Source organism: Pelobates fuscus, chromosome 3 (genome assembly GCF_036172605.1).
Source record: "Pelobates fuscus isolate aPelFus1 chromosome 3, aPelFus1.pri, whole genome shotgun sequence".
Lineage (NCBI taxonomy): Eukaryota > Metazoa > Chordata > Amphibia > Anura > Pelobatidae > Pelobates > Pelobates fuscus.
In genome coordinates, this window is record NC_086319.1 from 383,417,419 (window position 1) to 383,489,507 (window position 72,089).

At 44.8% G+C, this 72,089-nt stretch overlaps 1 protein-coding gene and 1 non-coding gene across 5 annotated transcripts; both read right to left on the reverse strand.

Moving 5' to 3' along the window:
- Positions 1 to 7,681: 7,681 nt before the first annotated feature.
- Positions 7,682 to 42,004, reverse strand: KHSRP (KH-type splicing regulatory protein). Of its 4 annotated transcripts, none has more exons than XM_063449624.1 (20): positions 41,818 to 42,004; positions 21,164 to 21,257; positions 20,120 to 20,158; positions 19,844 to 19,880; positions 19,282 to 19,334; positions 19,124 to 19,195; positions 18,253 to 18,310; positions 17,913 to 18,093; positions 17,672 to 17,770; positions 17,093 to 17,242; positions 16,908 to 17,010; positions 16,439 to 16,539; positions 16,179 to 16,320; positions 15,578 to 15,738; positions 15,331 to 15,440; positions 14,967 to 15,067; positions 13,732 to 13,932; positions 13,459 to 13,530; positions 9,896 to 10,074; positions 7,682 to 8,484 (listed from the first exon to the last, which is right to left on the reverse strand). In XM_063449624.1, exons 1-20 carry the CDS (start codon positions 41,911 to 41,913, stop codon positions 8,476 to 8,478), a joined length of 2,058 nt encoding a protein of 685 aa, XP_063305694.1. In that variant the 5' UTR covers positions 41,914 to 42,004; the 3' UTR covers positions 7,682 to 8,475. The 4 variants fall into 4 exon arrangements, with proteins under 4 accessions (XP_063305694.1, XP_063305697.1, XP_063305696.1 ...); XM_063449627.1 differs by having other exon boundaries at positions 17,913 to 18,084; positions 41,839 to 42,003; XM_063449626.1 differs by having other exon boundaries at positions 41,839 to 42,003.
- A 14,839-nt stretch (positions 42,005 to 56,843) lies between these two features.
- Positions 56,844 to 56,925, reverse strand: TRNAL-UAG (transfer RNA leucine (anticodon UAG)). Its single transcript has one exon. It is a non-coding gene; the product is annotated as a tRNA-Leu (tRNA).
- Between the last annotated feature and the right edge of the window lie 15,164 nt (positions 56,926 to 72,089).

Consider the following 72,089-nt stretch of genomic DNA (forward strand, 5'->3'; position numbering starts at 1 on the left):
GTGCTTTTTCTATAGCCCCTTTGGTAAGAAGGGTGGAAAGCTCCATGTCGATCCGTCTGCGATCCTGTAGTGAAAAGCAGATCGGTCGAGGAGGGGGAATGTGTACGGTGTTGTCTATCAGTTCTATGTGAAACCCTCGAATGGTAGTCAGTACCCAGGGGTCTGAGGTAATTTGTGACCAAGCTGGAAAAAATGTCGGAGTCTGCCCCCTACACAAACAAGAGAAAAAACATGAGGCTTGAGGTAACTCACCGTAGGGTCGTCTCGAACCAGGTTGTCCTCGGAAGCCTCTAGATCGCCACGGGCGTCCTCGAGATGGGAAGAAGGAGGGGCGGGTGTTAGCCTCCTGGTATTGGGATCGTTGGTGAAAGGAGCCTCGTCCCGTGCCACGGGATTGGAAATAGTCCGGCCGGACAGACGGCTCCTGGATCTGCCGGCCCTGGTAGAGACCCGTCCCTGGAAAACTCGCCTCAGAGGATTGAGCCTTATCCAGGGCAGTAAATGCCCCAACAAAACGCCCCAGGTCTTTTATAAAGGAATCGCCGAAGAGGAGGCCTTGGGCGTCCTTACCGGTTTCTGTTAGGGCGAGGTTAGCCAATTTGGGCTCTATCTTAAATAAGATAGCCTTACGTCTCTCAATAGATAATGAGGTGTTAACATTCCCTGCAATACAGATTGCTCTCTGGACCCAACCACGTAGGTCTTCAGGGTCAAACCATGCGGTTTTCCGCTCTGGCGTCTTCCGCCAAATCAAAAAGTTTAGCCAAAGGGCCAAATATGTCCAGGTGCTTATCCTGGCAGGATTTTAAGGCGGATTCGAGCCCTTTACGGGGGTTCCAGCCTAGCTTGGTAAGGAATTGGGTCATCTTGGGGTCTACCTCTGGAGTGTCGCAAACTTTGTTAGGCACAACAGGCCTTGGACACTCTGCCCTCAATTTGTTGCGTGCCGCTTTACTAAGTGGGTCTCGCACCCACTTCTCTAAATATGTGGCAACATGGTCGGCCGGGAGCCACTCTGCCGATCTCGGATGGTGTAAATCATCCGGGTCGAAGAGTGGAACGCCCGACGGGTCCACAAGGGCGGACTCCGCGGTCGCGGAGTGCCTAGTCCCTGGTTCGCCTCCGGACGTCTCTGCCTGGGCAGAGGGAAGGAGGTCAAAACCTGAATGAGCGGCATCCGCTTCGGAGTCGCTGTCAGACTCAATCCTAGCCTCCTCACTTGACCCGATTTCTGAGTCGGAGTCGCTCTCTACCTGTGCTCTGGCACATTTCCATAGCCGCGCCCGTTCTGCCTGGCGCGGAAAGGCTCTCTTGCGTGGTTGTGACACGCTTTCAGGGGCGACCGAAGGTACGCCAGTCATGGTGTTTCTGGAGGCAGAGGGACCTTTAGATTTGTGGGTAGCTTTCCTGGGTAAATCTCCCGGTGGGTCCACAGGAGGACGCGGCTGAGGCGTCGTGGAGCCCGAGTAGCGCTCGTCCAAAGGACATGGCTGGAGGGCCTGGGAAATGGTGTGGGAGAGAGTAGAGGACATGGACCCCATGGCTGCCATAATGGCGTCTGTCACTGAGCGCTGTAGCGCTAAGAACTGAGTCCCATCTGAGTGGGTAGTTCTGTCGGAGCGAGCAGGTGAATTACCTGAGGTGACAGGGCCTTCTCCCCTGCTGAGTGGGGTATCAGACTCCCCAGAGGGAGGTGAACCAGAGTTTAGTCTGGGTTTAGGCATTTTAAATAGAGTGAATCAATAAATCTAAAGAAAAAACTAACAAGGAACAGTTTTTGGGTTAGTCACCCAAAGTACTAACAAGCAAAACAAAAGCGATCTCACCAGGGCCCAGACCAGTGCACACTCTGACAGGGAATAGGGAAGAAGACAGGAGGTTAGAAAATGGCCGCCGAGAATCTCGCGAGATTCGCGGTAAAATGAAGTAAGGTGAATAAAAGAAAAACCAAACATTCGGTTAAAAGAGGTGAATTAAGTGAATACAATGGTGAGTATCGGACAAAATGCAAAACTGCCGAATGGACCGTTTGCAAGAAACAGGCGAACGCGGCAAAACAGCCGAATGGCCTTAACTGCCGAACGGTGATAGCGATGAGAGTGCACTATGAAAAAGACAGCTAGAGAAAAAATGTGCGCAAGATGGCGCCGATGCGGGAAAAGCAATGAAGAAAGCGAAAAACGGGGAGTAAGAGAAGACAGAGGGGTCTGGACCCTGGGCACAAAAAGCAACTACCAAGTAAGTAGAGAGGAAATACCATAAAAGCAAGAATCAATAAGGTAATAAGTATAGGAAAAATGATAATACAAAATTAGTAAAATATTAATAAAATATATAAAATACCAATAAAAAATAATAACAATAACGGTTATACAGAAAAAACAACTAATATTGATAATATAAATATATCAATAAATGTAAAACAGTATTGAAAGAAGTGACATGTACTTATCTTTGATCGGAGCAGCAAAGAAAGAGGGATATGGAAGGGAAGTGCTGCCTAATATACCGGGACCTGAGCGGGGAGGGGCCTATGTTAATGTATGTTCTTCATTTTTTCATTATATTTGTATTCTTTGCTGCTATTGGTGGACAGTAAAGAAAGGGTTATGCAATATGAGCCTCCGTGTCTTGTTATAAAATTCACATTTATATCTATGCTAACAGTCCCGTGTTTACCATTTAGTTTTTTTCCCCCATAGATGACAAATCTCCAAAGTGGGCTTGCAACATATATGGCTTAAAAATGTGAGTACTATATAGGATTACCTTATAGATGTGCAATTTAATCTGTGCCTCAGCGATGGATTAAGGTCCCTCGGAAACCTAGGCAAGTTAGCAATTTGGGAAGCCCCATCTCATTCTTCCCATAGAGATGGTTAGTAAGCAAATGCATGATTCTGGGGGCCCTGGGCAGCCACCTAATGGTTAATTCTGTTCTACAATAAAGTCTTACCTTTTACATAATCTGTTAATGTGCCACAAAATGCAATCAGTATCGGGGTCTCCCCCTCATATTTAAACAGAGGGCACTGGCTATCACAAAGCACTATAACCACTACATTGGCATGGGGTTATATCTAGCCTGTGCTTTAAAAGTCACGCTCAATGTATTTTATTATTTATTTATAAAACACTTTTTAGGCAACATGATCACTTAAAAGCTGATGTCAGACTTTTCTATTACAAGTATGGTCATACACTAAAATAAGTCAGGCATTTGAAGAGGTTTGGTTAACAAACAGACCTGTATTGAAATTAACAAAATTTAGAGAGAACTATTTCAGTCAGTATTTTCACCTTAAATTTAGCAGTTTGGTTTCCAATTCCCTACAATTTAGTAAATGCAACAGTTTCAGGTAAAGATACAAAAATCAAATTGAAAACATGGCCAATTTGGAGAAATATTGCAGTTCTGCTAGTTTTATGTAAAATATTAAATACATTTTTAATTCTGTTCATTTCACGCTTTATGGACTAACCCAGTATGTTGTATTAAAGCCATTGCACAAGAATAGATAACCTGACAGATTAAGTCAATAAGCGCTCATTTCAATGTGACCATCTTCTAGTAGTAATCCTATAGCTGTGACCAATATGAATATAATCTAGTAACAGATGGTGTGGATAACAAATGATTCATTACGTTAAGGGTGGTGGGGGGGACACACAGTATAGAAATTGGAGTGTATGGACAATATGGACAGCAGAATAACCCAAATCCCCTTAATTATTCATCAGACCTTCTGCAAGTTGGAAAAAGCAGGGTTTTTGTTTGTTTTAAGGCTTAGTTTTGGTCAACAAGCAAGGCTTAGAACAAGCCAAAGCAGCAGAGTTTGAAATGGTGTCCAATGTTTAGGTCTGCATGTTGCAAATCAGAAGTGAACTGTCTGGCAATCTCATCCCTATTGGGACAAACAGACCTAAAAAATTTACATTAAGCATGGGGTTTATTCAGCCAACTGGCAAAAGCATTGTAGATTTTAGTGCTACAAACGTTAAACTAGGAAAACCTTTTTGGCCTACTGACTAACTTGTCAATTGATTGAAAAGAATTACATTTTGGTTTTGCAAAATTCAGGTGAAAAGGACATGTTGGAAAATTGCTGTAGTCACAGACGGGATATTTTAGCCTCAATTTGCCCTTTGATTCACTATTTGTGTGTGTTTAGTAAATGAACCACGGGAACACATGGGATAAGCTGGTTTATTACAAACAATGTAGTGGGAATAATTGGAGCAATGCATTATCCTGAAAACCAGCTCCTACACGAGCTCACACAGTTTGCGATGCAACTGAACTAACAACTCTTGGCCTGTGGACAGGATGAGAAGAACTGAATCAATGTTGGCATTACAGCAGGAGACCTTTCACATCTTGCAATAGCTCAAAGTAGCACCTTGTGGCCACCATTTTGGCATACTAAGCTGTGTGGCAGCAATTTGCACATAAAAATTAGCAGAACAAATTCTAGTTGTTTCAGAGCGGTTATAGGGAGTTGTGATACCCTCATGTACAGGTTTTAGGAAAGTTAGATTGTCAACTATAGGGCTTGCCCATTTCAGTTTGCCTGGCCTATGTTGCCTTTGAGACTGAATGGCAGCCCAGGAATGAGAATTACCCCCAACATGCCAAACCATTTGCAAAAGTAGACAACCCAAGGTATTCAAAATAGGGTATATGAACAGTCTTTATTAGTAGCAACTTGGTCACAAACCCTGGCCAAAGTTAGTATTCATGTTTGTTTTTGCATTTCCCCCTCAAAAACCTGCCCTTTCACCGATAACCGCATTCTATTTTCTGCTCTAAAACGCTCATATTTGTGTTAAACAATATCTCACGATTACACAGGTACCCCCACGTATAGGTTTTATAAAGTTGCAGGGTTAATTATAGGGCTTGCAAATTAAATTCTCTGGATTTTCTGCCTGGGTTGTCAGACAAGACCTCCCAATATATAATAAAAATCAGTGTAAAAATACATAGAATTAAGAGATATATATTACAATATATATTATTTGTGTATATTCATTATATATGTTGGGAGATCTGCTTAACAACCCAGGTGGTCACCCTGCAGGCAGTCAATTGGAGTCACGTTATCGCCAGTCATTACGATCACGACTGATCGGTATGATTGGCCGCAAAGGGGCGAACGCTTGTCAGGCTGTCCCCCTGATCGCACCTGGTGAGGAGGGCAAGCATACTGGCTGCCGGGACGGCAGCACACCCAAAAGGTAGAAAAGGCAAATATCAGATCCTGGTACACATGCCATCCAAAACAAACTTAAAAACAAATCACTACAGTTTTATTGCTGTGAAGCTCCATTATATATTACAAAAAATATGCATTTTTATTACACAACACGAAAAAAGGCATTACATTTTCCTGTGTTACAAATTTGCGTTTCATTGTGGGTTTGATTGCTTTTGCACAATTTATCACAGCACGTGAATTGCAGTACTGTGAGAGTGTATCTTGTCTGGCTTATCCATTTTCAACTATGCAGGCCTGCAATCATTAAAGTGATACATTCCATTTTGATATGGGATCTATAAATACCACTTTATTATAACATGTTCATCCCTTAAAGGGACACTAATCACCAAAACAACTTTAGTTTAAGTATTTTTGGTGTATAGAGCATGCCCCTGTAGACTTATTGCACACTTATCTGCCATTTAGGAGTTAAATCACTTGTTTATGCAGCCCTAGGCACACCTCCCTATATGTAATGTGCACAGCCTTCCTAAATACTTCCTGTAAATTGAGATCTAATATTTACATTTCCTTTATTACACAGTCTAAGAACTTCTCTTGCACTGTTAATTTTGCTAGAACTTATGTATGAATAAATTTCCATTTACAGAGCAAGAGAGACTTCTAAAGTAAGTTAACATTGGATTGAAAATAAAACATTTCCCCCAGTCACCGCCAGGGTAGGTGTGGCCAAGGGCTGAATGGACAGAAACAAAAGCGATTTAACTCCTGGCAGAGAATTAAGCTGTGATACTTCAAGGGCATGATCTATACACAAAACCTGCCTTATTAAGCTAAAGTTGGTTTGGAGACTAGTACCCCCCCTTGAGTTTTTGGAGCATCCATTATTAAATGGTCATGGTGACCGTTAAAAATTAAATTTTATTGCGGTAGCCAAAACCGTATTTTTTTGTTTTGTCAAAAAATAAATAAATAAAAAGGTACAGATACCAACTTCCTCTGACAATGTGACATACAATAGACCAGAGAAACATACAAATGAGCTTAAAGGAACACCAAGAGAAAAAGAAAAATCCAAAAAACAAAACACCACCCCCCAATTTGCCAGCTGTATAAATGTGGACTTGATCCTTCCAATTTATTAATGTCAATTTAATTTAACCTGGTTGACATGGATTGGCTGAGAATGCTAGAGTGTCTAAGCCTACCGATCAGGGCCACACAATCAAGTAGGGTGAAATGGACAATGTTAACATTCTTAATTTGGCATAAGGGGGCTGGTTCCTCTATGAAAGGAAGACTGTTTAACATGAAACTTAAGAATTTTTAAATTAAAAACCAGAGACAGTGGCATGGGACTCTAGACAAGCAATCCAGGGAGATTTAGTTATGTTGCATAGAGCGGTGGTCCCCAACCCAGTCCTCATGGACCACCAAAAGCCCAAGTGGTCAGTATCTCCATTTAACTAAAAATGGAAATACATAAATCCTGGACTGTTGGTGCTCCATGAGGACTGGGTTGGGGACCAATGTCTTAGAGTATCAGTGTCAAATGAGCCAATTATGTCAAACAGATGAAGGGTGCAAGCCCAGAGGTTCCCAGTTACCAGAATGTATATCAAAACAGTATAACACTGGCAGAAGCCATGGGAGAAATGTTAAAAAAATATATATATTTATCCTGTAATAAACTGGACAGTTATGTTTATATTCAAGGTTTGGCCATGAACTAATGTTTAAGTATGCTTATGGTTAAGAAGCAAACAACTGAATCACGGAACATAAACAAACTTTAATTGGCAGAGGGGAAACATTACCTAATCACCCTCCTTGCTCTAGAGCAGCAATTTGTAGAAGAATACTTTCTGTGAACACCAGTATAGCAACAAAAATAGTACCCGCACTGACATGTAACACCCATTTTTGTTATTTTCCCGTGTGTAGAGAGAAGCTTTTTTTTTTTTAAACTAATGACCACTATAATGGAATTTGAGAATTGCTCAAAGTTCTACGGTTTGATCAACGTCAACTTAATATGAAACAGTATTTCTAGTTTCTGAAATTAATAAAATCAGGAAAGATTACTATGCATCTGTTCCTCTGAGAACTTAAAAACCCCTACAAATGTACATCCATATAGCATTTTACATTGTGTGTCACATTATGCTTCTCATGGTATGGGGCAGTTTGTTTTTCAAAACCAAATAAACCTGATTCAAGGTTCCTATACAACAGGGGTCCTCAAACTCCAGCGCCCCAGATGTTGCGGAACTACAACTCCCATGATTCTTTGAATTACATAGATAGCCAGAGAATCATGGGAGTTGTAGTTCAGCAACATCTGGGGGGCCGGAGTTTGAGGACCCCTGCTATACAACATAAGTGGGGTGTGACATTTCTGACCTTCTTTAGGTCTAACCATTTTCTTCAACCTTCGGTTAAACACACATTGCAAAGTGTTCATCACGAGAAACGTTTATTAACAAGCATCTCTCACGGGGAAGAAAAAAAAAATAAAACAAATCATTTTCTGAACAGACAGAACAGCAGCAAAGAGGAAGAAGAGATAACAGGGAAACAATGAGGAGAGAAAGTAGCCGGGAAGCCGGAAGAGTTTTGTCATTGTTTATTGTGAAGTTAAAAACAGGCAATAAAAAGTAAAAACTCAGCGTACAGTTTCCATGTCTCTGAACAGACAAAACACATCACGACCCCCCAGCCGCAGAGGGGCCCGGTGGACTTCATGGGCCACAGCTGCAGGGGGAGGGACCAGCAGACGTCACAAGCCCCAGCTGCAGGGGGAAGGGACCGGCAGGCAGCATGGGGGTGTCACCAGGGAATGTTTAACCAACTAAAAGCACAGGGACATATTCTCTCTTTACTTAAAAAACAAAACAAAAAAAATTAAAAAATAAATTTAATTACTCACAGGAGGTTCCAGTGAATAAAACCGTGTGTTTTTGTTGGAAGGATACAGCAGGGGAGAAGGAAGACTGGGAGTGAGGGACAAATTCAGATTAGTCCTAATTTCTACACCTGCGTTTTTTCACAGAACAGGCATGTAATTTAATTTGTATTTTTTTTGAAGAAGATGACAAATTGGAAGAAGGTGAGGGATATAGGAGGGAGGTCCTAAAAAAAATAAAATTAAAATAAAACGACTAGACGACTCTTCAAAACAGCTTTTCCTCCACTGAGAGGACAGCAGCAGCAGAGGCGCTCTTCAGACTGGCAACAGGTGATAGAGTGACATTCACTGGGCCTAGAAGAAAAATAAATAAAAATGAGCCAATTTGGACAAGTTGGTATTTACACACATCTCGCTTTACAACAAAACCTTAGTAGCCCCAATTATATGGGTACTCAAGCCACCATAACCACTACTGCTCGATTTACTGGCTATGGGACGAAGTTCAAGGTGATAGGCAGGTTAGGCTACAGTTACCCTCCATTTTCCTTTACTCAGTCAAATTTTTACTTTATCACCCACATTCTGTCATCTGTATCAAGTGACCAGATTTTGTAATTCAACATAAAAATCAAAATATAGACTGACATTCGCTCAGATTAAACTTCAGGGCTTAAATCTATATTGAATACTGGAAATATGCAATACTGTGCCAGCAAATTCAGCCCAACTAAGCATGTACAAATTGTTAACTTAGAATTGGAGTTGTGTTTGCAAATTTAGTCCCATAATTACAAAGAATAGGCATTAGCACTATTCTGACAAAAGGGTTACCCCATACAAGGGTCCAATAAACCTCAGTAATTAAATGCGTACTAAATTATTAATTTCATATGTTATTAAAAGGGATACTCTAAAAATGCTTCCAATTAAAACATGCATGCATTTAATTATGCTTATTGTTTTGAAAAAATTAAGGATATAACTAAAAATGGCTTGCAAAATCTGCAATCTGCAGCCTTCCTCTGCTTCAAGGCCAGGTCAGACTATCTGGCTGTCCAATCAGATTACCCAATAAGAAGTCTGTACAAAGCAGGCATTCTGGTCTAGTATCTGGCCTCTTGAGTTTAGTTACTCTGAGCTAAACAACCAGGATGTAGCAGGACTGGTTGTCTGAAGACACACTCTTTACATAAAGAATTTCATCAAGCTTCCTTTAAAACTATTTTATCAATTTGCTCGCTGTAGGTTCATCAGCAACAAGCATATATATATACACATGCTAATCTGCCAAAAAAATGATTAGACACTTTCTCTGCAGTCTAATGTAAACACTGACATTTCCTAGGGACAGTTATTCAGACAACCACTATAGTTGGTTCCTGCTGCAGTCACTGCAAAATTTGTAGAATCGACATTCAGTGCCTTCAAGCTCTCCATGAAGACCCCCTGAACACACCCCATAAAGATGCACTCAGCTAATGTAGCTCTATGAGAAACCAATGGACATGCCCACATTTCAGGATCCTATGATTATACAATGGAGTCAGTCTATATTTAACACGACATATGAAGTAATTTCATCCACTGGAAAGACTGCCTGGTGGCGAGTTCACGTTTTTGTTTTGGAGATTTCATAGAACATTCACCCATGAACAAAAGGACTGAAGGGATGCTCCTACACAGGGGCCAAGTGCGTTTTACAAACAGAGCTTAGTAGTTTCCTCCTATGTCCATTAAATCGTTTGGGTTGGAATTTTCTTACCTGTGGTCCCGGCTGTGCCGGAGGTGGCTGTGCAGGGGGAGCTCCAGGTGCTGTTCCATAGTATGCCGCTTGTTGTCTGTAGTACTCTGCCCACGCTGCGCTGTAATCTGGCTGTGCTGCGGGGGGAGCAGCCGTTGCTGCGGCTGCTGCTGCGGGGGCACCTGGAGTTGCTACTTGAGCTAAAAAAAAAAAAAAAAAATGAGGAGGGAAGAACTCAAAATTCTAAAAGGGATATTAATAATAGCGGGAGACAAAAACGTGGCCCCAGATGATAAAATAGATAGAACTAAAAAACAGTTCAACAACAATAACCAAAGGGAAAGGAAGAAAATTAAAAAAATGTCGAGTCTTTTGTCTGAATTTAGTTATGATATATGGAGGGTTCAACATCCTAGAGAAAGATTATTATTTTTTTTTTTTTTCTAAGGTTCATAAGGTCTATTCAAGAATGGATTTATTTATTACAGATGCCTATAATTTAGGAATGTTTGTAAATTCTAAGATATACCTCAATGGAGATTAGACAACGCCACATTGAAATCAGAGGAGAATCTTAAATTCTTGCAAATCAAAATAGACGAATTTATTGAAAATAATGATAATGGGGAGGTAAATATAGGTACTTTATGGTGTACATTTAAATGTTATATAAGAGGAATTCTAATTAAAATGGGGATTCGACAAGAGAGAAAGCTGGGAAAACCATTACAGGATTTATATATTTCTTTAGCACTCTTAGAAAAAGAGAACAAACAGAAGGTAACAGAATATAACATACAAAAAATAAATGATCTCCAAAAGGAAATAAAAAAAGATTAGAAATTAAAACATCAAATGCTATTTTGAAATCAAATCAATTATGGTATTACGGAGATAATAGAGTCGGGAAATCATTCTCAAATAAATTAAAATCTTAGAAAAACCTCTCTAATTAAGAAAATAGTTGTAGGAAATAAGGTATGTTTGTCCCCTGAATCAATTAGAAACGCTTTTGAAGAATACTATAAATCTTTATATAATTTGATTACTCCTAAAGTATCAACATCTGATAGATTTTTTTTGAAGAAAATTAAACTCCCAAAGGTGGATAGTACAGTATTATCAGAATTAAATGCTCCCATAACTAATGAAGAGATAGAGAGGAACATTAAGGAACTAAAAACAGGAAAAGCTCTAGGCCCAGATGGGTTTAGATCATTGTTTAAGAGATTTGGGGGCTCGGTTCTTTCAATACTAAAACTATTTAATGGAATTGGCAATCAGATGGAATTTCCTAGAGAAATGTTGCAAACTAATAATTCCAATTCTTAAACCAGGTAAAGACCCGAACTATGTTAGTAATTATCGCCCGATTTCTCTTATAAATATTGACATTAAGCTATATTCTAAGATCTTAGCGGAAAGAATGAAAAACATAATACCCAGCCTAATTCATCAAGATCAAACAGGTTTTGTGGCCAATAGGAGTGGAAGTGACAATATACGAAAAATATTGAATTTGATACAAAAAATAAACAGAGCTAATGATCCTGTAGTTTTCGCTGCTCTAGATGCCGAAAAGGCCTTCGATAGGGTTAGCTGGGAATTCATGTCGGAGGTCTTAACAACTTTTGGAATACAAGACACTTTTTATGATCGAATAATGAGTTTATATAAATTACCATCGGCAAAAGAATGTGGTGGGGGATTGAATTCTAAAGGATTTATGATAAACAATGGGACGAAACAAGGATGCCCATTGGCTCCAGTGCTTTATATTCTCACCATAGAACCATTGGCCGCATTGATCAGACAAACAAGAGATACAGGGAATTAATATTGCGGCCTCACAATATAAGATTTCTCTATATGCCGATGATTTAATATTGATAAATTTAGCTTATTTTCAAACTATAAAATCAATATGTCAAAAGTTCTGTATTATAACATCTTAGAATCGGATCTCAATATTTTAAAAGAGTAGTATAAATTTAAATGGTCACCTGAATTTATTGAATATTTGGGCGTTAGATTGGGATTTAATTGGAACAAAATTGAGAAACTCTTCTTCAGGACATAAAAAAAATACATTATCTATATGGAAACCTTGATATATTTCATGGATGGGGAGAATAAGCGTTATTAAAGATTACGTATTACCCAAACTTGAATATTTAATGAGATCAATCCCAATGAGGATACCAAAAAAAAAAAATATTGCTCGAGTTTCATGAATCCTTCCTGAAATTTGTCTGGGGATTTAAAAAGCCAAGAACATCATACCAGATATTAAGCCGTAGACAAAATGAAGGAGGAGGAGTATCTTTTCCTGATTTGATAATGAAACACGACGCAATTATGATTATGCTCTTAATTAATTTAAAGTTTAAAGATTCAGAACAAAGTTCTTTGGTAAATATAGAACGACTATTGAATAATTTAGATTCAATTGCTTTAATTTGGTTGGATAAAATAGCTTTTAAGAAATTAAAAGTACAAAATAATATCTTGATAGAACTAAATAATTATATGAATTACCTAAAAAAAAAAAGAGAGATAAAATTGAAAATAATATTTCAGTATCCGCTCCAACAGAGGTACTGAAGGGATATCTAATTGATATAATTTTGAGTAAATGGAAACAGGAAGGATATAAAGTCATGGGAGACTGTTATATAGATAAAAACAAAGTATTTTCAAGAAATATATGAATTAAATACCCCTTTAAAATCTAAGTTCTTGGCTTACCAAATAAGAAACACCCTGAAAACTAAGTGTATTGAAGATCTTTGACAAAATTGTATAGATTAAGGGGAAAGATAAGTTAATTTAAAAAATAAATAGAATATTATATGATTATACTCCTAGGAATAAATTAAATAAAATCAGTAGTTGGGAGCAAGAAATAAAAATAGTTTTCACTGAAGATTGGGCAAAGGCATTTATATTAACAAAAAAACAATACATAATATTATTTATGAGAATTACATTAAGATTCTACATCGGTGGTACATGGTACCAGTAAAACTCTTTAAATTTCAAACAGGTTCTAGTGATATTTGTTGGCGATGTAATCTGTTTACGGGCACACATTTACATATATGGTGGGACTGCCCAAAGCTTCAACTAATGAAAAATAAATTGGAATTGGTAATAGGTGGAATCTATGGAATGAACATCCGTTTAACCTCTTACACATTTCTATTTAATTTAGATTTACCAGACAGTAATATCTACTCCCATAGACTGACGATACAGATTATAATGGCATCAAAAGCCTGTTTTGCTAGACGATGGAAAACTAGTATAATCCCATCGTGGTCGGAGATACAAGCACAGATACATTTTCAAAAAACTATGGAAAAGCAGTGTATGTCAATACGGGAAAAAAGGGGGAATACTATAGAATATGGAACCCCTGGGAGACTGCTACGGACGTCTGAGAGGTGTCCTAGAAGGCAGATCCCCTCTCCCCCCCGATAGCGCACAAGAATGTATGAGAGGGAAGAACCATTTTTAAGACAAAATTCACCGCCAGACTGTATATATTCACTTAAAGATTGTTAGAAAGCTTCTGAACGCACCTTGTTTCTTGTAATATTCTTCCCAGGCCTTTGTATAATCTGGCTGCCCAGTGGGCTGTGGAGTCTGTTGACCTGTGAAACAAATTTAGAGCATTTCAGACATGCCACTATGATGTGCATTTGGTCTTGTCACTGATTTAATATTCAACCTGTAACCCACCCAACAACAGTGTTAAACAGGCAAACTCCATACTGGCTGGACTGTAAGCCTTAAGGCTAAAGAAATCATTTTACAGCTTAAACACATGGCTTTAAGAATCAAACTTAACTCACCCATCTTCTTATAGTATTCCTCCCATGCCTTCGTGTAGTCAGGCTGACTGGCAGGCGGGGGCTGCTGTGGTGGCTCTCCTTGTGGTGGAGGTACAGGGACGGCAGGGGGTTGCCCCGGGACAGGAGCTGGGGGCTGCTGGTAGTAATGTGAATAGTATGCAGCCCAGGCAGCACTGGGATCTGTAGGGGCTGGAGGCTTTGCTGGAAAGAGGGGGGGGGGGGGGGGGGAGAGAAGAAATAAATACATTTTTAAATTACTGCGATGCAGAAAACAAAAAGAAACAAAAAAAAAAAAACAATACAAAAACTAAATAATAACAAAATATTAAAGGATTTATTGTTATGTGGGATTTGTTTAAACCACATAGAAATTGAAATGTACACGTTAAACAGTACTGAAAGTGCACAGATTGGGCATAATAGGCCAGGCATCTTAAAAATCATTATTCCAGTTGTACATTGTGCAAGCCAAACTCCTGGAAAAGCTGTGGATCACATTGTACCATTAGAAAAGATCGAGTTTCACTTTTCCATTTAGCTGAGGCCAAATCCAACCCACAGGACCACGTACACATGGATGGTTGATTACACTGTGCGGAAACTCCTAACCTCTTAAGGACACATGACAAGTGTGACATGTCATGATTCCCTTCTATTCCAGAAGTTTGGTCCTTAAGGGGTTAAGGGGTTAAAAAGGTATTGACAGTAATGAAAATACACCATTGACTAAACCACTGACATCGTTAGTGTGAGTTAACCTTCTCCGCCCTTACTTGGTCCACTAAGTTCTTTCAGATGTAGATTTAGCAATGGCCATTACAATCCAGTTAAGTCATGGAACAGCCAGGGCACACTTAATTCTCCATTCTGACTCCATAAAGACATTCAATGAAAAGTAACAGAGCACCACTGACTGTCAGGGAACCAAGATAGAGGCACTTCCCATTCAAGGATAAAGAATTAGGGTGGATTTCTTCATACTTCACATTTATCAGGCGATTAAACAGAATATCAAATAACCAGAGAATAAAGATCCCCGGTACAACAGTTGGAACACTAGGCACCAAGCTATATCTGTCCACTTAACGGTTATTTTACATTTTTAAAGTGACTCCGCAATGTGTGAATTAAACATATGCATAACAGTGGATGGAAAAACAGCCATGCAAACTATAGGTCTACTAAAAAACATGCAGTCTCAGACACAAAGCAACGCATAGCTCAAATAAACTTACTGGGGTCATGAGGGGCTGGAGGTTGCCCCCACTGTGGATATGTGCTGCCCCAACCTTGAGGGGGGTACTGATGAGGAGGTGGAGGTGGAGGTGGGCCTGGGCTGGAAAATAAGGGGGGGAAAATAAGTGACAATTACAATGAAAGACGAATATAACATGTATAAGTTTGTGTGGTTTAATAGGCTCGATTGAAGGAAGCTTGTGATTCGATGCAATTATCAAAATTATGCAGCTGCTTTGCTTTCACTTGTGAACATATAAAAGAGTGTGATGCAGTTCCCAAAGTTACATTTTGAATATATTACAGGAAAATAGTTATTTTGTTTTACACGGTTTGGCATTATAGAATTTCTTTAGTACTTACTGTGGAGGTGCTCCCGGAGGTCCACTTTGGTAGGGTCCTGGATTGAAAGGACCCATTGGACCTGCAGGGCCAGGCCCAGAAGGTCCAGGACCAAGCGGACAAAGAGGACCCTGTAGAAGTACCAAAAAGATAAATCTCTTCTTAAACTCATTTTTCAATAAACAACTTTAGATTCTCAGGTTTTTTTTTTTTAAATACACTGAGAAACAAAAGTAGAAAAAAAAAAAAAAAAAAACATGGCACCCACCTCAATTTTCTCCTCTATGAGCTGCTTGGCATGGTCAATTTGCTGCGGGGAGCCCCTGATAATGAACATTTTGAAGTTTGGGTCACCATTGGGTGGTGGCTGCCTAGAGATCTCCACAAAAGCTCCAGTCTGTTGGTTTATTGCCTTCACATTTTCACCGCCTCGATAAAGAATATGAAAGATGTTAATACATTTCCAAATGGAAAAGTATGTTTATTACAGAAGTTTTTTTGAGAAATTGGACAATCCTCTGCACATTTTAAAGCTTTACATAAAATACTACTTATGCAGGAAATGGAGACACAAATCCTCTGTCACAATGCTCATCACATAATTAAGAATGATTGTATTCAGTTTAGAATGAACAGATTAATGTGGAAATGTAATTTCATCTTAAAAGAATACAGGTTTCCAAGACAAACTAATTTAATCCATTTCAAATATTAAAACTATGCTCAAGGGAGTCTAAAAACTGCCACTTTTCCTACTCTTCTACAACAGCAAGAAAGATACCAGAGAAGCATTAGTGGATGCCATAAAACAGCATGATTAAATGTTTCAAGTCTGACCAGCAGACAACACACAATAAGTAGACACTGACCTCTGCCAATCACAAGGCCACACTTGTGAGTGGGGATAGTGAAGGTCATTTCACCACCTGGTGGGCCCCATGGCCCTTGTCCTCTCCCCCTACCCCTGCCTCCCGGGGGCATGCCTGGGCCTTGTGGTCCTGGTGGTCCACTCTAAAGAGAGGGAAGAAAAAACCAAGTGTGAATGTCCAGTCTGTTATCCATGTATCCTTTGCAAGTTTCATCTAGAATCCAATTTTGCCCATGCACACAACTGCAAGTTGTTCCTTACTCTCAAACTCTGCAGAAGGTCACCGATTATTCTAGCTGCATGGTCACACCTATCTGGTGGGCCCATAATGTGAGCAATCTTGTCAGGACCTGTCCCATCATCTAGAAGAGGGGGGGAAAAAAAAATAAAGTTTGGAACACAGAGCTTTGACAGATTTTTGAAAATACTTTCGAGCCTGCTCCAACATCCTTGTATATGGAATATCTGCATGCACTAGCCTGCAACAATGGCTATGAGATTTGTACATCAAAGGAGTGGGTAAAATTAAATACCAGAACAGATTCCATCTACACAGTAATTTCAATTTTGATCACATAGGCAAGCTTAAAATAACTGGTCTGGAGTTTGTGCTTTTAAATGAAAAGGCTGAGCGGTTATTGGCATTATGCAATTGTGCATCACATCATTTTTACATTTTTAAAAGCCCCTCTCTCTCTGCAGGGTTAATGTCTTGTTCATGCAATCTTACCTTGTTTGAACTGAATCCTGACACCTGCATCATTCTGAATCTTTTTAATCATCTCCCCATTGCGTCCAATTACAACACCCACAGAGTGACGAGGAACAGGTACCTGCATCAAGACAACAGTGCAGATGTGAAGGTAGAACTGCTACAAGATTAATCATGCAATACTTTACAGGCATGATACTTACATCTATTCCTCCACCTCCGCCACCTAAACCACCACCGCCGCCTCCTCCTCCTCCTCCTCCTCCTCCTCCTCTTGAGCCATATTCATTCCTGTCGCCAAAATTGCCTTGGTCCCTTTCTCTTAGAAGATCCATCACCATCTCACAGGCTTGCTGTTGGAGAAAACATATACCCTCAGTTTGTGTGTCCATATCAGCAAATAGATTTATAAAACATGGCAGCAATGTATGCTCAGTCTCTGCCACCATTGCCAACCATAGCATTCCCTAGATAGTAAATAATTCCCCTCACAAACCCAAGTGTGATGTCCAATATGTATTTGTATGCTAGGTACTGCAAGATGTAAAATAAAAATTAAAAAGTTTGCCCAGTGTTCACATGCACTTCATTTATATTGAACAGTTATTCCCAATGCCACTCATTAGAGGACGCATTCTAATTTCACAGTTTATCCGCACACATCACATGTTTACCTATGTGGTATTATAAGAGTCTGTCTACCAGGCCATCTATGCGCGCATTAACCACGCAAGCCATATCAGATCCAGGTAAGAATATCATAAGTTATGCAATTGCAGTACCTGCACTTTGAAAGGTTCTCCCAAAATCCTCAGAGGCTTATCCACATTGCTTCCTTGGGACCCATCCTGTATCAGGATCATTTTTACACCAGCACGTTCCTGAGGGTAGGAGAGAAAAGTTAGCCAGGTGACAGAAAAACAACATTACATACTAGTCAATCTCACACCCTTCAATAGATCATCCAACCACTTATAAATTGCTAGTATCCACTCGAATAGGATTATTCTTTTAACTTCTCACCTGTAACTGTTTGATCGTTTCACCTCCCTTGCCAATAATGAGTCCTGCTTTGCCAGCAGGGATCATGATCTCCTGTAAAGAACCATTCTGCCCATTGGAGTTATCATGGAACTGGCCTGGAGGTCCACCTCGACCTCTTGTGACAATCTCATCAAGCATCATTTTTGCCTTCCTAGGATAACAGTAACACAAAGAATGACAAAGAATAAACATAAATGTGTATATGCCAGTCCTACAAAGACCCAATAAGGTGCAACATGTGACATTTAGGGTCAAAGAAACTGATTAGTGGGTAAACAAGATTGTCTGACAACCGGCACCATAACAATGTAATACTTACTGAACAGCATCTGGTGAACCGGTCAGAGACACCACACGCTCTGGCATCCCTCCGCTATCTGGAAGAAAGGAAATAAAGATAAATGACATGGTTACTGGCTCAAATCACCTCTGCATTAATATGCAAAGTACAGCAAACATCGTAGCTCACGTTTTTACAATACACTACAGCTCATGGAGATTTTTATTCCATACTTCATTGGGGAAAACACACAAAGAAACAGAACATTGAAAAGCGGTCATATCTGCCCATGTTAGTAGAGGCTAGCACACAAGATCTGTACAAGCTTATGTATAGTATAGATATTAAAGTGACAAACAAGATTCTATGATTAGTGAACCTTTGCTTATTTCACATTGGAGGTCTTGCAACATATCCCTATGACTGTCCTAGCATCACACACACAATTCTTGGATTTCAACTAGAAACAAGAACCATACCAACATATAGTAAAACTTAGAACCAAGGCCCAGGTCAAACAAGCGTCTAATAATTTACTCTTTTACAACTATATACGTTCACACGGCACCAAACAGTCAACAGAAGAGGAAAAGGCAGTCACTTTATGGAAGTTGCAATATACACCAAAATAACCCTAGAGACAAAAAAAACACAAAAAACAAAAAACACAACTACAAGGTATCAATGGCAGCATCCAATGAGTTCATTTATAGCACCACCTGATGAAGGTTAAAGTGGTGTTCACATTTCTCCCCCACCCCTTTTTTCTTTTACAGTTATGCAAATGTTCACTAAAATTACATTATAGTTTAATGTGGATTTCCAAATCTTATCAAAACAACTGCCATCTTACATCGGTCACTGTATAATGCAATTATAGCGGATATCAGGTAAACTGCTTTGAGCTCACCTGGAGAGATCTGTACTTTGCATCCAGAATCCTGCTGGATTTTGTTGATTTGCTCTCCTCCCCGACCAATGACTGAAAAAGGAGAACAGATTGGATTTAGATGCATCCATTGTGGATTATACAGGATGAGTACAGAAAGAATGAACAAGAGTACTCACTGAGTCCAACCATGCCATCTGGCACACGGTATTCCTCTGTCATTGTAGACGACCTGAAAGAAAAACATACAAAGGACTGTTTAGCACAAAAACATCTCACATGGAAGCACATTAAGTGACGCTCACATGATGCTCTGCCAGTCATATGGCCAAGCAATGTGCGAGCGGAAGAGCAACCGCAGCTGGGAACTACTTTTCAACCAACCATGCATATTTTACAGAAGAGCACCTGGCCAAAGTCATTACAACTGCATCTAGTCCCAGCAAAATGCTGCCCTGCAATGATCCACGGAAGACATGTTACCCTATTTATTACGTTTCTTTATTGAATATAGAGGACAGGACACAAAAGGCAGTCACAAATGTAGTACAACAGAAGTGTTTGGATCAAAACAGGGCTTTATTAGATCCATAAAAATTTTAAATAAATCCCAGTAATGAAAGTTGGCTCCTAATGGATAACTGGAGGGTCATCACATGGTCATTAACTAGGAGAGAATATTTTTTTGCTCATTCTCACTGATTGAAACCTGAATAAGAGTAGCATCCTATAAAGGCTTACCGAGGTGGGTGGACTGGAGTGAGCGGAGCAGCAATGGCTGAAAGAAACAAATTCTGGTTAGATAAGGAGGCCAAGCGTATGCAGCAGACAACATTCAATACAAAGCAGCAAGCAAGACACAAGAGCCACTCTGGCAAATGGTGAAACTGTACGAGATAAGACCAGGCATATAAAACCAATAAAATATTTTGGTATAATTCAAATTCTAACAAAACAGCATGACTTTAGTCTTCATCCAATTCCCTACATCCTCCCAAAATCACAGTCGATACTTACGCTCACTTTGGGTGGCTAATTTCTTGCATTCGGGCTGATCTGTAAACAAACAAAAAAAATTAAGGTGCTATAACGGGTAAAGTGACTGTTCTAACATGCAATACGCCTTTTAGTTTGGGTCACATGGGGGGACAAAAATGCTGCTGCTTTGAACAGTGAGCCATGGTTTATGTTCCAACATCAGTAAGGATGTGGAATTCTCCGCCTGAAGAGGTGGTTTTATCAGAGTCTGCACAGATAGTTAAAAGCAACTGGATGAATACTTGCAAAACATTCAGGGATATTTTTTAATACGCGAGGTAAACGCTTTTTGATCCAAGGAGAGATCTGACTGGAAAAGAAGCAATCTTCCTAGCTTCCAACTAGGGTTTTTGCCTTCTTTTAGACCAAATGCAAAAACAGATCTAAGAAAGGCTGAACGCATGTCTCTTCAGCATATGTAACCACATTAACTGATAAACCTGGGCAAGTATCATGCCCCTTATAGTCAAGTCTGCGCAAACACACATGCGCACTTGACATTTACAAAGTGTATTTGATAGATCACTGGTTGGTTGAATTGTAGTTTTTTCAGCAGTACTAAAAAGGCTAATTTTTATTGGGGAATGCATTAAAGTGCAGCAGTAACTAAAGACCTACAAAAAAAAAATTATGAAGTTACATACTTGTTATTTATCCAGACAAGCAGGAGGTTAAAGCTTATGGAAGTAGTATGGATGCTGAAACCCTTTTGCACTTAGTGCTGCAATGTAAAACATTGCAGCTTTAAGTCTGCCCTCTGTGGCTGTCTACCAGGCTCTATTAATTAGTTGCCATTGGAAACTGTGAAATGCGTCTCAGAAAGACTTTAGCACCTTTGACTTTTTGTTGGTATATTGTTTATTGATTTTAACAGATTTATGTAATAAATAAAATAAATAGTTCACCTCGTGTGAAGTGGGGGAGAGTCTCACACTAGTGTGGTGGCAGCTATTCAATATATATTTTGTTGTTAATTTGTATTTAAGCGCAATATTTTCCTTTGAATTTAGTTTCTATGCTTACCTCCATCTTCTAACTGCCTTTTCTGTCCACCAAAATTAAACTCAGGGGTGTTATTAACTCCACTAGCGGCATCACCACCAATTTTTGCTGCAATCTGCAAAGAAAAGAAGGAAAAAGATGTATTGATATGTGAAAGCCATTACCAAGTGCAATGTGAAGGCTTAGCATGACAACTAACAGTCTTAGCACAGAACATCCCCCCATACTCTTCTAAACCTCTCACAGCTTTTATTACTTTATCGCCCAGAGACATGTCTGCCTGATGGCCCGCACATTAAGACATTGTACTATTAGGTTAAACATCATCCGTTTAAACTTAATCTTGGCTGTACAAAATGATGACATTATCCAGGCCTGGGATATATGACAGTGATTCAATTTGATACCAGTAGAGGATTAAACAAAACATTCATGTGAAAAGCGCCTAGAAACAATAAGCCAAGATTAATTACAGGCAATGAGAAAGGTGAGAAAAAGAAAGCTTTGTGTTCACCATGTAAGTTGAATACCGTGTTTTTGGAAAGCACCATTCTTTCAAAAATGGTTTACAACGTAGACAGTGAATATTGTAAAAGTACACGTCGTTATTTAGGGTGTGACAGGCGTACCATACAGAATAAGATGCAGCCGTAGAAGCTTAAGAACCAATGACATCCTTTAAAAAGACACTCCAGGCAACGTCTTTGACACAAGGCTAAAATGATTTGATACGCTATGGCCTACATTAGTTTTTCCAGATTCAAATCTCTTTAGCTTTACACAAAATCAATGTATAAAAATATATATAAAATCTTGGCAGCTTTGAGTATACAGAGCGATCTTCATCGATGGAGAACTCAGCTGACACTCTCAGTCCAACCAATGAGCAGCAGGACTGGCATACAGTTCCTGCAGATCGCAAAAGCCGGATGCTATTCAGCTGCCATTGTGTGACCCTTGACACGACCAGGTAAGAGAAATCCACTGTGAAACAGTTTGCTCCATTAACGGAGAATGGTGCCAGGATACTACTTGTCTGACAACCATAAGCACTACAGCGAGATGTAGTAGGAAGGATGGTTTAAATAACCCTTTATCGCTGTGCCACAACTGCCTTTTATAAAATAATTAGCTTCTCCCGCCTCTGTTTCCTCCTTGCCCAGTAATGCTTGTTTCAATGGCATTCAAAAGAAAGACAAAAATTGTGCACGTGTTCCCAGGAGATTGAAAGAATGTTGGTTTGATTCTAGTATGAACAATGCAAAGAATGAATTGATATACACACGTGTGTGTGTGTCCGTCCATGACTGCACATATGCACTAACAAAGTACAGGTAGGAGGAGCGCGCTAGACACACACACACACACACACACACCTCCTACCTGTGCTTTGTTAGTGCATATGTGCAGTCATGGAAGTAAGACAATATCCCTCCCAGCATAAAAAGGGCAGGTTGCATGTGTGAATGATATACACAATTTTAATGATATACACAATAGATGACGGAGTGTGAACATTTGCCATTCCAGCTCTTGTAGAATAATTTTTCCATAATGCACCACCTGCACAAGAGCCAATGCTGGGAAATAAACACTAAAAAGCCACACACAGCATGCGCCATGCTACCAAGTCACTGATTACACGTTCACAACTGCAATCTGAACGCTACACCAGAGAAATCAGGCAAGAAAACAGAATGAACAGACTATACACTGCAAAAGAAAATCTCAGTGTTCCAGTATTTCCTGTAAGATCTGTTTGTTACTTTACAGTAAACCACTATTTTTGTTCACAATATCAAGCACAAAGCATTGAGTTGTAAATGTGTACTGCCTGTAGGTTTAAGCACCGAAAGCCATACCAAGCTGGGAATAAATGTCTGACTTTTACAGTTAATTAATTTTCCATTGAACCAAGGATGTGAACATTTGGTTTAAGTTCTGCTGTGAAACCAGTACAGCCAATTGAAATCTATGAAGAATTTGTAACAGTGTTTAAAGAGGAAGTTAACTTTATTTCACTTTCATTAATAGGTACACAGTAATAAGCGGCTGCAAACCAAACCATGTGCTTTCATTTTAAAACCACGCCGATTTTTTAGAGAGACAGTAACAACTGATGGCTTCTCTTCCACTGTTCTGGCAAACCTGTCACTCACAACTGCATTTACAGAGTTTATTAGCCAGTAAATCTACAGATTCCTTTATTATTTGTATACATAGTGCAGTAGGATGCACACACATTTTGCATTGTGATAGTGTACAGAAATACTATGTAGTTTATTAAAATAAATCCTCAACTAAGCATAGTTAAATATTTGCAACGAATAGGGCCAACACAGTATATTATTCTGTTAAAAAATATATAACCATGTGCATGTGGCAAGTAAGCATAGCAAATACAGAAAAACTGCTATATTTACATTGATAGTTAATCCAGCCTCTAGTGGCTGTCTCACTGACAACCACTAGAGGCCGCTTACACAATTCTCAGTGTGAAAATCACACAGATGATGCTGGACGTCCATAGGAAAGCATGGAGTAAGGCTTTCCTATGGGCGGTTTGAATGAGCGCGCGTTGCTTTTGCCACGCATGCGCATCCGGTGCTGACGTCGGCAGGGAGAGGTGACCAGCACTGAGGGAGCCCGGTGCTGGATTAAGTTAAGTGGTTGAAGGGGTTTTAACCCCTTCAGCCCAGGAGGGAGGGGGGCGACCTAATAACCCTATAGTCCCAGGAAAACTGTTTGTTTTCCTGGCACTATAGTGCTCCTTTAAGTATATAACCAAAGACTTAAAGAAACACCATAGTGCTAGGAATACAAACATGTATTCCTAACTCTATAGTGCTCTAGTATCCATTCAGGTATCCCATAGAATTTTTTTAATCCCTTTTAAATTTAATTTCTTTTTTTCCCCCTTCTAACAGGATGGTCTACATGTGGCTAACCCACCTCCCTTGGCAGAGTTAATCAATCCTGATGATCTAAGCCTATCCAATAATTCTCCATAGGGAAGCACTGGGAGGCTAGTGCACATGGGCAGCAAATTACCACGATGCACCAATCAGCAAACCTCATTGAGTCAATGCATCTCTATGGGAAGCAGTGTCCATGCAGAGATGCTGAGCTTTGACAGTGCAGTATTTGCATGGCTGAACCCAGGAAACCCCACTTTTTTTGTAAGCATCGGTCGATAATTACTGCCAATACCAATATTAAATGAGTGAACCGGCCTGTCCATAAGGCTACACAAGCCTCCTTAGAGCGCACACCCGCCCAGGGGGTGCTAGATCGGAGTGACCGGAAGGAGGTGGGCGCACAGCGCTTCCACCTGCCAGGCACTTTGTATAGCGTGGCCAAGCAGAGCAGTGCGCACCACGGTACAGGAACTTATGTTTCCTGTATCCGGCCGAACTGAAAGGAAGTGCTCACAGAGAGCACTTCCTGTCAGTCCGGTCGGGTACAGGAGATTGAATTTATTGTACCGCGGTGCTCACTACGCCGCTCGGCCATGCTACCAGGAGACACACCAGGGACCAAGGAGGGTAGAGAAGAGAGGAGCACTATGGCACAGGAGGGGGTTGTTATGGAGCCCTATGGGAGGGGAGAAGGGGATGGGAGGGTGTGGTGGTGGTAAGGAACCCTATGGGACGACGGGGTGATGAACCCTATGGGACCGGGGGGGGGGGGGGTGATGAACCCTATGGGACCGGGGGGGGGGGGGGGTGATGAACCCTATGGGACCCGGGGGGGGGGTGATGAACCCTATGGGACCGGGGGGGGGGGGGGTGATGAACCCTATGGGACCGGGGGGGGGGGGGGTGATGAACCCTATGGGACCGGGGGGGGGGGGGGTGATGAACCCTATGGGACCGGGGGGGGGGGGGGGTGATGAACCCTATGGGACCCGGGGGGGGGGGTGATGAACCCTATGGGACCCGGGGGGGGGGGGTGATGAACCCTATGGGACCGGGGGGGGGGTGATGAACCCTATGGGACCCGGGGGGGGGGTGATGAACCCTATGGGACCCGGGGGGGGGGTGATGAACCCTATGGGACCCGGGGGGGGGGGGTGATGAACCCTATGGGACCCGGGGGGGGGGGGGTGATGAACCCTATGGGACCCGGGGGGGGGGGGGTGATGAACCCTATGGGACCCGGGGGGGGGGGGGGGGGTGATGAACCCTATGGGACCCGGGGGGGGGGGTGATGAACCCTATGGGACCCGGGGGGGGGGGGTGATGAACCCTATGGGACCCGGGGGGGGGGGGGGTGATGAACCCTATGGGACCCGGGGGGGGTGATGAACCCTATGGGACCCGGGGGGGGTGATGAACCCTATGGGACCCGGGGGGGGGGGGGGGTGATGAACCCTATGGGACCCGGGGGGGGGGGGGGTGATGAACCCTATGGGACCCGGGGGGGTGATGAACCCTATGGGACCCGGGGGGGGGTGATGAACCCTATGGGACCCGGGGGGGGGGGGGGTGATGAACCCTATGGGACCCGGGGGGGGGGGGGTGATGAACCCTATGGGACCCGGGGGGGGGGGGGTGATGAACCCTATGGGACCCGGGGGGGGGGGGTGATGAACCCTATGGGACCCGGGGGGGGGGGGGTGATGAACCCTATGGGACGCGGGGGGGAGGGGTGATGAACCCTATGGGACCGGGAGAGGGGTGATGAACCCTATGGGACCGGGGGAGGGGTGATGAACCCTATGGGACCGGGGGAGGGGTGATGAACCCTATGGGACCGGGGGAGGGGTGATGAACCCTATGGGACCGGGGGAGGGGTGATGAACCCTATGGGACCGGGGGAGGGGTGATGAACCCTATGGGACCGGGGGAGGGGTGATGAACCCTATGGGACCGGGGGAGGGGTGATGAACCCTATGGGACCGGGGGAGGGGTGATGAACCCTATGGGACAGGGGTGATGAACCCTATGGGACAGGGGGAGGGGGAGGGGTGATGAACCCTATGGGACAGGGGGAGGGGTGATGAACCCTATGGGACGGGGAGGGGTAGGGGTGATGAACCCTATAGGACAGGGGGAGGGGTGATGAACCCTATGGGGGGAGGGGGGGGCGATGAACCCTATGGGACAGGGGGAGGGGGCGATGAACCCTATGGGACAGGGGGAGGGGGCGATGAACCCTATGGGACAGGGGGAGGGGGCGATGAACCCTATGGGACAGGGGGCGATGAACCCTATGGGACAGGGGGCGATGAACCCTATGGGACAGGGGGCGATGAACCCTATGGGACAGGGGGCGATGAACCCTATGGGACAGGGGGCGATGAACCCTATGGGACAGGGGGCGATGAACCCTATGGGACAGGGGGCGATGAACCCTATGGGACAGGGGGCGATGAACCCTATGGGACAGGGGGCGATGAACCCTATGGGACAGGGGGAGGGGGCGATGAACCCTATGGGACAGGGGGAGGGGGCGATGAACCCTATGGGACAGGGGGAGGGGGCGATGAACCCTATGGGACAGGGGGAGGGGGCGATGAACCCTATGGGACAGGGGGCGATGAACCCTATGGGACAGGGGGCGATGAACCCTATGGGACAGGGGGCGATGAACCCTATGGGACAGGGGGCGATGAACCCTATGGGACAGGGGGCGATGAACCCTATGGGACAGGGGGCGATGAACCCTATGGGACAGGGGGCGATGAACCCTATGGGACAGGGGGCGATGAACCCTATGGGACAGGGGGCGATGAACCCTATGGGACAGGGGGCGATGAACCCTATGGGACAGGGGGCGATGAACCCTATGGGACAGGGGGCGATGAACCCTATGGGACAGGGGGCGATGAACCCTATGGGACAGGGGGCGATGAACCCTATGGGACAGGGGGCGATGAACCCTATGGGACAGGGGGCGATGAACCCTATGGGACAGGGGGCGATGAACCCTATGGGACAGGGGGCGATGAACCCTATGGGACAGAGGGAGGGGGTGATGAACCCTATGGGACCGGGGGAGGGGGGTGATGAACCCTATGGGACAGGGGGAGGGGGGTGATGAACCCTATGGGACCGGGGGAGGGGTGATGAACCCTATGGGACCGGGGGAGGGGTGATGAACCCTATGGGACCGGGGGAGGGGTGATGAACCCTATGGGACCGGGGGAGGGGTGATGAACCCTATGGGACCGGGGGAGGGGTGATGAACCCTATGGGACCGGGGGAGGGGTGATGAACCCTATGGGACCGGGGGAGGGGTGATGAACCCTATGGGACCGGGGGAGGGGTGATGAACCCTATGGGACCGGGGGAGGGGTGATGAACCCTATGGGACCGGGGGAGGGGTGATGAACCCTATGGGACAGGGGTGATGAACCCTATGGGACAGGGGTGATGAACCCTATGGGACAGGGGGAGGGGGAGGGGTGATGAACCCTATGGGACGGGGAGGGGTAGGGGTGATGAACCCTATGGGACGGGGAGGGGTAGGGGTGATGAACCCTATAGGACAGGGGGAGGGGGCGATGAACCCTATGGGACAGGGGGAGGGGGCGATGAACCCTATGGGACAGGGGGAGGGGGCGATGAACCCTATGGGACGGGGGGCGATGAACCCTATGGGACGGGGGGCGATGAACCCTATGGGACGGGGGGCGATGAACCCTATGGGACGGGGGGCGATGAACCCTATGGGACGGGGGGCGATGAACCCTATGGGACGGGGGGCGATGAACCCTATGGGACAGGGGGCGATGAACCCTATGGGACAGGGGGCGATGAACCCTATGGGACAGGGGGCGGGGGGCGATGAACCCTATGGGACAGGGGGCGGGGGGCGATGAACCCTATGGGAACGGGGGCGGGGGGCGATGAACCCTATGGGACAGGGGGCGGGGGGCGATGAACCCTATGGGACAGGGGGCGGGGGGCGATGAACCCTATGGGACAGGGGGCGGGGGGCGATGAACCCTATGGGACAGGGGGCGGGGGGCGATGAACCCTATGGGACAGGGGGCGGGGGGCGATGAACCCTATGGGACAGGGGGCGGGGGGCGATGAACCCTATGGGACAGGGGGCGGGGGGCGATGAACCCTATGGGACAGGGGGCGGGGGGCGATGAACCCTATGGGACAGGGGGCGGGGGGCGATGAACCCTATGGGACAGGGGGCGGGGGGCGATGAACCCTATGGGACAGGGGGCGGGGGGCGATGAACCCTATGGGACAGGGGGCGGGGGGCGATGAACCCTATGGGACAGGGGGCGGGGGGCGATGAACCCTATGGGACAGGGGGCGGGGGGCGATGAACCCTATGGGACAGGGGGCGGGGGGCGATGAACCCTATGGGACAGGGGGAGGGGGGCGATGAACCCTATGGGACAGGGGGAGGGGGGCGATGAACCCTATGGGACAGGGGGAGGGGGGCGATGAACCCTATGGGACAGGGGGAGGGGGGCGATGAACCCTATGGGACAGGGGGAGGGGGGCGATGAACCCTATGGGACAGGGGGAGGGGGGCGATGAACCCTATGGGACAGGGGGAGGGGGGCGATGAACCCTATGGGACAGGGGGAGGGGGGCGATGAACCCTATGGGACAGGGGGAGGGGGGCGATGAACCCTATGGGACAGGGGGAGGGGGGCGATGAACCCTATGGGACAGGGGGAGGGGGGCGATGAACCCTATGGGACAGGGGGAGGGGGGCGATGAACCCTATGGGACAGGGGGAGGGGGGCGATGAACCCTATGGGACAGGGGGAGGGGGGCGATGAACCCTATGGGACAGGGGGAGGGGGGCGATGAACCCTATGGGACAGGGGGAGGGGGGCGATGAACCCTATGGGACAGGGGGAGGGGGGCGATGAACCCTATGGGACAGGGGGAGGGGGGCGATGAACCCTATGGGACAGGGGGAGGGGGGCGATGAACCCTATGGGACAGGGGGAGGGGGGCGATGAACCCTATGGGACAGGGGGAGGGGGGCGATGAACCCTATGGGACAGGGGGAGGGGGGCGATGAACCCTATGGGACAGGGGGAGGGGGGCGATGAACCCTATGGGACAGGGGGAGGGGGGCGATGAACCCTATGGGACAGGGGGAGGGGGGCGATGAACCCTATGGGACCGGGGGAGGGGGGCGATGAACCCTATGGGACCGGGGGAGGGGGGCGATGAACCCTATGGGACCGGGGGAGGGGTGATGAACCCTATGGGACCGGGGGAGGGGTGATGAACCCTATGGGACCGGGGGAGGGGTGATGAACCCTATGGGACCGGGGGAGGGGTGATGAACCCTATGGGACCGGGGGAGGGGTGATGAACCCTATGGGACCGGGGGAGGGGTGATGAACCCTATGGGACCGGGGGAGGGGTGATGAACCCTATGGGACCGGGGGAGGGGTGATGAACCCTATGGGACCGGGGGAGGGGTGATGAACCCTATGGGACCGGGGGAGGGGTGATGAACCCTATGGGACAGGGGTGATGAACCCTATGGGACAGGGGTGATGAACCCTATGGGACGGGGAGGGGTAGGGGTGATGAACCCTATGGGACGGGGAGGGGTAGGGGTGATGAACCCTATGGGACAGGGGGAGGGGGCGATGAACCCTATGGGACAGGGGGAGGGGGCGATGAACCCTATGGGACAGGGGGAGGGGGCGATGAACCCTATGGGACAGGGGGAGGGGGCGATGAACCCTATGGGACAGGGGGAGGGGGCGATGAACCCTATGGGACAGGGGGAGGGGGCGATGAACCCTATGGGACGGGGGGCGATGAACCCTATGGGACGGGGGGCGATGAACCCTATGGGACGGGGGGCGATGAACCCTATGGGACGGGGGGCGATGAACCCTATGGGACGGGGGGCGATGAACCCTATGGGACGGGGGGCGATGAACCCTATGGGACGGGGGGCGATGAACCCTATGGGACGGGGGGCGATGAACCCTATGGGACAGGGGGCGATGAACCCTATGGGACAGGGGGCGATGAACCCTATGGGACAGGGGGCGATGAACCCTATGGGACAGGGGGCGGGGGGCGATGAACCCTATGGGACAGGGGGCGGGGGGGCGATGAACCCTATGGGAACGGGGGCGGGGGGCGATGAACCCTATGGGACAGGGGGCGGGGGGCGATGAACCCTATGGGACAGGGGGCGGGGGGCGATGAACCCTATGGGACAGGGGGCGGGGGGCGATGAACCCTATGGGACAGGGGGCGGGGGGCGATGAACCCTATGGGACAGGGGGCGGGGGGCGATGAACCCTATGGGACAGGGGGCGGGGGGCGATGAACCCTATGGGACAGGGGGCGGGGGGCGATGAACCCTATGGGACAGGGGGCGGGGGGCGATGAACCCTATGGGACAGGGGGCGGGGGGCGATGAACCCTATGGGACAGGGGGCGGGGGGCGATGAACCCTATGGGACAGGGGGCGGGGGGCGATGAACCCTATGGGACAGGGGGAGGGGGGCGATGAACCCTATGGGACAGGGGGAGGGGGGCGATGAACCCTATGGGACAGGGGGAGGGGGGCGATGAACCCTATGGGACAGGGGGAGGGGGGCGATGAACCCTATGGGACAGGGGGAGGGGGGCGATGAACCCTATGGGACAGGGGGAGGGGGGCGATGAACCCTATGGGACAGGGGGAGGGGGGCGATGAACCCTATGGGACAGGGGGAGGGGGGCGATGAACCCTATGGGACAGGGGGAGGGGGGCGATGAACCCTATGGGACAGGGGGAGGGGGGCGATGAACCCTATGGGACAGGGGGAGGGGGGCGATGAACCCTATGGGACAGGGGGAGGGGGGCGATGAACCCTATGGGACAGGGGGAGGGGGGCGATGAACCCTATGGGACAGGGGGAGGGGGGCGATGAACCCTATGGGACAGGGGGAGGGGGGCGATGAACCCTATGGGACAGGGGGAGGGGGGCGATGAACCCTATGGGACAGGGGGAGGGGGGCGATGAACCCTATGGGACAGGGGGAGGGGGGCGATGAACCCTATGGGACAGGGGGAGGGGGGCGATGAACCCTATGGGACAGGGGGAGGGGGGCGATGAACCCTATGGGACAGGGGGAGGGGGGCGATGAACCCTATGGGACAGGGGGAGGGGGGCGATGAACCCTATGGGACAGGGGGAGGGGGGCGATGAACCCTATGGGACAGGGGGAGGGGGGCGATGAACCCTATGGGACAGGGGGAGGGGGGCGATGAACCCTATGGGACAGGGGGAGGGGGGCGATGAACCCTATGGGACAGGGGGAGGGGGGCGATGAACCCTATGGGACAGGGGGAGGGGGGCGATGAACCCTATGGGACAGGGGGAGGGGGGCGATGAACCCTATGGGACAGGGGGAGGGGGGCGATGAACCCTATGGGACAGGGGGAGGGGGGCGATGAACCCTATGGGACAGGGGGAGGGGGGCGATGAACCCTATGGGACAGGGGGAGGGGGGCGATGAACCCTATGGGACAGGGGGAGGGGGGCGATGAACCCTATGGGACAGGGGGAGGGGGGCGATGAACCCTATGGGACAGGGGGAGGGGGGCGATGAACCCTATGGGACAGGGGGAGGGGGGCGATGAACCCTATGGGACAGGGGGAGGGGGGCGATGAACCCTATGGGACAGGGGGAGGGGGGCGATGAACCCTATGGGACAGGGGGAGGGGGGCGATGAACCCTATGGGACAGGGGGAGGGGGGCGATGAACCCTATGGGACAGGGGGAGGGGGGCGATGAACCCTATGGGACAGGGGGAGGGGGGCGATGAACCCTATGGGACAGGGGGAGGGGGGCGATGAACCCTATGGGACAGGGGGAGGGGGGCGATGAACCCTATGGGACAGGGGGAGGGGGGCGATGAACCCTATGGGACAGGGGGAGGGGGGCGATGAACCCTATGGGACAGGGGGAGGGGGGCGATGAACCCTATGGGACAGGGGGAGGGGGGCGATGAACCCTATGGGACAGGGGGAGGGGGGCGATGAACCCTATGGGACAGGGGGAGGGGGGCGATGAACCCTATGGGACAGGGGGAGGGGGGCGATGAACCCTATGGGACAGGGGGAGGGGGGCGATGAACCCTATGGGACAGGGGGAGGGGGGCGATGAACCCTATGGGACAGGGGGAGGGGGGCGATGAACCCTATGGGACAGGGGGAGGGGGGCGATGAACCCTATGGGACAGGGGGAGGGGGGCGATGAACCCTATGGGACAGGGGGAGGGGGGCGATGAACCCTATGGGACAGGGGGAGGGGGGCGATGAACCCTATGGGACAGGGGGAGGGGGGCGATGAACCCTATGGGACAGGGGGAGGGGGGCGATGAACCCTATGGGACAGGGGGAGGGGGGCGATGAACCCTATGGGACAGGGGGAGGGGGGCGATGAACCCTATGGGACAGGGGGAGGGGGGCGATGAACCCTATGGGACAGGGGGAGGGGGGCGATGAACCCTATGGGACAGGGGGAGGGGGGCGATGAACCCTATGGGACAGGGGGAGGGGGGCGATGAACCCTATGGGACAGGGGGAGGGGGGCGATGAACCCTATGGGACAGGGGGAGGGGGGCGATGAACCCTATGGGACAGGGGGAGGGGGGCGATGAACCCTATGGGACAGGGGGAGGGGGGCGATGAACCCTATGGGACAGGGGGAGGGGGGCGATGAACCCTATGGGACAGGGGGAGGGGGGCGATGAACCCTATGGGACAGGGGGAGGGGGGCGATGAACCCTATGGGACAGGGGGAGGGGGGCGATGAACCCTATGGGACAGGGGGAGGGGGGCGATGAACCCTATGGGACAGGGGGAGGGGGGCGATGAACCCTATGGGACAGGGGGAGGGGGGCGATGAACCCTATGGGACAGGGGGAGGGGGGCGATGAACCCTATGGGACAGGGGGAGGGGGGCGATGAACCCTATGGGACAGGGGGAGGGGGGCGATGAACCCTATGGGACAGGGGGAGGGGGGCGATGAACCCTATGGGACAGGGGGAGGGGGGCGATGAACCCTATGGGACAGGGGGAGGGGGGCGATGAACCCTATGGGACAGGGGGAGGGGGGCGATGAACCCTATGGGACAGGGGGAGGGGGGCGATGAACCCTATGGGACAGGGGGAGGGGGGCGATGAACCCTATGGGACAGGGGGAGGGGGGCGATGAACCCTATGGGACAGGGGGAGGGGGGCGATGAACCCTATGGGACAGGGGGAGGGGGGCGATGAACCCTATGGGACAGGGGGAGGGGGGCGATGAACCCTATGGGACAGGGGGAGGGGGGCGATGAACCCTATGGGACAGGGGGAGGGGGGCGATGAACCCTATGGGACAGGGGGAGGGGGGCGATGAACCCTATGGGACAGGGGGAGGGGGGCGATGAACCCTATGGGACAGGGGGAGGGGGGCGATGAACCCTATGGGACAGGGGGAGGGGGGCGATGAACCCTATGGGACAGGGGGAGGGGGGCGATGAACCCTATGGGACAGGGGGAGGGGGGCGATGAACCCTATGGGACAGGGGGAGGGGGGCGATGAACCCTATGGGACAGGGGGAGGGGGGCGATGAACCCTATGGGACAGGGGGAGGGGGGCGATGAACCCTATGGGACAGGGGGAGGGGGGCGATGAACCCTATGGGACAGGGGGAGGGGGGCGATGAACCCTATGGGACAGGGGGAGGGGGGCGATGAACCCTATGGGACAGGGGGAGGGGGGCGATGAACCCTATGGGACAGGGGGAGGGGGGCGATGAACCCTATGGGACAGGGGGAGGGGGGCGATGAACCCTATGGGACAGGGGGAGGGGGGCGATGAACCCTATGGGACAGGGGGAGGGGGGCGATGAACCCTATGGGACAGGGGGAGGGGGGCGATGAACCCTATGGGACAGGGGGAGGGGGGCGATGAACCCTATGGGACAGGGGGAGGGGGGCGATGAACCCTATGGGACAGGGGGAGGGGGGCGATGAACCCTATGGGACAGGGGGAGGGGGGCGATGAACCCTATGGGACAGGGGGAGGGGGGCGATGAACCCTATGGGACAGGGGGAGGGGGGCGATGAACCCTATGGGACAGGGGGAGGGGGGCGATGAACCCTATGGGACAGGGGGAGGGGGGCGATGAACCCTATGGGACAGGGGGAGGGGGGCGATGAACCCTATGGGACAGGGGGAGGGGGGCGATGAACCCTATGGGACAGGGGGAGGGGGGCGATGAACCCTATGGGACAGGGGGAGGGGGGCGATGAACCCTATGGGACAGGGGGAGGGGGGCGATGAACCCCATGGGACAGGGGGAGGGGGGCGATGAACCCTATGGGACAGGGGGAGGGGGGCGATGAACCCTATGGGACAGGGGGAGGGGGGCGATGAACCCTATGGGACAGGGGGAGGGGGGCGATGAACCCTATGGGACAGGGGGAGGGGGGCGATGAACCCTATGGGACAGGGGGAGGGGGGCGATGAACCCTATGGGACAGGGGGAGGGGGGCGATGAACCCTATGGGACAGGGGGAGGGGGGCGATGAACCCTATGGGACAGGGGGAGGGGGGCGATGAACCCTATGGGACAGGGGGAGGGGGGCGATGAACCCTATGGGACAGGGGGAGGGGGGCGATGAACCCTATGGGACAGGGGGAGGGGGGCGATGAACCCTATGGGACAGGGGGAGGGGGGCGATGAACCCTATGGGACAGGGGGAGGGGGGCGATGAACCCTATGGGACAGGGGGAGGGGGGCGATGAACCCTATGGGACAGGGGGAGGGGGGCGATGAACCCTATGGGACAGGGGGAGGGGGGCGATGAACCCTATGGGACAGGGGGAGGGGGGCGATGAACCCTATGGGACAGGGGGAGGGGGGCGATGAACCCTATGGGACAGGGGGAGGGGGGCGATGAACCCTATGGGACAGGGGGAGGGGGGCGATGAACCCTATGGGACAGGGGGAGGGGGGCGATGAACCCTATGGGACAGGGGGAGGGGGGCGATGAACCCTATGGGACAGGGGGAGGGGGGCGATGAACCCTATGGGACAGGGGGAGGGGGGCGATGAACCCTATGGGACAGGGGGAGGGGGGCGATGAACCCTATGGGACAGGGGGAGGGGGGCGATGAACCCTATGGGACAGGGGGAGGGGGGCGATGAACCCTATGGGACAGGGGGAGGGGGGCGATGAACCCTATGGGACAGGGGGAGGGGGGCGATGAACCCTATGGGACAGGGGGAGGGGGGCGATGAACCCTATGGGACAGGGGGAGGGGGGCGATGAACCCTATGGGACAGGGGGAGGGGGGTGATGAACCCTATGGGGAGAGAAGGAAAAAAAGGGACACTGGGGTAGGGGGGGACCACTAAAAGAAGGGAGAGGAAAAGAGGGCACTAAGACATTTAAGGTGTGGGGAAGATGGGAGTTCCTATCGCACATATTTACACACTGCATCCACTACCCAAACACACTGCATCCACTACACACACACACAAATATTCTTGAAAACATTAAAAAAAATCTGACTGCATGTATATTATGTGCATTTACCACTTAATTAAAAAATAATAAATACAGTAAATTCACAGAATATCGGTATCGGCTCTAAAAAAATATATCATTATCAGTCGATCCCTATGCAGTACATGCGCCAAGACGACAGACTAAAAAAAAATTGTACAATACAACTACATTAATGCACGTTACACTGTTTACAGACACCAAGAACAAACTGCAATGTAAAAGCACAAAGGTACATGGCATCTGGGTAATATAGTAGGAGTTCAGAGAGACGGTCCACATGCCAAGATGCAGGGATTGGTCATAAATTGACTGGGACCGTCAGTGGAAGCTTCGAAAAAGAAGGCATTATTCTACAGGTTGTGCAGCATTTCTGTGGCACATAACCAGGAAGTACTTCATAAGCAGCGATACACGTCTGCCACACATCTGAAATGCAATAAACGTTATGTGCATGACATACGGACCCTACACTATGAAGCTTTGCAGGGCTTAAAAGAGAAAGCGAGAGAGGGAAAAGCTCTGAATAACACCACAAAGCAAGTTATGTCTTAAAGCAGCATATACTACAACATATGCCCAACTTCTCAATTACAATTATAACCAGAGGTAAACAAGATCCAGGGACCAGGTCGCCATGACAACTAAAAAGACATTTCGCCCTGGCATGCAAAAGACAGCAATTGTGCAAGAAGTGCATATGAGTACTTTGTCATACCTTTGTGGTCGCTTTTTCTATAGAGCAGACAGCAAGAGGCCAACACGGATTGCGAGGGAGTGCTCTCAGCCTCATTACTGGACAGTGTCAGTCCCAGAATGAGAGGCTGAGGAGAAATACAATACATGGATGTGGGTTTATGTGCCCTTGTCTACATCCCAGGACAGGAGGAGATAGTGTTTTTATGAAGCCTTTATCACATTGTTAGAAAACTGATGACTTTAGAATAATCAAGTTAATATTGTGCTTATATTTGCAATTTTTTTTCATTAAATGAGCTTTCCAAGGAAAAACAATTACTGTATAGGTTATTGTAGTTACAATTCTTTGGGTACCACCCCACGATTTAGTCACAGAGGCTCTCCAACGGTGACCAAAGCCTGGGAAACTCCAGCACGTCTGAAACACTTTTCAGCATTACCCAAACATTGTAAAAATATAGGATCAGGGAATGTGTGTAATTTGTCCCCAATAATATTAGTATATCATGTTCATTCAGAGTTGGACAATTTGGAGGTCAATCATGCACATGATCAGAATGTCTACAGGCATCAAGAATACTCAGCACTATAACAGTGAGCTGCACTGGTTATGGTGCCTAAACTGGTATTTTGGTAGTATGGCAAAAGCACAAATCTAGAAAGTCTCCCATGACCAAGTCTTGCTAAATATAAGCTTTTTAAAACCCTTGCTATATATGCACACCAAGCACTTATGGAACCACTATATACAGCCAGACCATTTCATATCAATTAAGTTATCCGGGTGCAGTGGTCCCGTCTCGTTAACCATGCAATGTAACATACGCTTGTTTTATTTAAAAAAAATAAATAAACTGCAATGTTTACAAAAAAGCAAAGGATTGGAGGATATCACAGGTGATGTCAGCTCAGATTCTGACATCACAGGATGCAGATCTGGAGCAGTGGAGATCCAGAGGTGAGTAATTGCTTTAAAACTTGTATTGTTAGCTGCAATGAGGGTGGACAGAAGGAAACCTTTAGTTCCATAAGACATGCTTTTTTTTTTTCTTTTCTTTTTTTTTTTTTAAGTAAATGAAACAAACCCTAAACACGTAAATCTGTAACTTGTCCACAATCTGTTCAATATCTTGAAAGGTGGTTGGATCCCAATCTCTTATTTGATGTGCGCAAAAAAAAAAAAGCCACCCAATCCTGTTCTAATAAACACTTTAAAAAATGATAAAATAAATGTTTTACTTATCTATAGACTCAAGTGTTTGTGGGCAAAGTCTCCAATCTGCCAAAATAATAAACCAGTCATGCCACAAATGTCAACAGGTTACATTAAGCACTTTGTCTGGCAAAGAACACCTAGCCATTGTCCAAAGTACAAAATTGCTCCAGGTCAGTGGCTACTTGCAGAGCAATTTCATTCAATCTACCGACGGGTTTTACCTATACACACACACACGAGACTCCTAGGGAAAACAATGGAACAACTAAAGTGGACTGACCAATCAGCTTCCTAGGACATTCCTAAACAGATCTGCATAAAATAATTTCGAATGTGAGCAGCTGCCTTATGTTTACATGCAAAACATACATACAATTCACAAAAGAGAAAGGGCAATCCTATACAATTCCTTAAAGGGACACTAGTCATCAAAACAGCTACAGTTTAATGTATTTGTTCTGGTGAGTATAATCAGTCGATTCGGGCTTTTTGCATTAAGCCTAGTCTTTTCAGAGAAAAATTAGTGTTTACATTACAGACTGGTTAACTCCACTGGCTAGTGCTCAGATGGCTACTAGAGGTGCTTCCTGGGGCAGTGCTGCACATTGTGTGTCCCTGACATTCAGTGTCTCCACCCTCTGCATGGAGGGACTGAACTTTCCTCATAGAGATGCATTGATTCAACGCATCTATGAGGAGATTCTGATTGGCCAGGGCTGTGTTTGGCTTGTGCTGGCTCTGTTCCAGATCTGCCTCCTTTGCAATCTCAGCCAATCCAATGAGGAAAGCGTTGTGATTGGCTCAGTTTTTCGCTTCGGACGATGTTAGCCAAGCATGCAGATCAGGGGCAGAGCCAGCAGAAGCAGACTGGAATATGAAATGGTGTTTTTAACACTATAGGGTCAGAAGTACATGTTTCCTGACCCTATGGTGTTCCTTTAAGACTTGATATTGATTCCACAATAAAAATCTGCAAAGTATTTATTTTTATTTTTTGTTGTACAGTGTAGTTACAAAATATGGGATTGTAATTTGTTTACAAAAAAAAGTCCAAGATAATTCTTGTATCCAAATACACCCCTTCCTAACTAGGTTACACATACCTAATGAAACTGTCCACTACCTGACCAGTATGTTCATTCCATCTGCCTTAAAACCAGTGCAGGACCTCTACTTTCAGTGCTACAACCTAAAACCAAGCGGAAACACTGTTTTACAGAGCTTTATAATAGCGGATGAATAAAATAAAGTCCCTGAAAATATCAGCCCAGTGATCGTGTTATCTGTGTTTTAAAATGTTTACCACAGTGTTGAACATGCTCTCCAGAGCATATATGAAAGTGAAAAACAGCAGAGTACTCTTTGTTTCATAATTCGCCTGACCTAACAGAGAAATTACAACTTTCCCAAAACAAAGCTTCTGAATACTATAACCAGACACAAAATACACATGATCCTAAAAATATTTACCCCAATTGAGAACACTTCCAGGATGCTGCAACATGTAACCCATGAAAGCTTTGAACTACCAGAATACAGAACACACTCAACCTAGGTACTAAATTTTGCCCCAAAACAGATACAGGCACTTTATTCAATAAGATAAAACAAAATGCAGTATTCCTCCTGTGGCCCATATAACACAACCTAAAGCAGAAAGTTTGGCACCTTGGGTTTAATAACCTGTTCCCATACAATATGCGTGGTCCCCTGGGATTTAATAACCTGTTCCCATACAGTATGCGTGGTCCCCTGGGATTTAATAACCTGTTCCCATACAGTATGCGTGGTCCCATGGGGTTTAATAACCTGTTCCCATACAGTATGCGTGGCCCCTTGGGTTTAATAACCTGTACCCATACAGTATGCGTGGTCCCATGGGGTTTAATAACCTGTACCCATACAGTATGCGTGGTCCCTTGGGGTTTAATAACCTGTACCCATACAGTATGCGTGGCCCCTGGGGTTTAATAACCTGTTCCCATACAGTATGCGTGGCCCCTGGGTTTAATAACCTGTTCCCATACAGTATGCGTGGCCCCTGGGTTTAATAACCTGTTCCCATACAGTATGCGTGGCCCCTGGGTTTAATAACCTGTTCCCATACAGTATGCGTGGCCCCTTGGGTTTAATAACCTGTTCCCATACAGTATGCGTGGCCCCTTGGGTTTAATAACCTGTTCCCATACAGTATGCGTGGCCCCTTGGGGATTAATAACCTGTTCCCCATACAGTATGCGTGGCCCCTTGGGGATTAATAACCTGTTCCCATGCAGTATGCGTGGTCCCATGGGGTTTAAGAACCTGTTCCCATACAGTATGCGTGGTCCCATGGGGTTTAAGAACCTGTTCCCATACAGTATGCGTGGCCCCTTGCGATTTAAGAACCTGTTCCCATACAGTATGCGTGGTCCCCTGGGATTTAATAACCTGCTCCCATACAGTATGCGTGGTCCCTTTGGGGTTTAATAACCTGCTCCCATACAGTATGCGTGGTCCCTTTGGGGTTTAATAACCTGCTCCCATACAGTATGCGTGGTCCCTTTGGGGTTTAATAACCTGCTCCCATACAGTATGCGTGGTCCCTTTGGGGTTTAATAACCTGCTCCCATACAGTATGCGTGGTCCGTGGGGTTTAATAACCTGCTCCCATACAGTATGCGTGGCCCGTGGGGTTTAATAACCTGCTCCCATACAGTATGCGTGGCCCGTGGGGTTTAATAACCTGCTCCCATACAGTACGCGTGGCCCGTGGGGTTTAATAACCTGCTCCCATACAGTATGCGTGGCCCGTGGGGTTTAATAACCTGTACCCATACAGAAAGCGTGGCCACTGGGATTTAATAACCTGTTCTAATACAGTACGCATAGCCCCTGAAGTTTACTACCCTGTTATAACGCAGTAAGCATGGCCCCTTGGCTTTAGTAACCTGTTACAATACAGCAAGCATGGGCCTAGGTTATAATACAGGAAGTATGGCCCCTGTGATGTTATACCCGGTAATAATACTGTATGCATTTCCCCTCGGATTTAACAACCCGTTATAACACAGTAAGCATTGCTCTTGGGATTTAATACCCTTTAACAAGGAAGCATGGCCCCCGGATTTAATACCCTGTGATAACACGTATAGGCCTGATTAGAATACTCTTATGATATAAAACACACATGGCCCCTGATTATAATATAATACACATGGCCCCTGGTTAGAATACCATGTTTCAATATAGCACACACTGCTCCTGAGATTTAATACAATACAATGTTACAATACAGAAAGTATGGCCCCTGGGCTATAATAACAGCCTGTAGTAATAAACATGGCCCCTGGAATTTAATACCCTTTTAAAATACACATGGCCCCAGTTACAATACCGTGCTAGAACACATGTTGCAGGTTAAAATACCCTGTTATTACACACATGGCCCCCCGTTATAATATCCTGTTATTAGACACATGGCCCCCCGGTTATAATATCCTGTTATTAGACACATGCCCCCCCCCCCCTGGTTACAATACCCTGTTATTACACACATTGCGCCCCCCCCCCCTTATAATACTCTATTACACACATTGCGCCCCCTCCCACTTATAATACCCGGCCATTACACACATGGCCCCGGTTATAATATCCTGTTATAATACACACATGGGCCCAATACATGGCCCCCCCAGGGTTATTACACACGGCCATCCGGTTATAATACATGGCCCCTGGGATTTAATACACTATTACACACATGGACCCCCCCGGTTATAATATCCACATGGGCCCCGGTTATAATACATGCCCCCCCCCCCCGGTTACTACACACATGGGCCTCGGGGTATAATATCCAGTTATAATACACACATGCCCCCCCCCCCCCGGGTTATTACACACAAGGCCCCCCTGGGTTTTAATACCCTGTTATTACACACATGGCCCCGGTTATAATACATTGCCACCCGGGGTATAATGTCCAGTTATAATACACGCATGCCGCCCCCCCCCCCCCCCTGGTTATTACACGGAGATGCCGAGCGGCACACATGGCTGCGGTGTATTGTCCAGTGTTGTTGTGTCTCCTCACACGAGGTACCCCCTGCCCCGGTCACTCCGTGCCCCCCCCGGATACACCGTGTCCCCCATTCCCCCTCCCCCCGGGCTCCCTTCCTCCCTCCCCGGCCCGCTAGGCTGACCCCCGGGTGCCCCCTGCGTGTGAGAGGCTGCCGGCTTTCAGCGCTCACTGATTAGCTCGTCACCTTCTCTGGCTCCTCGCTCACCTGTCGAGCCCTCTGCACGGCATCGGCAAAAGCGTCCTTTCGGTTCCCGGTCTGGGCTCCGGGATAGTCGGACATGGCGGCGGCAGCTCCTCAACGGGCCGAAGGCGCGAACAAGGCCGCGGCGCGCAGTGCAGACTGGGAAGGAAGGAGGGGAGAGCGGCCTCTGACTGATGACTTCAAAAGCCAATCACCATCGAGGAGGCGGGAAGTGATGGCCAACTGCACTGGGGGGCGGGGTCCGCCGAGCGTGATCGACAGCTGCGCGCAGCCAGTCACAGCCAGGTGCATTGCGTCGTTGGGGACAAAGAGGAGAAGGATGGAGAAAATGGATTGCTACCCATAGCAACCAATCACAGGACAACACGGCATGAACTGACATAAAAAATAACCAATCAGAAGGGGAAATGAGAGAAAAGGCGGGTGTTTAGCGCGTTTTATTCACTGGATTGGTTGAAAAATCTATAGCTGATAGAGACTGCAGCCAATCAAAGCGTGGCTTGGAAAAACAATGAGCCATGTATTTATTTTCAGTGATATTCCTGTTATTACAATATCTTTCTCGGTATTGGATATTAATCCACAGTTTACAAGAAGTGATCAATGTATCACCTCAATATTAATTACACCATTAAATAAAACATTGAACATCGCCTGTAACGTGTGTTAATTTTTTTAATTTTATTGTTTTTTTAAATGGATATTTGTTAAAGGTTTAATAAAGATTCAGCTATGTCACAACCCAGTTTGGGTCTGGCACGGCCAGGGCACGCATTGCACTGGAGGAGAGGAAACAGAAAACATGGAGATTATGTATAAAAAAAATTAAAAAAATGTCACCGTTCATATTAAATGAACGAAAGTTAACGAACGTCTGTCTCTTTTCGTATTGGCACCCATTTATGTCCTTATTTGCACAAAATTATCGCTTACCGCACCTCTTTTTAAATAAATAAAAAGTAAACATTTTTATTCCATTTTCACTCATAAGCGTCACTCTTAATGTAGAAAAATAGGAGGAGGATAGGATTTTTTTACACGGAGAGTGTAGTTATGAATAAACATGAAATAAGAAGGACGAGAAAAAAATAATTACAAAAGTGTTGCAAACTTTTCACTGTTTATTTCTGACAAATCTTAACGCCACTATCGTGGCATTCCTTTTTGTAATCATAAATAGAAGTTACGGGCACTCGTTGCTCATTAAAACGTGTAGATTATTGGGGAGCATAAGCACAAAAAGTGACAATGTTTCGGACCCAAACGGCTTTATCAAGTTACTCTGACTTGATAAGGGCTGCTTTGGACGAAACTTTGTCAACTTTTGAGTTTATGGTACCTTATAAAGTCTGCACATATTGCAAAGCTTTGTGTGCCCAGAACTTCTATTTGTGATTGCAAAAGTGCTTTTTGGGGCTTGCCAGCCTCTGGCTCTGGAGCGCCAACCTTGAGGAGAGACTTCTGTTGATATAGAGTGAGTCCCCTTTTGTATTTAATGGAATCGGTCTGACTTTTTGTTTGATAATTTTAAAAAAATAATAATAATTTAAGTTAAGAATGTGCCTTTTTTCCATAGTAACATTATTCAGTTCTCAACTTATTTTCTAACTGTAATCAATGGTACAACCGCCAGGGGTAAAAAAGGTACATAATAATCCCAAAGAGTAATACAAAAAATGTGAATGGATAGATTTTGACACAAATGTAGGTTGGAGTAACAGTTTTATACATTAGAAAATTACACATATGTAGAGAGTCAGCACATACATGAAAGTGAATGAGACCATTTTTAAACATAACCTTTCACGGTTTCACTTTCTCCTCTCAATGCTGACTGACAGGCAGAGCTTATAATAATGATTGACTGGGAGCCATTTTAGAGGCACTCATTAAGAGGTAGCTACAGTGATGTAGATTTCTACAATTAAAAGGGAGCTGTCACTTCCTTGTTTTTGTTTTTTTTAAATTATGTTTACTTATTTATATATTTAACAAACACGCATTTGTGAAGTGTGAACGGAAAATGTAATGTTGAAATTCAGTCCTCTTTATCCTACAACTGGGCGCCTCCATCTTGGCTCCCTGTCAATCACTGTTATAAGCTCTGTCCTTCGCACCTGGCAGTCAGCGTATTTAAATCAGACAGAGAAGAGCAGTATAACAATGTTACTGATGTAGAATTATTAAAATCTTTATTGAACTTGTACTGAATTATTGTACTAACTCCTTCTTCTTTTTCTATAATGTGCCAAAATAATCAGTTTTTCAGCCATTTTATTCCCTAATGAGCTCACCATTGATTACACCCACAAAATAAAAGTAAAGAATAATATTTAGGGAGGGGGGAGGGGGGGGGGGGGGCTGATGCATTTGGAATATAAAGGATTTTGAATTTTTTTCCCTAAACAGAAATGAAGATTGTGAAAGCTACTTGACTGGTTTAGAAAATCCAGTGGTGGTAGAAAAATTGAATTAGCTGTCTATATTAATTAATTAATGTCCCTTTTGCAGCACAGTGATATAGGTCATGTCTTTTCGTGTGCTACCCAACAGGTTTTAACAGTAGTCTAGGTTCAGGAATCCATGCTGGTTCTAGTAGCCATGGTTACCAACCAACTATAGGAGGGGCAGTGGATATCAAACTCAGAATATCATAAGTTAGAACTACATCGATTTCTTTTGGAACGTTAACATGATGTACACGTTAATACTGCTCATACTAAAGTCTTTGTGCCTTCTACTTAATGAGTTTCAGTAAACAAATCCCTGCTTCCCTAAGGATTAGTTTTAAAGCTGAGCTGATAATAATAAGCGATCCTCCCCTAGAGGCTAATAAAAAGCTTGCTTAGTGTTACTCGCAGGGCCTATCTTAAGCTGTGGCTACACAGATGGTCATTTGAAGCTTTATCAGAGGTCGTGATTGGCACGGAACTCCATAGATGGTCGGAAGATGTATCTCCTCGTCCAAGTTGCTCCCTCCCCCCCAACTCCTCATTCTTTCAGTTCAGAATTCACCACTCACCATCATTATTTTAATATCTTGTCCATCTGATTTCATCAAACCTTCTGGCATCGGCAGTTATTAATCTCTAGCGCCCATTCCCAAAGAATGATAGGGTGTATAGGACGTACTTCAAAGAACTTGGGCCCCGAGTTAATATTTTTGGCTAATCTTTTGGATAAACTTTTAAAATGGTTTAATATTTTTTAATTATATATTTATATACATATTTTATGAGGATATAATTTTTGATATTTTAAGATTTTGAAAAAATAATTTTAAATGTTTATCCAAAAACATTTATATCTTATTAAAAGCTTATCCAAAAATATTAAATTGAAGTCTTAGTCCTCACTTTAATAGGCTTCTGTTAGCTTTCCAAATTATTTTTCTACAGAAGTCACTATTAAAGGGACACTGTAGACACCCAGACCACTTCAGCTCAAAGAAATGGTCGGAGTGCAGGGTCCCTGTCCCCCTTAGCCCTACAATGTAAATCATTGCCGTTTGGTGGCTGTTAATCAGTTAAATCCCCATAGTAAATTTTTAAAGCAATGCTTTCCTATTGGGAGGGCCTAATGCGCTTGAAGTGCATGCGCATTAGCCCCCCCCATCAGATGACGTTGAATGAGGCGGAGTGTCGACCCACCGCTGAGGGACTGAAGCTCTGAAATCAGGTATGTACAGTAAGAGTTTTTAACCCTTTCAAAGCCGACAGGAGGCCGCTTGGGAGGGGAGGGGGACATGATAGCGCTAGGAACACACTTTTGTGAGTCTTTAAAGCCTTAGGTTATTTTTATTAAAAAATAATTATATATTGTAACTGAACAAACTAGAGTTTATTCCTGCCTTCCTCTTGCTTACCTTGGACGAAGGAGGTTGGAAAGTTAATCTTTAGTGGTCCAGTGTACTCAGTATACAGTCTGCACCACCAAGGAGTGCAGACCACAGCTCCATCTTCCCGGTGCTTCATAATAAATCAGAGTGTTGCTGTGGTAATATGCAGCAATGCTGTGATGTTGTATAACTATGCACTAGGTCTGCAACTGCCAGAGACATAGACCACAAGCTCTGTGGCGCCCCCTCCTCCAGCATTAGAATGCTCTGCGAGCCGCAGATAGTGTCATGTCTTTGACGGTAAACTAACTGGCTTAACACTTGGGCCACCTCTGGCTTCATGAGCTGCTCTGAGCAGAATAAGACATAGAGCAATGACTTCAACTAGCAATCCTTGGACTATGCTATAAGGAATAGTAACACTTTTTATTGTGGTACATATTTATATGTGTGTGTGTGCAACAGGAACAGTGTGCTTGGTCCCTGACTTTAGATCAAGACCTGAACCTTCTAATGCATCATCCTTCCTCCCACAAGGGACCTCCAAGAGATACCGCAGTGTGATGGACCACCAGTTACCTCGGTTTTGTACCTTTGCCACACTTGCTTCCTAGCAGCCAAAGGGGAAAACTGGAACGCTTCTGCCCCAGTTGTTGCGGCGTGACTAGAGAGCTTCTGGAGCTTTTCCACCCTGGATTAATCTACGGTGATATAGCTGTATTGCAGTCTCACTCAAACACTAACCGTGATTTAGAGACGGGTGAGGTAGAACTGACTTTATTGACACATTCCCCACAGGAGGTCATCAGTTAAAGCAATGTAAGTCCTTGCCCAGAGTCATGGTGCCCAGGACATAATTAGATTAAGTCACCATTATTTAATTACCATTTGAACACCATGAAGTGTTGCACAATAATAGCTTCACAATCACACAATAACCCAATTAACTTCCCTTCTGTTCTACATTAGTGTAAATGCATTACTGTGTTTACAAGGCAAGGTGGGGACAGACAATGACCAGGGCCGAGGACCACATGGGAGATTTAAGGGTGTTGCAGAACAGCCAGTTTAAACTAGCCTGGAAGTGTCTCTGGGACAATGGGACAACACCCTTCTGGTAAAAGCACAAGGAAAGTGTCCATTTTTAGCCCGCAGTTATGGTGACTACCGTCACACGCAGCAACCTGCTACCTTATGACTACTCATCTGGAAGCCTGAGCTTCTTCAGTGATTATGGCCAACCATCAACCAGATACTGGAAACAGTAATAAATATATCTTCCCAAATTGTACACACTAGACAAAACTGAGCGCAGGGACAATACAATACTGGTTCATTGAACGACAGGCAGTATATTTATACAGTACAAGGTGTTACATAAAGGTGTGACAAACAGGTAAAACATTTAGAGGACCTGGTGGGAGACTGCAGTGGCACAGTGGAAACCAAACAGAGCTTTGGACCCATACCTGCCTCTGGTGTCAGGATGCCTGGACTAAGGGAAAGGGAACAAGTCCCTATGTGTACACTAGGGGGCAACAGAAGGAAAAGGCTCTGTAGAGGAGAGAAGCTCCCTCAATGTAAGGGCACCACTAGATATAGAAGCAAAAAACAAAGTATATACACTAGAGAAATACACGTATACTGTGATAGCTCCAGGTGAACTTCACAACCACCTGTGGAAATATACAGTAAACAGACAAAAGTGGAAACCACCCAGAATACGTATAATAGGTTAAATACAAAAGGACAACCTGATATAGGTCAAATCTCCTTAATGGGAATCTGTGTGAAAATTGAAATAGCTTTCATAGCGTAAAAGAGTAAATATGAGTAGTGATTAAAGTGAGATTAGAAATGCACTCACAAACAAACGATAATTCAGGCCTTTCACCCTCTCAGGGGTAGTATGATGAGTAAAGATATCCTCCAAAACGATATATGTAAATGTAAAAAGAGGCAATATAGTGAAGTATGTTTAGAAATATACAAATTCACATTTATTCATTGCACTTACAAAATAGCAGCATAAAAAGGCATCTCTCCATAAACATATGGAACTCCTAGTGATGACAATCGAGTATCCACAGTCCAGAGTCAGGAAGAAGATGATACAGCATTCAAATAAATAAAAATGAATAAAAACAATATAAGTACATAAAAAGTACAATAATATCCAACGCGTTTCGTCCTATTGGGTATCGGACTTCTTCAGGGATAACCATGGGTCCATTTCTGGAAGTTTATATACCGTTGTACATCTTCATAATCCGGTACACATGTAATAAAACATGCGTTTCACTGGTGAACCGCAGAAATCCAGCGCGAAATACATGGAGCTTCTCAAACAGTTCCGGGTAATAGTGCGCATGCGCATGCGCACTATTACCCGGAACTGTTTGAGAAGCTCCATGTATTTCGCGCTGGATTTCTGCGGTTCACCAGTGAAACGCATGTTTTATTACATGTGTACCGGATTATGAAGATGTACAACGGTATATAAACTTCCAGAAATGGACCCATGGTTATCCCTGAAGAAGTCCGATACCCAATAGGACGAAACGCGTTGGATATTATTGTACTTTTTATGTACTTATATTGTTTTTATTCATTTTTATTTATTTGAATGCTGTATCATCTTCTTCCTGACTCTGGACTGTGGATACTCGATTGTCATCACTAGGAGTTCCATATGTTTATGGAGAGATGCCTTTTTATGCTGCTATTTTGTAAGTGCAATGAATAAATGTGAATTTGTATATTTCTAAACATACTTCACTATATTGCCTCTTTTTACATTTACATATATCGTTTTGGAGGATATCTTTACTCATCATACTACCCCTGAGAGGGTGAAAGGCCTGAATTATCGTTTGTTTGTGAGTGCACCACTAGATATACTCTCAGCTACCTATAGTGTAAAGGACATTTATTCCGATTACATAAGGTCAGAGTGACAAGCTCCGCACAGCCTCAGTAAAGCTCTGGAGGTTTACTGCTATTTACCAAGAGGCTATGCAGGGAATGGAGCACTCGTGGTCAGCCAAACTGATCAGGGTTACTGGGTTAGAGGATGGAGAATTGCCTTTTAAACCTTAAAACAAGCACACAATTAACGTATTAAATAACTTCACACACACATCAAATACAGTACTCCTCTGGAAATTTTACCTTTGTACCTGACAATGTTAATAAATTGTTGTTCACATCTGTTTGGGATCCACAATATTAACCCTATGTTGTCCACATTGTGAGCCATATGTTTATTCCTCCTATCCTTTTATTTTTTTCACCTTTTATATTTGGCACTTTATTGCACTTTTGTCATTTTTTTTTGTCATTATTAATAACATTGTATGGAATCAACTTTTATCAAAGGATGATCATTTAAGTGGTGATAATCTCTGTAGAGCTGGGTGTGGCAAACGTGATATCTAGCCTCCTGCCCAAAGACTATGGACCTCGCCACAGAGACCCTTGTCCTGTCTGAAAAGACTATGTCTCTGTCAGGATCAGGTCAGGGATCCAACACGCAAAGTACAAACAGGTACAGGATACGTATACCGGACCTTAGAATGGCCGGACTAACGTACAGAGAGTATAGAGAATGGTCAGAGACAAGCCGAGGTCGAGGGAACGAGAGGACAGGTAAGCGAGTAACAAGCCGGGTCAAGGATAACAGAGGTAAACAGAGTAAGACAAACAAGCCGGGTCGAAACCAAAAGGATAACTGAAAAACACCAGAGCACTGTGTGACTAGACAGGCTAGAACCACGACAGGGCAATGAGCAACAGGGCGAAGTATGTTTAAATACCCTGGCTAGAGAGGATAGACACGCCTCCGACGAGTCCTGATTGGTCTCCAACGGATTGAGTGACAGGTCGTTCCGGATTGGCGTCATGACGTCGGTCTCCGGGCACCATGCTACATAAGGAAGTAAGTCCCTCGCGGCCGGCGTTTATGTGAACGGGTCGACCGCGAGGAACAGGAGAAACATGGCGTCCGGACGGATAAACGTCTAAGTCTCTACCTCTCTCGGAGGTAGAGACCTCAGGTACCCTGACAGTACCCCCCCTCTCAGATACGCCCACCGGGCGGAAGGAACCGGGACGAGATGGGAAGCGGGAGTGATACGCCCTGCGGAGACGAGGAGCATGGACATCCTCTTGAGGTACCCAACTCCTCTCTTCAGGACCATAACCCTTCCAATCGACCAGATATTGAACCTTCCCCCGTGAGATTCGAGAATCAATAATAGAGTTAACCTCATACTCCTCCTGGCCCTCCACCTGAACAGAGCGAGGAGGGGCTGTTGTGGAGGAAAATCTGTTGCATATAAGTGGTTTCAGCAATGAAACATGAAACGAGTTAGGGATGCGTAAGGTAGTAGGAAGAGCTAGACGGTACGCAACTGGATTGATTCGAGTCAGTACCCTGTAAGGACCAATATAACGGGGAGCGAACTTCATGGAGGGCACTTTTAAACGGATGTTCCTTGTGCTCAGCCATACCCTATCACCTGGAACAAAGACCGGAGCCGCCCTTCTACGTTTATCAGCGTGTTTCTTAACCAGCATAGAGTTGTGCATAAGGATTTGTCGAGTTTGGTCCCACAACTTCCTCAAATTGGCCACATGAACATCAACCGACGGCACCCCCTGGGAAGGAGAAGCCAAAGGAAGAATAGACGGATGAAAGCCATAATTCATGAAGAAGGGGCTTGAATGAGTAGAATCGCAGACGAGATTGTTGTGTGCAAACTCCGCCCAAGGAATCAAACCGACCCAATCGTCCTGGTGTTCGGAAACAAAACATCGTAAATATTGTTACATTTTCTGGTTGGTACGTTCAGCAGCTCCGTTAGACTGAGGATGATAGGCAGAAGAAAAGTTCAACTTGATACCTAGTTGTGAACAGAAGGCCCTCCAAAATCGGGAAATAAATTGAGAGCCTCTGTCAGATACAATTTGGGAGGGTATCCCATGTAGACGAAAAATCTCCCTAGCGAATATCTCTGCCAATTCGGGAGAAGACGGTAGTTTAGGCAGAGGAATGAAGTGAGCCATCTTAGTGAATCTGTCAACCACGGTGAGAATAACAGTCTGTTTTTTAGAGATAGGTAGATCGACAATAAAGTCCATGGCCAAACAGGACCATGGTTTCTCTGGAACCTCTAAGGGATGCAGGAATCCACAAGGGAGTGTATGGGGTTGTTTGGTTTTAGTACAAACCTCACAAGCAGCGATGAAATCTTTAGTATCTTTACGTAAAGCAGGCCACCAGAAGTCTTTGGAGATCAAAGCAAATGTTTTGCGAATACCAGGATGTCCCGCCATCTTGCTGTTATGGAGACACTGCAACAGTTCCAGTTGAAGAGCAGGAGGAACGAAATGTCGACCCGCAGGAGTCTGTTTAGGTGCTAGATGTTGCAGCTTAATGATCTTGGCCAGTAACGGGGAGTGAATCCTGAGATTCGTATTAGCAACAATATTGCATTTCGGAACTATAGAAGAAAGAACTGGTTCCGGTATAGTAGAAGGTTCATATTGGCGAGATAAAGCATCGGCTTTAGAGTTCTTAGAACCAGGTCTGTAAGTCAGCACATAATTGAAGTGAGTCAGGAATAAGGACCAACGCGCTTGCCTAGAAGACAGACGCTTGGCCTCCCCAATATAGGACAAGTTTTTGTGGTCCGTCAAAATAGTAATAGGGTGTAAGGTCCCCTCCAATAAATGTCTCCACTCCTTTAAGGCTTTAATGACCGCTAACAGTTCCCTGTCTCCGATGTCATATCTGCTCTCAGGCCCAGAAAGCTTCTTGGAAAAAAAACCACACGGGTGTAGTGGTTTATCCACCCCTAACCTTTGTGACAGAACCGCACCTACTCCTGTCTCAGAGGCATCGACCTCGAGTAGAAACGGCAAAGTCGTATCAGGATGGACTAAAATTGGAGCAGAGGCAAAAAGTTCTTTGAGATTCTTGAAAGCAACGAGAGCTTCAGTAGACCACGTCTTAGTATCCGCCCCCTGTTTGGTCATATTGGTAATGGGCGCAATAATAGACGAGTAACCCTTAATGAAGCGCCTATAATAATTGGAGAACCCAATAAACCTCTGAATAGCCTTGAGTCCCTTAGGCAATGGCCAATCTAGAATAGACTGGAGTTTGTCAGGATCCATCTTAAAGCCTTCCCCAGAAATCACGTATCCCAGAAAGTCTATCTGGGTCTGGTCAAAACTGCATTTCTCCAACTTACAGTATAAACCGTGTTGCAGAAGTTTGTGTAACACCTTTCTGACTTGTCTATGGTGAGTCTCAATCTCTCTAGAGTGTATGAGTATGTCATCCAGGTAGACAATAACACAATCATGTTGGAATTCCCTAAGAACTTCGTTAATCAAATCTTGAAAAACTGCAGGTGCGTTGCAAAGACCAAAGGGCATGACCGTGTACTCATAATGACCATAGCGGGTATTAAACGCTGTCTTCCACTCGTGACCTTGCTGAATTCTCACCAAGTTATATGCCCCTCTGAGATCCAACTTGGTGAAAATTTTAGAATCCTTTAGCCGGTCAAAGAGCTCGGTAATCAGGGGAATAGGATAGGCATTTCTGATGGTTATTTTATTCAAACCTCGGTAATCGATGCAAGGTCTGAGTGAACCATCCTTCTTTTTAACAAAAAAAAATCCAGCCCCGGCAGGAGAGGAAGATCTCCTAATGAATCCCTTGTCTAAATTCTCCTGAATATATTCCTCTAAAACAGCATTCTCTTTAGTGGATAGAGGGTATACATGACCCCTGGGCGGCATGGTACCAGGCAATAGATTAATTTTACAATCAAATGTCCTGTGTGGGGGTAGCGTATCAGCGTTCTTCTTGTCGAACACTGCTTTTAAATCCAGGTATAGAGGAGGTATCTGTATCCCCTTAGACTGGGTAGAAGTGTCTGGTGTGTTAATTACAGCCAATGGGGATACCCTGCGTAGACACCTCTCCTGACAACCCTGACCCCATGAGAGTATTTCCCCTAACTCCCAATCGATAATAGGATTATGTCTCCTTAACCATGGGTACCCCAGAACTATGGGAACAGAAGGAGACGAAATGAGCATAAGTGATAAGTTCTCCTCGTGTAAGATACCAACAGTTAAGTTAATAGGTATAGTCTCACGCGAGATAACCGGCTCGAGTAGCGGTCTACCATCTATGGCCTCAACGGCCAAAGGTATCTTTCTTAACTGGGATGGGATAGTGTGTTTAGTAGCAAAGGCTTGGTCGATAAAATTCTCAGCAGCACCGGAATCTATCAAGGCCATGGTCTTTAGCACTCCCTTCTCCCACGTTAAAGAAACTGGTAACAGCAACCTGTGATTTTTATAATCATGAGTAGAGGACAAAATAGAAACACCCAAGGCCTGTCCTCTAGAGAAACTTAGGTGCGGGCGTTTCCCGAGCGAATAGGACAATTCAGGCGCAATTGACCTCTGACTCCACAATACATACATAATCCCTCCCTTCTCCTGTACTGTTTCTCCTCCTCTGAAAGGCGAGTATTGCCTATCTGCATAGGTTCAGGAAACAGTGAGGTATTGGAATCAGGACTTTGAAATGCGGGTGTTAACTTAAAGGTAGGTCTAAGATTCCTCTCTCGAGTGTTCTGTCTCTCTCTTAAACGCTCATCAATGCGAGAAATGAACAAAATTAAGTCCTCTAAATTCTCAGGCAGCTCCCTAGTAGCAACCTCGTCAAGGATAACATCTGATAACCCGTTCAAAAATACATCTATATAAGCCTGCTCATTCCACTTGACTTCTGCCGCCAGAGACCTGAACTCTAGTGCATAATCCACAAGTGTTCGGTTCTCCTGTCTCAGGCGCAACAGTAATCTGGCTGCATTGACCTTCCTACCAGGCGGGTCAAAAGTTCTTCTAAAGGCAGCTACAAAGGCATTATAATTATATACCAACGGGTTATCGTTCTCCCATAATGGGTTGGCCCATCTCAGAGCTTTCTCAATGAGTAAGGTGATAATAAATCCAACCTTTGCCCTATCGGTAGGATAGGAGCGAGGTTGCAATTCAAAATGAATACTGATCTGGTTTAAAAAACCACGACACTTCTCCGGTGAACCACCATAACGTACTGGTGGGGTAATACAGGAAGAGGCACCTACAGTGGCTACCTCTAGGCCTGAATTTACAGAGGAAATTGGAGTAGTACGCGTCTCCTCTGGTGGGTTATTAGCACGAGATAATAACGCCTGTAGTGCTAAGGCCATTTGGTCCATTCTGTGTTCCATGGCATCAAACCTGGAATCAGGGGGGCAAACCTGACTGTTTGTACCTGCAGGATCCATTGGCCCTGTCGTAATGTCAGGATCGGGTCAGGGATCCAACACGCAAAGTACAAACAGGTACAGGATACGTATACCGGACCTTAGAATGGCCGGACTAACGTACAGAGAGTATAGAGAATGGTCAGAGACAAGCCGAGGTCGAGGGAACGAGAGGACAGGTAAGCGAGTAACAAGCCGGGTCAAGGATAACAGAGGTAAACAGAGTAAGACAAACAAGCCGGGTCGAAACCAAAAGGATAACTGAAAAACACCAGAGCACTGTGTGACTAGACAGGCTAGAACCACGACAGGGCAATGAGCAACAGGGCGAAGTATGTTTAAATACCCTGGCTAGAGAGGATAGACACGCCTCCGACGAGTCCTGATTGGTCTCCAACGGATTGAGTGACAGGTCGTTCCGGATTGGCGTCATGACGTCGGTCTCCGGGCACCATGCTACATAAGGAAGTAAGTCCCTCGCGGACGGCGTTTATGTGAACGGGTCGACCGCGAGGAACAGGAGAAACATGGCGTCCGGACGGATAAACGTCTAAGTCTCTACCTCTCTCGGAGGTAGAGACCTCAGGTACCCTGACAGTCTCCACCCGATCCCCTTACCTAATTGTAACTGGCTCCCCAATCCTCCACCTCCTCTGGAAAGAGCTATCTTCACTAAACTACCCCTTCCCAGCTGTGCCTCCTACTCAGCACCCTTCCTAGCAGCCCCAGAGGCACGGCGCTGTTGACCGAGAGCAACCTCCAAACGCTCTGGAATTTTGGAGGCGATCTCGGCTCCACCGTGGTCCACTGAAACTTTAATCAGAGCGCTCTCTGCCCCGTTACCACCTAGCAGGGTGCTTTTTGGAGGGGATATAGACTAGGCGATGAAGCATCCAATGATACCCTAGACTTGGGGGAGCCGGACAAACTCGAGGAAAGCGCCGCTGTTTTGGGTGACTTTCACCCCAGCACCATGGAACTCTCCACCAGATAGATGGGACAGATTGGGCGGTCGGGGACAAGCTATCTGGGGATTTATGGCATGTGGAGGTGCTTCACTTTTTTGTATGTGTTTTCTGGGTTTTTCATATTTTTGGTTTTCTGTGTCCAGGAGATAATCAGTTTAACTGAGAGCTGACTCAATTATCTCACAGACAGAGGAGCCTGAGCGTGTTTATGTTTTATTCAATGGAGACTCCATGCTGGGGGGGGGGTCTGTGTATAAAGTCAGTGTACCTTGAACCCATAAAACTGTTCTTCTTCACCCCTCACTAAGTCTCAACTAGTGCTTGGGTGAGACAGTGGTATCCGATGCAGGCTGTCACTTCCCACTTGTGGAAGCTATTCACAACTGGGAAGGGACAGCCTAGTTTGTAGTAACCCATCTTCTCAAGGGTACACCACCACACTGGGTTCCCCCCAATTTTTTGTGGGTTTCCACCTTCATTCATTATTTGTTGTTGTAGCATCTAAATTCGGTTATGCCCTTTTAAGCTACCTAACACTTTCTATGCAACAGAACAAGTCTATGTAACTTGCATCTGGAGCTATTTGTTTGTCTTTCTTGTGATCCACAGAGTTAATCCTTCAGGTGTCTATAGAGATTAACCCTCAAAGTCCCAATGTCCAGTTGTCCTTGGTGATTAGCCAGCTGTCCTATATTCTCTACTGTCTATAGCAGGCACGAACTATGAATACTCTGATACCAGGTATCTCAGAGAGCCATCAGAGGGCCCCAGCAAGGAGCTCAAGGCCTACACGGGGCCTAGCAGGGAGGTATAAACACAGCACCTGGAAGGAAACAATTGTCACCAAGATGGCCATCAGAAAAAGTGAGCCACTACTTCACCAGTGGTGAATTAAGTAATTAGTCAGGAATGGAGTCATCTCCTATGTCCCTTACAATGATGTGGGAAAAAGTTAATGGTGGGCCTTTATTAAAGGTCTGTCTAACTGTGCTCTCCTGTCCTCCTTCACAGGAAAGTCAACCCATTCGATAAGCACACTGGAGAGAGACTGCCGTGTGTTGATGTCACACTAGAAAGCAGACAATACTACACAATGACATCAATGGCAGAGCACCAGCTGATTTGCCACTTGGTCACAGGACATTCTTCCCTGGATGGGGCTGACTACAATACTGGTGAAAAACTGGAATTCAGTGACCATTAGACAATTACTAACTGCAAAAATTGAATTTTTTTTGTATACATTTTCAATGCGTTATCTGCATAATGTATAAAAAGTGGGGTAATCTTAATCCTGGACAATCCCTTAAAAGTCTAACACTTCGTATCATTACCATTAAATTGGATAATAGTAACAACCCCTGGATGTTGGGCTATGGTAACATCCCCAGGACGTACTTGAAAACCAGAGTAATCTGAATGTACCTTTCCTTTAAATACTTTGTTATTATTATTACTATTGATAAGGCACCAACATATTCCATAGCACTGTACAAAGGGTAGACAAACAAACATATAAATCTTAAGCGGATGAGTTAGAAATGGTAACACGAGGTGACAAGGGCCCTGTTCAAACAGGATAGCAATTTAAAGTACAAATCTAAACTAACCGAAGCCTAAATTCCACACTAACTCTACTGTGCCTCTCCCACATTCCCCAGCTCTAAATCCCCATAGAAAGCATTTACATCTGAGCAATTTATCAGCAGGAAATGTATTTTTAACAAAACGGAATAGGAAATGCAAAGGAAGAACAGTAGCTGGAAAAAAAAAAACAGTACGCATTTTTAAATTCTTATTATTTAAAATAATTTTTAAAATGCGTATTTAAGTAAAAAAAATATATATAAAAAAGATAAAACATGGCAGTGGTGGGATTCGAACCCACGCCTCCAGAGAGACTGGAGCCTAAATCCAGCGCCTTAGACCGCTCGGCCACACTACCTGAATGGAATGGTTGATGAAAGCACTTACCTGGTAACCTGCTGCAGGGTTGTCACCTTATTTTCCAAAATATTTCTTGAATCCCATTCCATTCTTTAATCAAAAGGACAGTTTGATGGAAATGGAACATTTATATTTATAAAATATTTGTATTATTTGTTTCTTTTTGAAAGTTTGAAGACCTTTGGGTGCTGGCCACACAGCTAGCTTTATGTCACAATCCATTTAGATCCTTTTCTCTAACTCCAACTATTAGTTAAACAGTCACCTTGGGATACAGTAAATGTAATAAGAAAGACTACCCATAACATTTGCAGGGCCCTGCGCACACCGTCAACTTCACGCACACAAACACATACATGTATTTAGCCTCACGCACATAACTAGCCGTTCACATACATAACCAGCCACTAACACGCATACGTAACATGCTACATTTATTTATTCATAAGATATATTACCAGGAAGAATACATTGAGATTTCTCTCGTTTTCATATATGCCCTGGGCGCATAACTAATACATAACTAATTTAGTAACATACTAACAAGGGGACATAGAAACACACAAACAGGAATACATAGACACACACTAATATAGATACACTGATACACACTAATGTTGATACATAGACACACACTAATATGGATACACTGATACACACTAATGTTGATACATAGACACACACTAATATGGATACACTGATACACACTAATGTGGATACATAGACACACACTAATATGGATACACTGATACACACTAATGTGGATACATAGACACACACTAATATGGATACACTGATACACACTAATATGGATACATAGACACACACTGATATGGATACACTGATACACACTAATGTTGATACATAGACACACACTAATATGGATACACTGATACACACTAATGTGTATACATAGACACACACTGATATGGATACACTGATACACACTAATGTGGATACATAGACACACACTAATATAGATACACTGATACACACTAATGTGGATACATAGACACACACTAATATGGATACACTGATACACACTAATGTTGATACATAGACACACACTAATATGGATACACTGAGACACAGTAATGTTGATACGTAGACACACACTAATATGGATACACTGATACACACTAATGTGGATATATAGACACACACTGATATGGATACACTGATACACACTAATGTGGATACATAGACATACACTAATATAGATACACTGATACACACTAATATGGATACATAGACACAGACTGATATGGATACACTGATACACACTAATGTGTATACATAGACACACACTGATATGGATACACTGATACACACTAATGTGGAAACATAGACATACACTCATATAGATACACTGATACACACTAATGTTGATACATAGACACACACTAATATGGATACACTGAGACACACTAATGTTGATACATAGACACACACTAATATGGATACACTGATACACAGTAATGTTGATACATAGACACACACTAATATGGATACACTGATACACACTAATGTGGATACATAGACACACACTAATATGGATACACTGATGCACACTAATGTCGATACAAAGACACACACTGATATGGATACACTGATACACACTAATGTGGATACATAGACACACACTAATATAGATACACTGATACACACTAATGTGGATACATAGACACACACTAATATGGATACACTGATACACACTAATGTTGATACATAGACACACACTAATATGGATACACTGAGACACAGTAATGTTGATACGTAGACACACACTAATATGGATACACTGATACACACTAATGTGGATATATAGACACACACTGATATGGATACACTGATACACACTAATGTGGATACATAGACATACACTAATATAGATACACTGATACACACTAATATGGATACATAGACACAGACTGATATGGATACACTGATACACACTAATGTGTATACATAGACACACACTGATATGGATACACTGATACACACTAATGTGGAAACATAGACATACACTCATATAGATACACTGATACACACTAATGTTGATACATAGACACACACTAATATGGATACACTGAGACACACTAATGTTGATACATAGACACACACTAATATGGACACACTGATACACAGTAATGTTGATACATAGACACACACTAATATGGATACACTGATACACACTAATGTGGATACATAGACACACACTAATATGGATACACTGATGCACACTAATGTCGATACAAAGACACACACTAATATGGATACACTGAGACACAGTAATGTTGATACATAGACACACACTAATATAGATACACTGATACACACCAATGTTGATACATAGACACAAATTAATATGGATACACTGATACACACTAGTATGGATACATAGACACACACTGATATGGATACACTGATACACACTAATGTGGATACATAGACACACACTGATATGGATACACTGATACACACTAATGTGGATACATAGACACACACTAATATGGATACACTGATACACACTAATATGGATACATAGACACACACTAATGTGGATACATAGACACACACTAATGTGGATACATAGACACACACTAATATGGATACACTGATACACAGTAATGTGGATACATAGACATACACTAATATGGATACACTGAGACACACTAATATGGATACATAGACACACACTAATGTGGATACATAGACACACACTAATGTGGATACATAGACACACACTAATATGGATACACTGATACACACTAATATGGATACATAGACACACACTAATGTGGATACATAGACACACACTAATGTGGATACATAGACACACACTGATATGGATACACTGATACACACTAATGTGGATACATAGACATACACTCATATAGATACACTGATACACACTAATGTTGATACATAGACACACACTAATATGGATACACTGAGACACAGTAATGTTGATACATAGACACACACTAATATGGATACACTGATACACACTAATGTTGATACATAGACACACACTAATACACACTAATGTGGATACATAGACACACACTAATATGGATACACCGATACACACTAATGTTCATACATGGACACACACTAATATGGATACACTGATACACACTAATGTGGATACGTAGACACACACTAATATAGATACACTGATACACACTAATGTGGATACATAGACACACACTAATATGGATACACTGATACACACTAATATGGATACATAGATAATACACACTAATATGGATACACTGATACACACTAATGTTGATACATAGACACACACTACTATATGGATAAATGAGATCTAATGAGGATACATAAACACATTCAAGAATACTTACACAAATTACATGGATACATATAATCACCTATCTCTGCAACAAATATAGGGATTCAGTCCCACCATATGGCCATATTGTGTTAAGCCCAGCACTAGTTCGCAGTACCCCAATACCCAGTAGTGGTGGGCTTAACACAATATGGCCATATGATGGAACTGAATCCCCATATTAGTTTGCTGAGATAGGTGATTTTAAGTAGCCTTCTATAATTTAGAAATGCATTTTATTTTTTGCTCTGTTCCGTAATCTGTATTATGTATATATTTTGGTCACTAAGACAGCACCATTCCTGCAAGGTGCATATTCTGGGTGTGTCCCCAATTCCATTTTGTTTTTACTATGGATACATGTAGGCACTAATGTGGATACATAGACAAATACTAACATAGATATAGAGACATACACTAAAGTGGATGGATACTTAAACACATACTAACCAAAATACATAGAAACACAATAACAGGAAAACACAGACACACACTAACGTGGATACATAGGCACATACAAAAATATATACACACTAACGTGGATACATAGGCACATACAAAAATATATACACACTAACGTGGATACATAGGCACATACAAAAATATATACACACTAACGTGGATACATAGGCACATTCAAAAATATATACACACCAACGTGGATACATAGGCACATACAAAAATATATACACACTAACATGGATTCATAGGCACATACAAAAATATATACACACTAACGTGGATACATAGGCACATACAAAAATATATACACACTAACATGGATACATAGGCACATACAAAAATATATACACACTAACGTGGATACATAGGCACATACAAAAATATATACACACTAACGTGGATACATAGGCACATACAAAAATATATACACACTAACGTGGTTACATAGGCACATACAAAAATATATACACACTAACGTGGATACATAGGCACATACAAAAATATATACACACTAACGTGGATACATAGGCACATACAAAAATATATACACACTAACATGGATTCATAGGCACATACAAAAATATATACACACTAACGTGGATACATAGGCACATACAAAAATATATACACACTAACATGGATACATAGGCACATACAAAAATATATACACACTAACGTGGATACATAGGCACATACAAAAATATATACACACTAACGTGGATACATAGGCACATACAAAAATATATACACACTAACGTGGATACATAGGCACATACAAAAATATATTAAACAGAAAAAAAGGTTCTAATTCACCAGCACAGATACCCGAATCGGTAGTGTGCCAGGAAGAAGATGTACAACCCTTAAGATATGTACTTATGATTAAAATATCGTAGTTTATTGAATAAAGCTTAAAAACCTTAGTCTCCAGTCCACTAGGTACTAATTGTCGTAGGTCAAAAAGAAATATTCTATGTCAAAAGAGGCTCAAGGCAACAATCAGGGATAATAGGTAGCTTACTCTAAACAAGAGTTCTAGCAGGAACTGATCATAGATATCCAGCAGGCATTAATACACTCCTGTCTGTGCTACACAGCTAAAATTCATCTGTGGCTTCTCTTAATCAATTTGCCAGCTAAGTGCTGCCTGAATACTGTCCCTATTACCTCAGCATAGCATAGAGCTCATGCCTACTAACACAATAGTCCTATGGAGTGACTAAAAAAAGGTAAGTAAAGTGCTAACCCCCACACCCCAAGTGCATAGTTAAAATAAAAAAAGGATCAAAGCCCAACGCGCGTTTCAGCGTATCTAGACGCCGTCGTCAGGGGCGACTATGAAATCTACCGGTCTCTCCCACTTCCTTAAAAAGCCCAATTCTTAATTGATCATCGTTAACAGCTGGTCCCCATCACAAAGACTCACAATCCGTTGGTCCGGACGAGACTCCTCCTACCAGCCTAAACCAATGAGTCCATCGCAACACAGCTTACTTCCGCGTATCCCACGTGACGATTACGTAATCACGTTACGTCACGTGGGCAATGAGGAGGCGGTTGCGACGTCTGGATACCCCACGTGACTGTGATGTCGAGCGTTACGTCACGTGGGCGGGAAAAAAGGGCAGGACGCCATCTCCATGGTTACATCCCCTCACTAGCGAACCACGTGACTGGAGACGTCACTAGGTAGGCGGGGTTGTCAAAGAACCCCGAAAACACGCTATAGCAAGGGGATTAGAAGACTGATCAGCCCTATAAAGAGAATCTAAGGGTGATCAGATCCTAACCCAGGGTTGTCTATTAATTGCCCAGATATTATAACAACACAATGTATAACGGACACACATACATGGGGCCCACTAAAGAAATTAAGAATAATGAATATAATAAACTTGCATTTTAATTTGGGAATGGGCACACTCTAATGCAAAATGTGCCCCTACCCCATTATCTAACCATAAGAGGTCAGTGTAGAGTCCTGTTATATATTAAATATCAAGGGCAAACATAGATCCCTCCAGACAATCAGGTGACTAAGGATAACCAATGTAACATCACTGAAGTGTATATAAGGAGATATACACGGTAGATTAGATCCCTAAATAGACACAAAACAAGCCCAAAAGGGAATCATAGCTTCAAAAATAAATATTGAAAAAAAATTATAATCATAATAAACAAAACCCCTTATAACGTTACTGGAAAGAGTGTTCATTGGATGAAGGGGGTATATGAAAACCCCTCATTCAGGCCTTGTGGTGATAGGGTTTGGAGTTTAAAAATCCAAAAGGCCTCCCTCTGATGGCTATATATACAAAAATATATACACACTAACGTGGATACATAGGCACATACAAAAATATATACACACTAACGTGGATACATAGGCACATACAAAAATATATACACACTAACGTGGATACATAGGCACATACAAAAATATATACACACTAACATGGATTCATAGGCACATACAAAAATATATACACACTAACATGGATACATAGGCACATACAAAAATATATACACACTAACATGGATACATAGGCACATACAAAAATATATACACACTAACGTGGATGCATACAAATGTGGATACATGGACGCATACAAATGTGGATACATAGACACATACTCATCAAGCTTGATAAAGACCCAAAACGTTGCTGCTTTTGCCCCACTCAAGCTGCTATTTCTGTTACCTGAACCGTTATTTAATTCTCTAAGCTTTTGTCCATTCTCAGAATTTTCATATTCACTGTCCATGTTGCACTAACTTGGCTCTCCCCAAGTTAAAATGGTAATCCAGACGTGGACCCCGTGTTCACTGTGCCTAGAGGGGTTTAAGCTACACCAACACCAAAGAAGGCCAAAGCGATCGTCCAGGGTTGCTGTAGAGAACTTGTTGGCATTTTTGGTTCTGGACTGCCTTTATGTGTGGGATCAGTCTGATATGCCTTGGAACTGGTTCTCTCTGTAATGGCACAAGTGAGCAGAAACTATTTTGTTTGTTCTCATATATTATTTATTTATTTTATCTTGATTTATTTTTGTGCATTTCTCATTCTGGGAGTCTGAGGGACCTGCACGGTAGCTGTTCCTAGAGCTCCACTGGAATCTGCTGAACCCACTCTCCCAACTTGGGTTACATATTCAAGTGCTCCCATCATAACTGGGACTACAACTGCCTTCACTTTCCACATCCTTGATAGTACTACTACTATTTTAGTCCTTGGTATTTGTCCATCTTCTCATGTTCCTTCTTTTTATTGTTATGGTCACAGTATTGTCACATCCACCACCACTGCCATCTTCTATTCCTTGTCTACTACCACAATGTCAGGTTGGTTGACCAGTACTTGCTTGTCTGTCTGGATATAAAAGTCCCACGGGATATTAGTTCTGTCATTCTCAACTACCCTTTGTGGTATCTCCCATCTGGATTTAAGCAGGTCCAGCTCATATTCTTTGCAGTTGTTTTGGTACAAAACCCTAGCAACTTGGTTGTGTCTCTCAGTGCATGCTGTCCCTGCTAATATCTGTAACCCAGATGTGCTGGACTGGATTGTTTTGGAGGATACTTTGCATACTCTAGTCTGCACCTTGGTTACTTTCTGCTGTGGTAGAGCCCAACTTCTGTTGATTTGGTGCTGAGTGTGTCCCCCTGTGCTCTTAGAATTAGTGCCTCTGTGCTGCTTTTTACAATACTGATATGATTTTGTAATGTGATCCACATCTACTAGCTGTCGTTTGTACTTCCCATGGACAGGTTAGTCTTGCCATGAAACGTCCACCTTTTCTGCATCCTCTACCTCTTGTTGCCTTAGGCATTACCTTTGAAGTTTATCTTTGGGAGTCATCTTCGTGATGTGTTTATGAATCTTTGAGTTTCACCACGCCCTGACTTTCTTCATTCCAGCTGGTAAAGAGTCTCTGGGTGCAGGATTTTGGGTGGAATCCTCAATTCATCGTGAGAAGTTTCCATGCTTTGATATCCATGGTGGCCAGCTATTCTCTTGGTTAGGTTATTACAGCAGCTGGTTGCCTGATGACTGTGATGGTGACTGGTGGTCTGCTTTCAGGTCTAGTAGCCACTTGACGTTATGTGATGCTTATTTCACCCATATGTTTGTTGAGAAACATATGCATTGCACACACAAAGTCACTCTCTCTATCTCTAGAAAGATAACTAGACATTTACATGGTTACATAAGAGATATATATGCTTAAAGGGACACTATAAGTTTCCTAACCCTAAACCAGATTTACCTTTGAGAAGTCCCAGAGCTCTCTATTCACTAGTAACAGCACTAACTACATCTATAAGATTATAGAGCAAGGTGTAAATACTGAAAGACCTTTATTTTCTGCAGTTTAAAGGTTTTTTCTCAGTTAATCTCTGACTAAGTAGAGTGTCTAATCTAAGGACACTTAGGACCAAAAATAATTAGGTTAAGCAATTCAGTTGATCGATCCCTTATATTGGCACAAAGCAGAGGGATGACAGCTGATGTCCAGCCACCAAAAAGTGTTTTTCAACTGGTTTGTTGCTATATCGATCTATAACGTCAGGGTGACTGTTAGAAAGATGTCCAAGAATTCTCCCACGTAATTTCCAATCTGTGGCGGCCTATCTTCTAGTACTTATGATATCGACGCCAAGGTCCCCTTTCCTCCTTGTGTTTATAGACCAAGTGATATACCTCAGTGATTATAGCGGATATCGCTGTTCCACCCAAACACTAGCCGAGACTTGGTGAAGAAGAACAGTTTTTATTGCGTGAATTGCACACTTTTCTACCTGGGTCCTTAACAGGAGATCCCTAGGTGAACAATGACATTGCGACATACCAGGCACCTTGATGTCTGTACCTAAACAGATTATTTAATTACACCTCGGCGCTGATTAACATAACAAAAACAGGGTTCCCGTTCCCACATCCCCAAACCAATACGGTCCCTGGAAAGATCCCTTCTGAGTACCCATTGTGTTCAAAAATAGCTTGGATCAGAGGTATCTGTTCCGAGTTAGCTAGAAGTGAAGTTTTCACCATGCTGCGACAGTTCTTTGACCTGGTGCAGAGTTCCACAGCGTTGGGTGAGAAATCCCGGTCATCTAAAATGATAGTGCTTTCTGCCGTTCATTAAGCTCCCTCAAGATCTTGGTATTGTTCATTGCCTTGCCACCCCCTTTATCACCCCCCCAAATAGCGCACTGTTTGATGACACTGGGACCAAGAGTGCCCATGACAAAGTTTTCCAGTCTGCAGCAACACCAGAGAGTTCCAGAGGGTTTGTAGGTCACTCCCGGTCAAGTGCACAATGCCTCAATGCATCTCCTGCAGGTCTTTGATAACTCCTGGGCTACTGGAACGGCCACTGGGCTGGGAAGCATGGGTTGGTGTGGAAAAATGTGGTTATTATAAGCACTTGAGAGACATACCAGTCCTGGGTGACCAGGTGGTCTACCACAATATCTGTCTAGACAGTATCGTGTCCATAAGGGCATTGAATCTTCTCGATAACATGTAAAAACTACTAGAAGTGTAGTATCCAGGAGCTAATATTTAGAGATAAAAGAAGTGAAATAACAAAATAATAAAAAGTGGCAGAGGTATAAAATGGAATATATAAAATTAGATAGGTAAACTATTTGACAGAGAGAAAAAAAAAGAAACAAAAAGTATGGGAAATATGAAATAATATGTACTGAATAAAATAATGTAATAAAACACTGACCTGAAATTAATGAATAAAAATAAATCTAAATTTAATAAATCAGAAAAAGACTAATACATATTAAAGTACAAGTGTGGAATTATCCATATGAAGTCCAAAATATAGCAAATCAAGTCTGAGTGTTGCTGCAGTAGATGGGGCTGCAGCAGCACAGCAACCAAAGGGAGAATGGTTCCTGGGACTTAGCTTGATTGCTAAATTGATAAAGTACTTATAATAATAAATACAGTTCAACAGGTAAGTCCATAAAATGTAACCTAGTCAAATACAAAAAGTGACCATATGCATTAATAAAAGTGTCCACTTGGTGGCCTTAGCGTACCTACCAAAGTGCACTTCCCATTTTGGGGGTGTCCCAATGACTTGATCGAGACCTTGCTTGAGCTTTTCAGCCTCTGGGAACCTGAACATTTTCACTGCGGCCTACTGGAGCTGGGTAGAGGCAGCCTCATAGTGTGTCCCTGCTGACTTCCTACCCCCCTCCTGAGGACCGGTGAGGTTATCCCAGTTCCCACAGGGCAGCTACATACAGTCCTAGCAATAACTGTCTCCCGAATTCAGCCATTAGCAACACTAATTATGACACGATCGATCTGAGCACAACCCTTAGAGCACACCGTGGCACCACGGACCTCTGCTTTATGTGGCTGGATAAAATATACAGGCACTTCTGGATGTGATTCCAAAAACATGAAGAAGCCACTCTGCTCACATTTTGGGAGGCGAAACGCATATGGTGGGAAAGCCCCCTCAAGGCAACCTACCCATAGGCCTAAACGGCATGGTACAAGATGCCTTACCTTATCGCAGCATTCTCGGGTGCTGAGAAATACATGCGGAAAGCGTCAGCCTATGCCTGGATCCTCAGGATACCCCCATTCGGGGAGGGACTTGGTCATCATAAGCCTCTGAATCTGGGGAGCGGTGAAGTTGGTCCACATTGGGGTTTGGAGTTGGAGAAGCGCAACACCTTGGAACCACTCTACGGCCTTACCATCGGACTGCCTTGCAGTGACCTTAACCCTGCCGCTTGAGGGAGTCGGCTGAATCCAGCTTTAGGCCTAATGCTTGTATTACCACCTCATTTTGGCATACCTACCTTTCTGTCGTGCTAAGTGCTATCATTGTTATTATTATAATTTTTTTTCCCCCTGATATTATTTGATTTTGTTCGTTGAGGTGCGATAACAAAATGTCAAGCTTATCCCAGTGGTTTAACTCTCTGACTACTTCTATAGCATGTCCTATGATAATCCTGGTAATCATACCTTTATCTACAATCAGCTTATGACATGCGTTTGGTTTTCTATATTTTAATCTATTCAATCTGTCACTGAATCTTGTGCACATGTCTATCGACTTCCGACTTCTTAGACAACACTATTGCAGTAGATATAGACATGTGCAGTTTTCTTGCCACTGTTTTTGCCTTTATGTGTCTGCTTACTCTGTTGTGGCGTTAAATGCTTATTTGCACTTCTATACGCATTAAAAATAAAGATTTTTTTTTAAAAGTAGTAGACACGTGTCTTTTAAGAAATTGACCATGTGCTGTAATAAACGTGTCCACGTGGTGGCCTCAGCATTAAAAAAAAAAAAGCACAATATATAGTGCTCACTGGGAATAAATACGCTCCTATTTTCTAAGTGGTAGAAAGCCAAATAGGGGCTAAATCCTGACGCGGAATCATGTCCTGCTGTCTTTGGGGTGGCTGTGAGGGATGGTGGCTGCTGTCCTCTCAGCTAAATGGTCCAAGCCAGCGACCGAACTGCCGTGCATTTCACTGTATGTGATGCGTTCCAGCTATTCATGCTAACAGTCAGTTTAGCCAATGAGTTTGTTCACTAAAAATTAAAATAGGTTTATTCTCCTTACTGAAAACCGTTTGCCATTTTGTAATATATCCTAAATGAGAGTGAAACAGTTTACCTAACGCGTTTCATGGATTATAGATCCATCTCCTCAGAGGCTTTTTGCATAATATAGATAACATGGCCTGTCCAATAAGACATCTTATGCTTAATAAAGAAACATTTGCCAATCCATGGATTAAAAAATATGCAGATTGTACAATGTACTGAACCACTATTAATCTTTGTTCCAGGGTAGCAATGTTTTAGATCTTTATGTAAAAGACGAAAATGTCTTGCAAGCTATTGTCCTGCTTTAAGAGGACCTGACACGTTTTGTGGTCTTTGCATATTTTCTTTAGCTCTTGGCTCTTCATCTACCAGGAGCCACAACATTGTTTTAGTCCCGAGAATGTTTGAGAGTACAGCATTAAGGTCTATGGAAGAGCCACCATGTATGGTATCCAGCGAAGAGCAAGACCATGCTGAATATCTCAGACTTCATTTATGACTGCTGCTGTGATTGGACAAAAGTTGACAGTGGAGCTTTGGACTTTTTTTTTTAAAACTTCTGTCATCCTCAAACTTGGCCATAGAACAATGAAATTCCATCACTTTTAGGATCAATATTTTACAATTACTATATCTTTATGAAATATTGAAAATTGACACAGCTGTTTTAAAGCACAGCATGGAGGGAATTTGAATTATATTTGAAAGTGTAGTGTCCGTACCATATCCCATCTCGATTTAATGAGGTGGGAGATCAATGTATATGGAAAATCATAGGAAGGAACGATGGCGGATATTTGGATAATAATCTTGGATTCTAGTAATGTATTGAAAAATGCAGGGATTCGCCGGGTTTCCCCAGATTTTAGTCACTAGGAACACATCCCAGAGAATAGTGGAGTATCTTATGTTACAGTGAATTTACAGAATGCTTGCAGTAGCTAGCGGGCAAATCTAAAATTCTAAGGTTTAAATTTGACTTTAATTTCCTGACAATTTTCAGTTTAGCAAATAACCCGGGCAGTTTATTTCCTAATCTCAACCATATTAATAGGGTAAACAGAATGTTAGCACTTTGATCCACTAGGGGGCGCCAAACTACAGTGAACATGTGTTGGACCCAAAGCAGGCATTGACCTACATGAACTAGCAGGCGGCAATTTGCCAGATGAATGTGAGATGCAGCCGGCTGGGATGGTTTTCTTGGAAATCCATTTCTAGAGACCTGGGACAGACTCCTTGCCTTGGGTTTTGCAAACCATCAATCTGTGTTTGTAAATGAAATGAGTGATTTCAAACGTTATGTTGCGTTATCGTTATTAAAGGAAATAGGGATTCGTTGTAAAAATGTTTAACGAAAAATCAATACAGAGAGCTGAGTACACTGTTGTACTAATTACCGTAATGGAGTGAGGCACAGCAGCATATTGTGTAATATTGGGCTAGACGAGACTTTCTAATAAGGGGTTACTTGGAGTTGGGGTGGTCTGGGGAAAAGAGAAATTGAGTTTAGGGGTTATGCTGGACTGTAACCTCTGTCACTCTCAGCCAGGCTCCTCCAAGCAATGCTCAGACTTAAAGGAACATTATAGCACTGGAAATACAAACATGTATTCTTAACACTACAATGTTTTAGTCCCCAGTTAAATTCATGTCTCCCAATAACTTAATAAAGCGCGGTGTCACAATTCTTGTAGCTGGCAGATTCTCCTAAAGCGATGTGATCCCCGGTCCCACATGGTGGGGTTAACCTGCTGACTCTTCTTCAGATTCTTGTCCAATCATTTGATTCTCATAGAGAATCATTGCGAATGAGAAGCAAGTGCAGGACAAGCCCCGAGCTAGTCCAATCAAATGCTTCTCATAGGGAAGAAATGAATCCATGGACATCCTCAAGTACGTCAAATGTCACATGACCCAGTGAAACTCGGTCGGAGTAGCGGGAAATCCTCGAGTGGCTGTTTCTACAAAACGATAATGTTTTACATTACGGGCTAAAACTACACTACAGGGCGACTGCAGCCAGACCACTTCATCGTATTGAACTGACCTGGGTGTCTTTAGGGATCTTTTCATTGAACAATACTTAGGGATCTTGATCCGTCATGGTTTTGATACCGGAGAAACTGACAGAAGCCAAGCACAGAGAGATGGACACAGGTTTCTTCAGGAAGGAAGAGATTCTTTATTCGGTTCACCGATCGGAATTCAGAGGGACTAATGTCACCAAAAACAGCAAAGATCTGAGCACTGAATACATAGAGTACATTCCTTATATAGCACTGTAGCTCCTCCCACAATTAACTACGCCCACACATACCCTTAACCTATTCAATGAATAGAGTCTAAACTCATCCATCCGGTCTAACCATGTGGCTCATCTGAAACAAAGGAGAGGGACGCGTAATTTCAGTTCTTACATTCCTGCACATGCTCAGTACAGTGATGACAGTATCTTAGCTACGTGTAACTAACTAACTGATACTACAAACACATGTACATACATATGCCTTGTGGCAATCTTAGCCTGCTAAACTTTTATTTTACTGGAATTACATCACATTCCCCCCTTTGATGCCTCTGATATTTCACAATTACTTGAGGCATCACTTAACCTTGGTTTGCATATACCTCAGGTTACCATGAATCAGACCAGACTTTTCTATGATGTGAATCCCTCAACACTCCTCTTCCTGCATTGGTTCTCCCTGATCTAAAGCCTCATATTTATATATGGCCATTATCTGTGCAGCAGCCTTCCTCTCTGCTATATTTTCTATCAGGCTCTGCACAGACCTAACTACTAAAGGAATAAGACATGGCAGGAGTAGACACAACATTAAAATCAGCATGACTCCGCCTACCAATGCCTTAAGCCCTCCAAACTGCTCATACCAGTTACCAAACCAACTACTTGGATTATACCCTTTCCATACCTGAGTAGGCACATGCGCTAGTTTAACCATATGGCTAGTAAGCTCAGCTATTGCTTGCCCTTCGTCATCTATTTGAAGACAGCAATTGCTCAGGTTAAACTTCCCACATACACCTCCCTCTACTGCCAATAGGTAATCCAAGGCTAATCTATTTTGGTAAACTGCTGTCCTCATCCTGGTATTATGCTTCGCTAGAAGATTGAGCGCTTGTGAGGTCTCATTAGTAATTATCTCAACCACCGCCTGTAACCTTATAATGCGGTTGAGCATATATATTGGGGTCCTATATCCGAAAGTACCATCCTCTGCCCAAGTGGCTGGTCCATAATAATCTATAATACGCTGGGGAGGCCATTCATCATCTTCCCAGGCGCCTATCTCTATTGGTCCTCTATTCTTCCTATGATTCACATCATACACTTTAACTCCCAAAGTCTCACCTGTTTCAATAGGCAACAAGAAGAAGGATGGTTTGAGCATACCCAACACACATGCCCCTTCCCAGTCCTGTGGCAACTCCGAATAGGCCTTCTTACCACAGATCCAGTACAAATTTGCTGGGGCTTTCCAACTAGATGTGATGGATAAGTCAAACCATACGTCCTTTAAATTGGCATATCTTGCAAACGGGTTAGATGGTTCTGAGACATTTGAAGCCGACCACCAAGTTGTATTCTTTGTATCATCATCATAAGCTTTTTGCCCTAGACAAGTTAATTCTCCTACAGAAGTATTAAACATTATTCCTTTCCTTGCTATGCAAACATAACCTATGATGGAGGTTTTTAATCTCCACTCAGA

What these genes read in the sequence shown, in the direction of transcription:
- KHSRP (XM_063449624.1), bottom strand. Translation starts at nt 41,913, where the DNA reads ATGTCCGACTATCCCGGAGCCCAGACCGGGAACCGAAAGGACGCTTTT. An exon ending in GGTTCACCAGATGCTGTTCA is followed by an intron (nt 18,094 to 18,252) that starts GTAAGTATTACA and finishes TTTGTGTTACTG; the next exon opens with TTATCCTAGGAAGGCAAAAA. An exon ending in TCCAGCCCCTCATGACCCCA is followed by an intron (nt 13,933 to 14,966) that starts GTAAGTTTATTT and finishes CCCTCTTTCCAG; the next exon opens with CAAAGCCTCCAGCCCCTACA.